Consider the following 72,089-nt stretch of genomic DNA (forward strand, 5'->3'; position numbering starts at 1 on the left):
ACACTTCCTCTCACTTATGAAGAAAGTCTTAACCAAACTATTGTCTTTGGAGTTGCTGTTACAAGCAGCCGAACTGACCCTCCGGAGGAGATGTCCACTGCCCATCACCATCCACAGCTAGTGTTCAGACTGATTCAGACCTTCACCAAGACCCAATTCTGGCAAAGTGGCCACTGGCACTGAGAAACATGGTAGTGGGAGTAGGAGGCCTCCTGACTTCAGAAGGGACTACACTGCCCAGGAGTCAGAGCCTTTCACAGATGCTCTCCACAGAGAACTCAGGAGACAAGATCTAAGGGAAGGTAAAAATGGCTCTTTTGAATTGCCTGTATTTAGAACTTCCTGAGAGCAGCTATTTCGGGTTGTGTGTGAATGAAAGAAACGCAGATTTGGAGAGGGTGTGGAAAGAAACAGTGGGAATGTAACCACAAGAGAAAAAAGGCTTGGCACTCATTTTAATAAGCATCATTTTATATGATCTTGTGCACATAGAAATAGCCCTTCTGATCCTCTCCTAATAATATCTTCCTTTGGTCTCACTGTGTGAATGTTTAGTTAATCATGTCCAAGTGTATTTTTTTTTGTCTTTAGTAAAAGACAAAAGATAGTAATCCATTGGGTTTTCTTGTAGATTTATAGGCACATTCTAATGATTGCAAATGCGGGGAAGCAACGCAGCCTGTGTTTCTTTGGGTCTGGCTTACTTACAATTTTTTCCAAATCTTTCTATTTCCTTACAAATGGAGCAATGTCATTCTTGCTGATGGAAGTATAGAATTTCATTGTGTATATAGACCAGAAACTAGAGGTTTTTTTCATTGTGCTGTTTGCAATTCTTTTTATTTTCCTTTTGCATTTTCCTTTTTGTTGCTGTTGGTTACTTCTGCATGCTTTGTCTTGTACATAAGTTTATCTGATTGGGGGAAGGGTTAGGAGTAGCACAGAAATGGGTGAGCTAAGTTATCAGTGATGCTCACTAGACATGATGTTGGAAATGAACGATACAACTTGAAGGAGAAGGAGGTCAGGAACTGAAAATCTGGGAGAAAATGGAGGAGCTAGTGACAGTGTTTGAAAAGAAATGCACTCAGTACATGACTTATGTAACTGTAACCCCTTTGTACATCACCTTTACAAAAAAAAAAAGAAACCCCACACATATACCAAAAAGAAAAAGAAAGAAAGAAGCAAAGACTCTAACCAGATTACGTGCTCTAGATTAACCCTTATTGGTTAGTAGAAAGGTCTTACAGTCAGAAAAGGAAATAGATCCAGGGTTGGAAAATGGCTGACATGCTAAGGGCTGGCTCATATATCCCTCAAGCACTGGTCACACACCAGTGGGAGCCACCACTACCTCTGAGGCATGGAGAGCATACTGCATGACCACACAGTGCCACTTTGTTTCCCTGTTTGCATGCTCAATGATTTTAAGATCTGCTTCCAGAATTCCCTGTGACAGCTGAAGATATCAGCATTTATGCCTTCTCTAATCACAGCTCTGGTTGGCTTTTCCTATTTCTCTCTACCTGAAAAATGCTATATTTCCCGGCGATATTAAAGGTTCTTCTCTAAAGACATGACAAAGCTCTTCATTTTAAATATAGTTGAAAAAAAATCTCAAGAAGAGTCTCTGATTAATGGAATATTTCTAGGTAAGTTAATTTCCTGGCTTAATTGAACACTAGCCAAAAAAAACTTTTCCATTAATACACATTGTCCTAAAGTATTCAAAATATACTTGCTTGACTTCTGTGATCCCAATTTAAATTCTCTTTAAGTCACTGTCAATCCCTCAGGATGACTTTTCCAAAAGTCACTGCCTTTCAAGTAGCACACACCATTCAATTCCAATCTCCTGAAACTTTTATATTTTTGCCAATTTTCTACTAAATAAGACTGTAAAGAAAAATCCTGGCAATTTAAAGCTAGCCAATGCAGACAAATCCTTGCCACTCTTGTCTGCAATTAACCAGCAAAAAAATCTGGAACTGGAGACATGGTTCAAGTGGTAGAGCAACAATCATGATCAGAAAAGCCAAGTGAAGCGAAAACTCCTGAGTTCAAGCCCTAGTACCTTTATACACACACATACATAAAGAACAACCGTAGACATAAGATTGTTTCTTTTATATTTTATATGAGTTTCACATAGGACTAAAGCTCATTGTTGGTTTAACCAGGCTATAAAATATTTTACCTGTTGTTAGTGCTTCCAAAATTGTTTCAAAAAATGCTACATGAGTTTTCATTAGTCCATTTCTAAGACTTAAGTTTATGTATTGCTTAGCAGTAGGACACCTTCCAAAAATGATGAGCTGGTGGTCATTATTGTTGCCTGGACATCAGAGAACACTCATATAACCCTATCACCTATCTGTCCTAGGGCCATGAGGATCAAAGCAACATGAAGTTACATTAAGCAATGTATGTGCTCTATTCTTATAAGCAGAGAGAGCACACTATAAATAACCCAAAGAGGAATAATCTATGAACATTGCTTAAATTTAAAAAATAAGAGTCTAGTAAATACTTGGGCCAGTAACAAGGTTGTCCGTTCTCAAATGCATTATACCTAACCATATTCACTGTAGTTTTCAATTTAAATAATTTTGATTATGAAGTTGACATACAGAGGGGTTACCGTTACGTAAGTCAGGTAAAGAGTACATTTCTTCTTAGACAATTTCACCCCTTTCCCCTCTCTTTGTACTGTATTTTCATACAATGGGCAACACAGATCACAGCACAAATTGTAATGTTATGATGGTTCCCAAGTCACTGTGCAGTAGCTATTCTTCAGTTCCATTATAATCTCACGAGACCACTGTCACATAGGTGGTCTGCTTTGAAATGTTGTTATAAGGCTCATGGCTGGATAATTTTGTTAAGCTCTTAGACTGTAATGCCTAATGAATTTACAACAAATGGAGCAAAGAAGGTTCCAAGTGAGAGAGGAGGCTACAGGAAAATAACAAAGAATGTGAAGAGGAAAAGTGCAGAAGACAGACTCCAATAGGAGAAAATAACTATAGCTCTCTGCTTATTGCAAGCAATGGTGAGCTGATTTCTACTCAACAATAGCTCTCCACTGAAGAAGGAGCAAGCCCGCTATGCCGTGTTTGCAAAACTATCAATGAAGGCACATTTGGCTCTTTTAAACCATAGGCACTGGCTCCAGGACCTCTTTCTGACCAAGGACCAGGGTGCAATGCCCAGAGAGGCCATGAAGGTAAGCATCTTTGGGTATGGATACTCATTCTTCATACTGGGCCTTCAACGGCCTGGAGAGTTAAAGAACAGAGTATTGGGAGCTGACTGCCCTGTGATCAGAGGGACAACATGGCTTGACCAAACTACAGCTGAGCTGTAGGGAACCTCTTTTTCTTAAAAAAACAAAACAAAACAAAAAATTTACAAATTGGAACCAGAGGCCTGGCTCAAGTGGTAGAACACTAGCTGTTGGTGGAAAAAAAAATTATCTTCAAAGAGTTGTACCTCAGGGTTCCAATTTAACACGTCCATTCACATGTACGACGCATCTTGATCAGTTAGCTATTTCTTCCTTTCCCCCTCTTACACTTTCCTCCTTACCCCACCAGTCTCATTCAGTTTCCATCTTTCATTTTCACATATGTGCATTAAGTATTATGACTATATTCCTCCACTGTTCCTTTCTCTATTCATTCACATGCCTTTCATTAGCCCCCAGACCTCCCCTGTTGCAAGACCTGCTTCCACTTCCAGACACTCCTTTTGTTACACTGTTAATTGTTCAAGTGGAATTTGAACATATACCATGTGTTAGGCAACATGAATATATATATATATATATATACATATATATGAGCCTGTGAGTGTTTATATTTATTTTAGGGCTAACAACCACATATAAGAGAAAACATGCCCTTTGTTTTTCTGGTCCTGGTTTATTTCATCCAATGAATTTTTGTCAGATCCATCCATTTCACTGAAAGTATTTTCTTGGTCCATTTATTGGTTGAAGAATATCTGGCAAGTTTTCATAACGAGTCATGGTGAATAGTGCTGCTCTGAACATGTGTGTAGTTCTATTTTTAATTTCTTGTAGAGCCTCCATACTGACTGTCATAGTGGTTACACTAGTTTACATTCCTGCTTAAAGTATATTGGGGTGTCTTTTCCCCCATAACCTTGTTAGCATATGTTGTGGTTTGTATTCTTGATGAGTGCCATCCTGACTGGAGTGAGAGGGAATTTGAATGTTGTTTGAATTTGCATTTTCTTTATGGCCAGGGATGTTGAACATTTCTTCGTTGCATTTATTCTTTTTACTTCTTCCAAGAAATGTCTAGTTAGCTCCTTGGTTCGTTTACTATTATTATTATTATTTATTTTGCTGAATCTTTTAAGCTCATTGTATATACTGATTATTAGTTCCTTATTGTAGGTATAGCTGGGGAAGATGTTCTCCCCTTCTGTAGGTTGTCTTTTAAGCCTGGTATGGACTTCATGCTTTACTGTGCAGAAGCCTTTTCACTTTATGCAGTACTATTTGTTAATATTGCTTCTATTTTCTAAGCTACCAGAGCTCTCTGTAGTATATGTCTAGGATAATCTTATCAGATGAGCAGAATAGTTCAGTAGTTATGTACATATGACCATATAAGATGATGCTAAGCAAAATGAACTCCAAGACATGGACACAAGAGGTTTTATTTTGTTGTTGTTGTATTTAATGTACTATGTGAATTTTTGTTTCTTTTGTATGCTCTTCCCCCTATGGTATATCCCCTATTGTCACTGTATTTGATTTTGGTACGCTGGTATCGTATATATGTTTATTTGAATTAGGGAAGAGAAGGGGAACCACAGAATGGTGAGACAAAGGACAAGAAGAGAACCAATGCAACAGCTCTCTCTGTATATACACATAAGACAATATGTGGAAATGATCTGTACAACTTGGGGGTGGGAGTGTGGGGAGAGAAAGGAGGAGAAAAATGAGGGAAGGGGTAACACGTTCAAAAAGAAATGTATTTATTACCTTACTTATGTAACCGAAACCCCTCTGTACATAACCTTGACAATAAAAAAAAGTGGTTTCCTATACCATTAAATTCTAGTATTTCCTTATTCTGTTCAGTAGAAGTTTTAAAGTTTCAGGTCTTATGTTAAGTCTTTAATCCACTTTGAATTGATAGAGTGAGAAATAAGGGTCTAACTTTAGCCTTTGTTATGTAGACATCCATTTCTTCCAGCACCATTTGTTAAATGGTATTTATTTGGCTCCTTTGACAAAAAAATCAGTTGGCTGGAGATGCATGTTTATTTCTGGGCCTTCTAGACTATTCCATTGGTCTTCAGGTTTCTTTGTTTTTGTTATTATGGCTTGATAGTACAATTTGAAGTCTGGTATTGTGATATCTCCAGTATTGTTGACTTTTCACTCGGGATTGATTTGACTATTTGAGATTTTTTTTCTATTTTTTATTGTGAAAATACTGTACCGAGGAGTTACAATTACATGGGCAAGATAACAAGTACATTTCTTATCAAGCATTGTTGCCTCCTCGTTGCTACTTGAGATATTTTTATTGCAAGCTATGTTTTCTAGAAACCTGTGTCTCCAGATGAGTTCACAAGCCCTACTTCTGACTTTTTTGGTGGTTAATTGGAGATAATAATCTCATGAACTTTCCTGCCCAGGTTGGCTTCTAACCACAATCCTCAGTTCTCAGCCTCCTGAGTAGCTAGGATTATAGGCATGAGCCACCAGCACCCAGCAAGTACACCTTTTATATGCAAACCTATATATATACAGCTCACCTCCCACTTCTCCACCCGCTCTCATTAGACCAGGCCATTGTCTCCTGCTCAAATCATCCCAGGGCCAGATACAAGAGTAGACAGATGTAGACAGTTCCCAGGTCTAACCCTGCCAGTGTTGTCTTCTTGATTTGCTCCTAAAATCTAGACCCAGAATGATGGTGATGATGATAATGATGATAATAATAATAATAATAACAATAACAATAATAGAAGGATGAGGAGGAAGAGGAGGAAGTGGAGGAGGAGGAAGACATGGAAGGATATGATTGCAAGAAATGTTGCTTAGTGGAGAGAACGAGCAGGAGAGGGAAAGGGAAAAAGGAGAAGGTGGTGTGTGGGGGAGGGAAAGAGAGAAGGAGGAGAGGCAGGGGAGAAAGTATAATGAATTTGACTAAAAGCTGTTAAGAGTGAATTAAGAAAATGGAATAAAAGGATGCATTCAATTAAGTTATATGCACGTATGGAAATATCACAAGAATACCTCTTTGTACAATTATTTTATACTAATTTTAAAAAAAAGAATTAAAAAACGACTCACTTATGTCCCCCTCCCTTGTCTGCCTCCTTTCCCGCTTGGCACTTTCCCATGTGGCCCTGCATGTTTTGCTATGCATCCTAGGAACTGGAAATAAACTTTTCAAAAGTAGGCCTTTCCTGATTTGTTGGTTTTACCACACATAAGTAATAGTAAGCCCTACCTTTAAAAAACAGCCAATGTGGCAGGTTAGTTACAGGGAAAGAATGATAAATCCAGCCCCCTTTTCTAGCACCTCCTAGGAGACACCCATGAGTTCTACCTCCTCCTGGGACTTCCTATGGCCACTCCTCTTTGGAGGTAATTAGTGGTCAGTTTGCAATTAGGACTTCTCCCTATGGGTAGAAATACTCCTTGCCAGTTCTAACCAAACTGTGAGCCTTGCAAAATGGAACCCCTTGAGCCCTTAGCCTGATCTTTCCTCAACAAACTCCTACCTAAAGATTCATGCATATACATTGGATCTCATACGTATAATTAAATCCAGATGATGGGAACCTTGTACATTGGCACAGGTCCCTTCAAAGAACTCTGCCAAGTCAGGATTGCTCGTTTTCCTAAGATCAGCCCACTACCATCACTATGAGTTCCTCCCATAGTCCTTGAGCCCTAGGAAACTGCAATGCTTAACTGCATCTTTGTTCTTGAATACATAGCTCCATCCCTCTATTCTTCTAAACAGGGCACTTGCTCTCTCTATTTGAGTCCTTGCTTTACCACTTTACTGTTGTGTGTGTATATATATACACACGCACATGCATGTGCGCATGCACACACACACACACACACACACACACACACACACTTACACGAATATCTTCATTCAGTTCTTTGTTGAGACACTAAGAATCTGAGATCTTTACCTCTGCAACCATCACTAGTAGCAGCACCAGGAGCTGAACTCAGGCTTTGCACCCTCACTCAGCCTTTGCATTCATGGTTAGTGCTCCACTACTTGAGGCAAACCTCTAGTTCCAATTTTTTGCTAAGTAATTGGAAATAAGAGTCTCTGTGACTATTTGGCCTATGCTGGCATTGAACTTTGATCCTCAGAGCTTAGCCTTCTGGTTAGCTAGGATTGCAGTCATGAGTCACAGTGTTCAAGCCATTTTCACACTCTTAATAACCAACTTCAACTTCTCTCTACACAGGTTATCTCTAGATAAAGACAACCTATTCTAAGTGTCCTTGGTCACAAGCAGTGCCTATATGAAGTCTGCTCAAAATTTATGGCCGACACTAGTGTTATGGAGTGGGTAAGTTTCCCCTGTTGTCAGTCTGCAGAAAATATAATGGCTTGAGTAATGGCAGCCATTATGTATCATTAGGACACGTCCCCTACCCACATCCTACAGCCATCTAGGATGAAGGTGTTGAATCACCTAATTAATATGAATAACTCATGTTTCACAAAGATGTGGATTCCTTTCATGTCACAAAGAATGACAGTCAATTTGATTTTAAGCAAATATGATTTGTCTATTGTATTCAGCCAAACAATTTCCAACCTTCCTGTAAAAGAAATTATTTTAGTTTAGTTTGAATCATCTAATATTTTGAGTTTGATTCTGTCAATATACTTAAGGTGTCCAAAAAATATGTCACTTGATCACATTACTCACATGACCAGTATGAGTTAGAAAATAGCTCAACTCATCTTTAATGTCAAAAATTTGGTAAGTACCCTTTACAGTCTGCATGCTTCAGGCTTAGGAAGTAATATCCCTTCCCTTTTGTGTAGTCCTGGCAAACCGACAAGAGGCTGACAGCCACAGTCTGGTTATATTACCAATTCTTTCTTTCTTTGAACCATAAATCAAGCACAGACAGCCCATAGTTAACTACTCTGCATGGCAAAAGTCAATGTTGCATAATATTGCAAATTTAGCATTCTACTGCTGCTTTTTGTTCTACCTTTATGCGTCTTTGAATCCTGAGTTAGCATATAAAGGAAAAATGCAATCTAACATATACAGGAATGTACATACAGCACACATGAAGTTATACCAGCCACGGCAAAAGGCACAATGTTAACAGAGCAGTTAAATGGAGTAAAAAAAAAAAAAGTCCCACCAGTACCAAGAAGCCAGTCCTGGCAGAAAAATCCATGAGATTCTTATCTCCAATTAACCATCAAAAAACAGAAGTAGAGCTGTTGCTCACGTGGAAGAGTCCCAGCCTTGTGCAAAAAATGCTAAGGAATAACACTCAGCTCTGAGTTTAAGCCCTACTACTTGCACACACTCACAAAAGCCTAACTAGCTCTGGAATGTTTGCTGAGAATTCAACTACTAGGAATTCATGGAGCTTCTGTGAGAGTCAACTCTTTTTTTTTGTTTTTGATGCTGATATTGGGGCTTGAATTCAGGGCCTAACACTCTCTGTGGGCTTTTTCAGCTCAAGCCTGGCACTCTACCGCTTGAACTACAGCTCCACTTCCAGCTCTTCAGTAGTTAATTGGAGATAAGCATCTCAGTAAGTCTTCTGCCTTGGCTGGCATGGAACTGAGACCCTCAGATTCCAGGCTTCAGAGTCACTAGGATTTAAGCATGAGCTACTGGTGCCCAGCTTTAGGTTTATATTTCTTGTTTGTAAAAATCTATGGAGAAAATGTTTCATTCCCTTATGAAACATTTCATGGATTAGCCAACCTCTTGAAACAGACTGCTGTTGGCGTAAAGACAACCAACTCCAGGACTCTGGGATAATTTCCACCCAGTTGACTAAGTTTGCTTCATAACTTCTGCAGTCCAATTCATTTTTGGTGAACAATATAGTTGGGAGCTAGAGATGAAGTTCAGTGACTGTGTACTTGCTTTGCATAGATATGACTCTGGATTCCATCTCCAGCATTGGAAGAATAAAACATAAGTGAAGATTACATATGAGTGTTTTTTTAAAAATTGGATTCTTGCTAAGTACCTCAGGCTGGACTTGAACTCTGACTCTTCTAACAGTCTGGGATTATAGGTAAAAGCCTCCACATACAGAAAGATTGTATTTTATTTTTTTGTCAGTTATGGGGCTTTAACTCAGGGCCTAGGTGCTATCCTTGAGCTCTTTTTCTCAAGACTAACACTCTACTGCTTTGAACCAGAGCTCCACAGCCAATTTTGTTTTTGTTTTTGTCAGTCATGGGGCTTGAACTCTTGGCCTGGCTGCTGTCCCTCAGCTCTTCAGCTCAAGGCTAGGGCTCTACCACTTGAGCCACAGTGCCACTTCTGGTTTTCTGGTGGTTTATTTGAGCTAAGAGTCTCATGGACTTTCCTGCCCGAGCTGGCTTTGAACCTCAATCCTCAGATCTCAGCCTGCTGAGTAGCTGGGATTATAGGCATGTGCCACTGGTGCCACTTCCAGTTTTTGAGGGGTTAATTGAAGATAAGAGTCTCACAGACTTTCTTTCCTGGGCTTCAAATTGCAATCATCAGATCTCAGCCTCCAGGGTAGCTAGGATAACAGGCATGACCCTGTAGGCTATCATTTAAAAAAGAATTAACTTATTGAATTTTAAACAGGATTGGTGAAAAGGAATGCCAATCTTTGAGAACATAAGCCAGAGTTAATTTATTAGTCAGGTTAAGCTGGGTTTTGCTCCAATAACAAACAATCCCAATAGTCTCAATGGTTTAAACTAGCAAAGATCCCTCCTTCCCTCCCCCCCCCCCCCCCCCCCCCCACTGGTTGCATATCCACCATAGGTCAGCAGGAAGCTCTGCTCTCACTACAGCTTGGACCTTGCTCTGCAAACCAGGCCAAGAGAACAACCCTTCTCTCGACTATACCTGTCCCTGTTTGAAGAATTGCTCATTTCAGGGCTCCTTAGACAGAAAACTCCCAGGACAGAAAAAGACCTCAGCAGACAGCAGGGTACCAGGAAACCTAGTCTTATTCCTTGCTGAAAAGTAGAATAGTAAGAGGACTGTACAGATTTCCATCAGAAGTAGTTGGGTAGGTTCTGCTATCCCAACAGATAAATGTTCATGCAACTCTAACAGACCTAGAACATGGTTCAGCTTGTTGAGAAGAATCAATGGTGAACTTAGGATAAATAGTATGAAAAAAAATCAGTATTAGAGTATGAAAATCAATAATTCCTGCAGAAGGAAATGTGATTAAAACCATAAAGGTTAGCTAAACAATAATCAGAAGGATTTTGAAGAGGAAAAAAGAATGTTTTTGATATAAGTAACTTGGAGGAAGCTTCTTAGAGGAGGTCATTTGAGGACAACTTCAGTATAGGAATTTTAATGGGCAGGGATGACAGGAAGAAGGGACTTCCAAGCAGAGGAAACAACAAAGGCAATACAGAATATTTTGGCACATCTGTATAGTTGTGTGTTCTGATTATATGCTAACAATGATGTCAGTCACAAATCCTAGCTCCTAGGTGCCTGAGTTCCTGATAAGTATCCTAAGGTTGAAGGGGGAATAATTAGGGCTATGTGTCATACCAACTTTGTGGCTTGTTTTGTTGCTGTTGAATTAGCATACATACATAGGAGAATATGTACGATCATGAGCACTCTGAGACCTACTTCTAAAAAGCTAATGGATTTGTTCAAAAACACACTGCCCACAGTATGGTCTGGATTTCTGGAAAGAATTTAGCAAGACATTTCACTTCTACTTTCTATCTCCTTGTGGTCCTTAACAAAGAAACTTCTTAACTTTCCTAAGCAAAGCTTATTAAGAATGTCATCTGTTTTCTAACCCCCCCCCCAGCTCTCCTTTACCACGTTGTTTGATGCAAAGACACTTCGATGAATTACTAAAGGAAAAAATAATAATGATACTGATGTGGCTATGGTCACTATAACAATGGAAGTGAGGTTTGAGATACATGCTTGCCTCTGAGGTCATCAAGCCAGGATGAGTAAAGTCTTCCTTTAGTAAGAAAAGGTCAATGAATATGGAAAAGTGAGTGAGAACATTCTGGAAGGGTGCAAATATGAAAGTATGAGTGTGTATGGACAAGTGAGCAAGGTTGTTGCATTGGCTGGGAAGAGACAGGCCTTGGTTCATAGGAATCCCATAAGCCCAGCCACACAGTTTCCATTGAGTGCTGAGTGATCAGAGGCTTTGGCCATCAATCACATTGTCATTGTACCCAAGGCAAGAGAGAGTCAACAGAGCTAAAGGCAGGCTTGACTCAGAACTACCAGCTTTTCTAATCATCCAAGGAGCTTGAGGAATTGCCAAGAATGGACTATGTGCCATCCTAGGACTGGGGTAGGGCAAGGGACTAGCACTCCCAGAAAGCTTCTGGGACTAAGACCCAAGACCAATGAGGTTACCTCATATCTAGCACTGATATAATTATCCCAGAGAGTGCAGGTGGCTGTGAGCTCTATGCTTGGACTCTAATTTCCTGGCAATGCTAATCTTGATACCACAGCAGAGGAGGTCCATGCTGTCACATCAACCACTCCAATTTCCTGACTGGAAAATATTCACTGAAGGGAAACTTGATTTGACAAGTGAATACCCACCCAGCAGATTCAGGAGGTTAGCAGGCATGACCAATTAAACCTGGCGAACAGTAATCAATAAAATTTGATTGCATACGACTTATGACCTTTTAAGTACCAATGCCACATCTGGGAAGTGGTGACCCATACCGGTAATCTTAGCTACTCAGGAAGCTGATATTTGAGGATCAAGGTTTGAAGCCAGCCATGAGAAAAAAGTCTGAGAGTCTCCTATTTCCCACCAACAAGTAAAAAGCTGTAAGTGGAGGTACGGCTCAAGTGGCAGAGCATCATCTTTAAGTGAAAAAGCTAAGGTACAGTACAAGGACCCCGAGTTCGAGCCCAATATTAACACACACACACACACATGCACACACACACACACACACACAGGAGTCTACCCACAGTTACTTAACTGGTCAGTTGCAGAGTGAGGATTTTGTTTGTGGTTTCTGATCTGTTTTTCCTTTGACCAAAAATGAAGTTTAATTTCATAGCTAAGTGTAGAGGATGAGAAATAAGGACCAAACAGAAACTACCTAGGAGCCACTGCTGCACGGGGCTGTTTAGAATAACCTCAGTGACCTGAATGGAGGAGGATGTAGAATTGAAAAGATCTTCTTGTCCTTCCTATTCTAGGACAAATATGTCCCACCCCTACTTCTTCCCTCTCACCTGTTCCTATCTGGAACATTTGATTCGTTCCCATCAAGTTTTAGTGGGGAAAATGATTACAGGACACCAAAGGGTAGAGAATCAGGTCATGATGATCACAGACCAACTACATCTTGATGGATAAGAAATATCACCACCTTCCAGTCATAACTAAGCTTTATTGTAATATGTTCCAGAATTTTCAGACCATCACTACAACTACAAACTTGTAGGCAAGGTGATTTTTATAACTGCAGAGTAAATAAAATAGAGAATGACATTATAACAATAAATACGCCTTAGATATAAATATACATATTGAGATTTCACACATACAAAAGTCATGCTCTGCAAATACTTTTGTATACACACAATCTTTGTGGACTACTGAATTCCAGGACGTGTCTTCAAGGATTTACATGTGTATTTTCAAAGAGATTACGTGGAAGCAACACATTAGAAATTTGGGGGAGGGGGAAGGGAGAAGTATCACAGAGCAATTTTTAAAATATTTAATATGTTTTAGTTCTATAAAGAATGGGCATTTTGTAAGTATTACAAACAGTGAAGCAAATATACTAGCTTACAGATATGTACAATTTACTACTTTAAAATGCAGGAAGGTAAGTTATATAATATACATAATTTTAGATATAATGAACAATTCAATATTGCTCTGGTGTTGGCCTTGCTGCATTGTATGCATGCCCATGGCTTGTCACTAGATGGAGAGGGGACCAGTGGGGACAGAAAGGGAACTCATGGAGCCCCGTGCTGAATCCCAGAGTGCCATCATCTTCAAAGCAGTATTTTGAGTTTTATAAGATACTGGGGCTAGGTCAAAAGCTTCTGTGCCCTTGTGCAATGTAGGATGTGGTCTCAAGAACCAAGACTCCTTATTTGGAGATGGGGGCCACACAAATGCTGGAAACAAACCGTCAATGGCACTAACTCCTCAAACCCTGAGTCAGGAAGGAGCTCCTAAAGATGAGGCTGACATCCTCAGTCTACATGATGATCTGAGAATGAAGCCCTGGGATGGAGGTTTCCCCAGCCTACCTTTCTCTCCTATAAACTCACAGGCAAAATACAAAGGAAGACAATGTATCTTCAATGAGCTCAGATTGTCAATAACTGCAAGCTTTTCGTACTGATGCTAACCACAACACTTGAAACTGTGGAGTTTGACTTTAAAAAGCTAAAAGAAATCCTGACTCAGGATCAGTAGGAATGGCTTACAGAAAGTGCTGTGATAAAAGCTTTATTAACACATGGCAAAGGCCATACCTCACTGCTATCCAAGAACCCATCGCAAAGTATATGTTCCAAGTTGGCCATGAAGTTCTGGCCTTTCTTCTACTTCTCCCACACTCAAATGACAAAACTCACCTCTCTCTCTGAGCGTGAAAGAACGGCCTTTTGGAACAAAAGTCCCTGCATGAGGGACTTAAAGGGGTCATGGAATTTCCCCAAAGACTCTACACTCCCTGGTGGCTCCCATACCATGCCCTTCCTTTCTCAATGTGACTCTTTCCCTAGGTAAAGACAGGAATGTTTTGTTCTAGAAGACCAAGGAGATGGTAATTACCATGGAGCCAAATGGTTCTCAAAGGCACTTCCTATACACTAATGGCATCACCAGGGTGGGTTGTAGGTAAAGAAGAAAGGACATAACCATACAAGGGAATTGAATTAGAAAGGAAAGCCAGGAGATCCTGAGATCTCAAACAACTGTGTTTTGGAAGATTGTGGTGTTCACATGGCTGTTATCTGCATGGGAGGAGAGGTCAAAGAAACAAGTAGATAAGTCATTACTCACAACCCTCCCTGGCTACCTACAGGCCCATGAGGCGGTACTGCAGCTTCCTCTGCTTCCTTAGCAGGCAATGGAAAGGACTGTTGGGGGAAAGAGGATGTGCCAGGAGTCAGGGATGGCATGTGTTTGTTCTGTCAATGGAAATAGAACTCACAGGTTCTGTCAGTGGGAATTTTCAAGAAGGCAGAGCCTAGCCAGAATCTTGGATGGCAGATGGGTTAAGCTGAGCGGGCGGTGCTAAGGACAGAGCTGCCAGCCTATCTGCAATCTCCATCACCTCCCACACCAGCAGGAAGTAGTGGTGGTTGTAATTTGGTTTGAAGGATTAAGGGTACACACACACAATCATGAGAAAGAGATCGTTGTTCCTAGGGTAAATACTGCCTTGAACTGCTCTTACAGGACATAGGTAATGGATCCTGCAAGAGAATTTACTATTCTTTAAGATGCATTTTCCAGGAATTCACTTCCGAGAGCAATACATCATCAAAGACACAGTGAACAACTTCTGCTTCAAAGGATTTCATAAAGATGTAAAGTGTGGCTTATAGATGTGTTGGGTCACTTAGAAAATTGGATGTGCTTCTGGTCATTGGATGGCCCTTTGTTGGCTGTTTGCCAGCTGGGTACACATCAAGTTATTGAAGAGAAGAAAACCATCTTGGAGGGAGGAGGAAAGCAAGTCTAAAAATACCTATTTTATTGGCTTTTATTTAAAATCTGAGGGCTGGAAGAAATTACAGCCCTCCCAGGTCTAAAGCAAAGAAATTTCACATTTCTAAAATCCTTAAAGCATCACACCGTGGAATAGAAGGATGATGTTTTAATCATGTCACCATCTCTTTACTGAAAAACTGAAAAACTTGTGACACAGCAATATACCACTGGTGAGTATGAGAAAATCGACATTCTGAGAGGTTCCCATCATGGTGACTTGCTAGCTAGGTCTACAGGTATTAAATACACTCCTCAGGGAAGTTCAGGTGAAGATGAATGGGAAGTAAACATCCTTTGGGGGAGGCTGCATTTCATCTTTAATTTGGCTTACGGTGTATTTAAGGGGACCATTGTAGTCCAGTTTGGACCAATTGGTCTTCTCACTCTGCCTCCACCCATCCCTCCCCCAAAGATGTTACTGAGCAGAGACGAGGCCTGGTATGGGGATGGTACCATCAGCTCTGACCAGCTTCCTCTCTCACACATGTGGGTGACATGTGTTCCCCTCAGCTTGTTCTGTGAGTCCCCCAAGCTTCCCAATGGCAAAAACCTGCTCAGAAATGACTGCACCTCTCAGTTCCCTGGGATGCCAGGTGTGAGCAACTCCAAGGAGGGTGGCTTACTGGTGGTGGTGTGGAATGCCTCTTGAAAGAGACACGAGGGCGTGTCTCAGCCAAATGCAATGTTTAACAGGAGGGCATCGTACATGCTGCCCTGACAAAGGGGTGTCACGCGGGGAGGGGAGTGAGGCCCGGATGATAGCTTGTGGCTCTTCCTGCAGCAAAGGGCTCTCACATGACCACACACTTGCCCTTGAGCTTCTCTTTCCTTTTCTGCTGCTTGCTCTTTTTGCCGTCGATCTGGAGGCTCACAGTCCTGCGCTTCTCCAGGTTGAGCAGCTCCTGAAAGAGCTCCTTGACGTTGTGGTTGAGCTTGGCTGAGGTCTCCATGAAGGCACACTTCCACGTACGGGCCAAGGCCTCGGCCTCGCTGCTCTGCACCTCTCGGCTGGGGCTCTCGTCACACTTGTTCCCCACCAGCATGATAGGGATGCTCTCCACGTCCCCTTTGATCTCGCAGATCTGCTCATAGATGGGTTTCAGCTCTTCCAGGGACTGCCGGCTGGTGATGGAATATACCAGAATGAAGGCGTGCCCCTTGGAGATGGACAGACGCTGCATGGCAGGAAACTGGTGGCTCCCAGTTGTGTCAGTGATCTGCAGTGTACAGATGCTCTTGTCACAACTGATCACCTGCCGGTAGGTGTCTTCCACCGTTGGGATGTAGCTCTCCCGGAATGTGCCTTTGACAAACCTCAAGACCAGGGAGCTCTTGCCCACACCTCCTGCCCCAAACACGGCCACCCGGTAATCATTGCTCTGTTCAGGCATTTTGCTTTGAAGACTCCAGCTATCAGTCAGGAGACACCTAGCAAAGGAAACAAATGTTGACAGAATTAATACAAATACAAATAAAAGTTAATTTGTGTGTGTGTGTGTGTGTGTGTGTGTGTGTGTGTGTGTGTGTGTGTGTGTGTGTGCCAGGACTGGGAATAAACCATATATTTTAATGAACAAATAGATCAAGAAAATATGGTATCAAGAAAATGTGCTATCTCAATTTTATTATATATATATATATATATATATATATATATAAATGGAATTTTACTCATCCATCAGGATGAAAATTATGTTACATGAAGTACATAAGGCCCAGAGAGACAAAAAGATGCCTGTTATCTCTCATACGGAGAAGTTAGATGAAGTTTATAAATAGATACTTCAACAGATACAGGGATATACACATACACACACACAAACATATTAACTAAAGTATGATATATGCAGAATTGCAATGTTGTCACTCCTTTGAATAACTTATAGTTTAACAAAATGGACACTAGGAAGCTGCTACTTGTGGTGTCGAGGGGGAAAGTGAAGTTGGGGGAGGAGCACAGATAAATGAGGAGAGGAAGTGTGGGCAAATACAACCTATATATATATATATAGTCTGTGTGTCTATATATATAGCCTATATATATATATGTATATATATGACAGAATGGGTAGGGTTGGGAGAGATGGGGAGAAGATGAAAGGGATGTCATTTATCAAGATGCATTGTGCTCACAAACTGACATGCTAAATTGAAACTGAAAACCCTCTTTGTATAATTACTTAATGGTACAAAAAGAAAGAAAGAAAACAAAAACTTACAGAGGTTGGCTTTACTCTCTATAGCTTAAAAATGAGGCAATAGCTAGTGGCTAGCTAGCTACTAATCCTAGCTACTAGGACACTGAGTAAGATCTGAGGATTGTGCTTAAAAGCCAGCCCAGGCAAGTAAGTCCCTAAGACTCTTGTCTCCAATTAACTACCCCCAAGCCAGAAAGTGGAGGTATAGCTCAACTGGTAGAGTGCTAGCCTTGAGGGGAAAAGCCAAGAGAGTGTGAGGCTCTCAGTTCAAGCCCCATTATAGGTGCGGGCAAACACACACACACACACACACACACACACACACACACACACACACAAAGAAAGAAGAAAAGAAAAAAAGGCAATAAAGTATGTTTTCATTATCCCAGCATAAGAACATTCAGATGCTATTTAGAAATTTCTACAGGTTGAAATCCAATTAATTTGTTCAATCATGTTTCATCTACTTAAAGATAACTCTATGTCTCTTTATTTAACATTCACCCTGAGCATACTGCTCATACTGCCCAGGGAAATGAAAAGAGATGAAAAGAAAGTATAGGCAATATGAGAAATTTACCTCACCTCTCTCAACACCTCCCCCTCCCACAAAATCATAGCATATCTGTATTATTTTGCCTGAAGTACTGGTCATAGTAACAATTTTTTTTCTTTTCAAATACCATGAGAAGCAAGCAAAGAAAGAGGAAAGTCAGTATTTACTTCCTGTTTATATTAACTCACAAAATCCTTAGCACCTTATAGAAATCAGTAAATCTGTCTTTCAATGTTAAAACTGGGAAAAAGAGAACAGGAAAGTTATGTCCCTGATGTCACACAACCACTAAAAGTATGGGTTCAGAACAAAGCCTGTGAGAAGAATACCATGGCCATGCCATAGGTTGCCTGTAGAAAGGGCAGGTCACAGGGTTCTGGATATCAGATCATCCGTCATATAGATGGTATGAGACCATTTATGAAAAAGAGTTGAAAGTTAACCAAGAAGCTTGGCTCATTGTTTTACTGATCAAATCTATGATGATTATAATATGCTTTATTTTTTTAGCAATTATAAGCAGTTGAAGATTACCAGCATAGCTGTGTGAGTTACCTACCCGTAGCCATTAAAACTGAATAGAATGGAGTTTCTGTTCATTGCAGATATCACCCTTAGGCTCAGGGATTTATTGCTGTGCTTATTTCACTTATAAACTATCAAATATCTATCATCCTCTAACTTCTTTGGCAAAGAAGGACACATACTCAAATTAAACAACATTCCCATCGCTTTCCTTATGGTAGGTAAGCAATACAATAAAAGGAAACATGGTATCCATCTTTTTCTGCTGTCAAGCATTGCACTAATTTTTCACATTTCTGTTCTTAGAGTAACTGTGAAACACTAATAAGCATTGCTGAGCAAAGTCATTTCCCCAGTACAGTAAAAATGTATCAGACATAATTAATTATGGAGGGTAATGGGTTTGAATAATGAATGTATTTCCCAAAGGAAAGCACGTCAGATAAAAATCCAAGAAGACAACTTCCGATTTTCCTATCTACAAATTAGTTCCATGGAAAACTGAGTCATTGTACTATGGGATCCCATGCCTACCAAAACACTGAAGAAACATCAATGCTAAACCAGAAAATAGATACCCAAATAGATACCCAAAGTTTATTAACAACAAAAGATTGTCTCTTTGGAAGTTTGGTGAAATCTACTAAATGCTCATAAGATAATTAAGATCAATCTTAATGGTGCAGCATTATGACAAATTACCCTACAATTTAGAATTTTTTTTTAAACAACCATAGCACCAAGAATATGATTGGAAGCTCCTCTCTGCACTCTCAAAGTAAAGCACCCTCAATGCTTGAAAGGCAATTCTTCTCATTCAGTTTTTCTTGCCTAGTTTAAGGTTACTTAGCTCTAGAGTCAAGTGGAAGAAGGCAGTGGCTAAAGAACAAGTCCAAACAAGTTTGGAATCCCAATATAAGGAAAAGAGCTTCTGGGTCATGGAATATGCTCTTTATGAGTTTGCAGAATACGTCGTCAGTTGGGTCAAGTTGTCTTCATAATTAAGCTAGCAAGCAAAGTGCAGAACGCAAACATTAAACACGAAATAGCTACTGCTATTCATTTGTCCAGAGAAATATCTATTGAGCTTTGGCTAAGGGCCAGGCTCTGGGAAAGAGTCCAAAGAACAGTGGTGCAGAGGACCACGGGCAGGGTCTCTTTTCCCATGGAACTCAAAATCAAGTGGAACAGACCAAAATCAGAAAGATAAGTTCACAAATATTTAATAAATCACATCACAGCAAGTGCTGACAAAGAGATGTCTGAAGCAACCTAATCAAACCTGGGCTGCAGGAGCAGCTTCCCTCCAGAGAAGACCAAGTACCTCAGACATAAAAGAGGAGCAGGACTCAGGCAGATGACAGACTGTGTAAGGCTCAAGGTAAATTGGTTAACTAGATTGGGGTAAATAACTCCATAGCAATCCTCAACTGTCATAGTTTTTACCCAAGCTGTAAATGAGATTCTCACAGAACAGACCCATTAATTTATGTTATAAATGTATTTTTAAAATTTTTAGCTTAGAATTTTTGCAGAAGTTTGAATTTAGGACCTCACATCTTCATTTGGATTGTTTGTTCTGCTGGTGTTAAACCACTTGAGCCATGCCTCCAGCCCTGCTTTGTGCTGGTTATTTTGGAGGTAAAGGCTCACAAATTTGTCTGCCTAGTCTGGCTTCTAATTGAGATCCTCTGGCTCTCAGCCTACTAAATAGCTAAAATTACAGGAGCAAGCCGAAGTCCTGTTGCTCTGTGGGAGGGAACCAGTGAGTCCAGGCACCATTAACCAAGGGGAACGCAAAGAAGAAGGTAGGTTTAGGTTTCCACTGGAAATCAAATGAAGAATAAATCATAGAGAAAAACAATAGAACCAAAAGTTGATTCTTTTGAAGTATCTATAAAATTAGCCAATCTTTAGCTAAGATGATGAAGTGAAAAGGGGAGAAGACTGAAATTAATAACTCAGAAATAAAACAGGATACCGGAGACTAACTCTATGGAATAAAAGGGTTAAAAGGATTACACAGGGCTTTTACCCCTTATGACATTAGATAGCTTAGATGGAATAAATACAAGTTACCCAGATTGATGCAAAAAGAAATTTTAAAAACAAGGATAGACTTGAGCTGGGAAGGTGGCTAGGTGGTAGAGTGCTTGCCTTCTATGCATGAGGCCCTGGGTTCAAGTCCTCAGTACCAGATAAGCAGAAAAAGCTGGAAGTGGCACTGTGGCTCAAATGGTAGTGTGCTAGCCTTGAACTGAAGAGCTGAGGGTCAGTGCCCAGGTCCAGAGTTCAGGCCCCATGACCGACAAAAATGAAAAAATTTAAAAATTAAAAAAAAACAAGGATAGACCTATAACAGATTGAATTAATCATCATCTCAGGTCTAGATGACTTCAATGATGGATTAGCACAAACCATTAAAGAAAAACTAATGTTGATTCCTTATAATTTTTTCAAAACAAACAAAAGATAAACTAAATAGAAAGTAACACTTCTCATTCTCTATGAATCCACAATTAGGCCTGATACCCAAATCAGGTAAAATACTGTAGACCAATAATGCTTATGAACATATACATTTATAGGATATATATGTACATCCATAGAATATGTATATCCTTAACAAAATACTAGCAACATGAATCCAGCAATGCAATAAAAAGGATTGTACATCATAGTCAAGTGGAATTTAAAGGATAGTTGATTTAACATTTATAAAATACTGTAATATGCCATATCAATAAAATTTGTAAACTAAACCAAACAAAAATGTAATGTCCATTTGTCACTCACACACACACACACACACACACACACACACACACACACACACTCACACACACACCAAGTACAAAAACACCAAATTCCTAAGGGCATGCCTCAACCCCACAATTTGACTTATATTTAATAGTGAACAACTGAGGTGACCCCAAAGATGAGAGAAAGACAAAAGTGTTCACTCCCTCATATAATATAATGTCCATTGAATATAAGGAAGAGGAGTTAGGCAAGAAAAATGAAATAAACCTAATCTACACTAGAAGTAATAAATGAAACTGTCTATCCCATCTAGAAACGACTTGATGAAGAAAATCCTATGGCACCCCCTAAGAAAGAAACTATTTGAACTATAAACTATTTCATCAGATTTTTGGAACACAAAACCACCACTGCAATTTTAAACTACTATTGGAACAATGCGACAATGAAATGAAGTAATTGCATCTGTAACATCAGAAAGAAAAAAAAAAAAAGCACGTAGAAAGAAATTTTGCAAAAAGGTGCCAAAGTTATACTCAGGAAATATAACTAAATCAGTAAGAAATTAAAACAATAAGAACACCTACTACGTTCACATATCAGATACTTAGCTGTCAGGACCTCCACAATCCCTGAGTAACCTGTAGACTCAATGCAATCTTTAAAAATGCCCACTAGCCTTGATTGAAAAATCTAAAGGACAGTGCCTGAGTTCAAGCTCTAATAAAAATTCACACAGAGGCAGATAAAGAGAGCATGTCATCTATCACAAAGCAGCACATGATATGAAACTATATGTCCACAAATGTCCAACTAGACAGTTTCAGTACTGAAAGTGGGTGAGGGCTATACCAGGCTTACAGAAATGGATTCTGGGGGTGGGAGGGTATTCTCTGACATTTGGAAGTCATAGATAGTTCCCATGCAAGTACTCTTTAGAAGAGCCTTAGCTCTTAGGACCCTGTGAATGAAGTAGAAGGATCATCTCAGATAAGATAAAATATAGTCTTTATCTGTGTTACACTCAGAATTAATCCTACTTACAAAAATAAATACGCTTAGCCTTCAATATTTATCGCTTCTACTACTGTACATTCAACCATAAATAAAAAATAATAGGAAAATATGGTGGCCAACACTAATCATATAGCTTTATGTTGTTCCCTAAGCAATGCCATCTAACAAATATTTATATGTAATTTGCACTACATGTAGTAATGATAAGTCACTTAAAGGGGATTTGAAGTCAATGGGGGAGGATATAAGGGTTCTGTGTGGGTCCTATAGCATCATATATGGAGGGCTTCATAGAATCCCTGGCTTCTAGTATTCTGGGAGCAAGGTTTCTGAGGCTCCTGTGGATGTCAAGAGTTGACTACAGTTGACCCTGGAGAAAAAGTGAAGAGCAGAAGAGATGGTCAGCTCTTTAGGAGTGACCCTCTGGGAATGCCTGTACTAGCATTTTGTGTACCAACCTGACAGATGCACCCAGTTATACACCAATCACAAAGGTTCAGGCATTTCCTGAAGCAAATAAAGAATTCTCACTAGCAGTTTCCACATTGGCTTCTCAGGATGCTTTCTCCTCTTCATAACAGAATTGATATTAACTTTAAATGAATTCCATAAAGTTCGCACTGGAGAGCTCATTTCGGCAATTACTAATACAAAGTGAATGAACCATGGAAGGTAAAAAAAGACAGAATCTGACTGTATAATGACATGAATATAGCTGTCTTTTAAAGAAATTGAGAAACAACTTCAACCAAGTGTAAGTTCTCTAGGTAAAATATATTTTTCTAGATAAATATACAGATAGATAGTAGATATAGACAGATGGATAGAAGACAGATCTAGACATACAGAATACATATGCATATATAAAATCTCAGCTTAAATAAAGGCCTATTTCATTATCTTCTGTAGCTGAACCTAAAATATAAAAGTTTTCCTTGAGAGAATATCTGAACTCCCCCACTGCCAAAAATATTAAAATAAAAAAGTTAATCCAGGCACTAGTGGCTCACATCTGTAATCCTAGCTATTCAGGAGGCTGAGATTTTGAGGATTGTGATTTAGAGGCCAGCACAGGCAGAGATGCCCATTAGAGTCCATCTCCAATTAGCTAGCAAAAAATGGGCTCAAAGAGTGACTCAAGGGGTACAGCACCAGCCCTGAGCAAGCAAGCTAGGTGAGTATGAGGCCCCTGAGTTCATGCTTGGGTAGAATATAACATCTCTGGTTTGGCTGGGCACTGGTGGCTAACACCTGTTATCCTAGCTACTCAAGAGGCTGAGATCTGGGGATTGCAGTTCAAAGCCAGAACAGGCAAGAAAATCTGCAAGAATCTTATCTCCAATTAGCCACCAGAAAACCAGAAGTGGTGTTATGCCTCAACGTGATAGAGCACTAACTAACCTTGAGCAAAAGAGCACAGTGCCCAAGCCTTGAGTTCAAGACCCATGTGTGATCAAAAAAAAAAAAGAAAGAAAGAGAAAAAAATCTCCAGTTTGTGTTTCTCAAGTAGAAAAGCAAAGCTCCTCTTGTAGAATTTTGTCTCTGGTGGCGATCTCTGGGCACTTTCAGGGCCTTGGGCGCTCCTTACAACATGAGCAAACATCTGCAAGAACGGAGCAAGTAGAGAAAAATGGGACACTTCTTGAAATGAAGGACTGGAATAAATTATTTTTAGGAGATTCATTTCCAAGTTTCTCATTTGCCAAGAGGCAAATAAGCCCTCAGCCTCAGATTTGCTGATGTTTGAAGCAATCTCATTTAGGGAAAGCAAGATGGCTTGGAGCCAGAGCACTTTAAGACTGGCCAGATCTTGGCTACATGGAAGGCAATGTAGGCTCTATTTATCTTTTTCCACATAAGTAAAGGAAATGAAAAAGACAATCATATAAACAATACATGACATGAATGCTCTAGCCAGAGGATCAGTTACCCACACCCTGTGCAATCAGCTACAGTAAGTGAGCCCCTGTGGAAAGGGAGCTAGTGCCAAAGTATAAGGCAACTGAGCACAGAATTATCTTCACGTGGAAAGGGGACAGTGTGGTGTATGATGGCTGAATGTGCTGTTATAGCCAGGTAGCCTCTTACGGATAGAGGATTGGAGCATATGCGTGTGAATTTGCTTGGGCCTATTCTAGCATCAGTCAAATAAAAGTTTATAAAATTGGCAAATGACTGATAAAAAGGTGTTTTAAAAGTTATCATTTTCTTGCTCATGATTTTTGGCTTCCTATGACTCCAAGGTTTACCATGTTCCTTTCAAGAGGGGTGTGTGTGTGTGTGTGTGTGTGTGTGTGTGTATGTTTATGTGTGTGTATAGTGGAGCTTGAACTCAGAGCCTCAGGTTCTTGCTCAGCTTTCTTGCTCATATACCACTTACATTTCTTGCAATATACCACTTCAACCAATCTCCAGTTCAACTTTTCACTGGACAATTGGAGATGACTCTCATAGACTTTTCTACCTCAACTGGCTTCAAACCATAGTCCTCTACATCCTGAGTAGCTAGGATAATAGGCATTAGCCACTAGCACCCAGCAAAAAGTTTTAGGTCAATGATATTTAGGTCACTGATTCATTTTGAGTTCATTATAGGAAAAATGTGGAGTCTAGTTAGTTGTTCCACTATAGTCTGTCTACCTACAGTGATGTTCTAACACTCCTGTCAAAAGATATTATCAAGAAAGTAAAAAGAATAATCTACAGAATGAAAGAAAATAGACCTCCATCTCAAAAAGCTCTAGTAACTAGAACAAAGAATGCTTACAACTGGACAACAAAACAGCTGGGCAGACATTTCTCAGAAAGATACATCAACTACCAACAAGCTCACAGAAAGATAGTCACCATCATTCATCACTAGAGAAATGCATATCAAAAACTATACAGTGAAGTGTACTTCATGCACATTCACAATTACTATTCAGGTAAACAGAAAACAAAAATGAGGGTAAAACACATGGAAAAATGGAAACAGTTTTATGTAATACATATATATGTATATATACACATATATATGTGTGTGTGTGTGTGTGTGTGTGTATATATATATACATATATATATATATATAGTTGGTCAGACTCAGAAACGAGGAGGTAGCCCCTATAGGGTAAAACTTAAGAGTTACCATATTATATAACAACTCCACTTCCAGGTAGATGCTCAAAAGAACCAAAGCAAAAATATTACCCAGTTGTTTGTTCATAGATGCATTATTCAGGATATCCAAGAGATAGATAGGAGCAATCTAAATGCACTTTGAGAGTTAAACAGAATACAGTATTTACCCAGAAAGGAATGCCATTTAGCCTGACCAAAAAAAGTAATTCTGACACATCACAACATGGAGGAACCTTGTTACTTGATAGAATTATCAAGTAACAAAACTTTCAAGAAAATAAATACTCTATCACTGCAACTTATAAGAGGTATCTAGGCTCATGATCAAATTCACACAGACAGATGGTAGTGTTGTCTGGAACCTGGGGCTGAGGGCAAAGTGAGTTGTATAATGGGTGGAGAATTTTGACTGCAGTTCCATCCTGAAGCTGTGAATTGGTGATGTCTGCACATGTTCTAATAAGAATGTATGCATGTACTAATGCAATGAACCGTGTATGTTAAATTGTCAAAGTGAGAATTTTTATGTTATGAATATTTTACCACATTAAGAATATATATAACTATGTGTGACCACATGCTTAGCAATAATTATAAAAATCATGATTTAAAAATAATAGAAGTCATGACCGGGTGGCTCATGCCTACAATCCCAGCTACTCAGGAAGTTGAGATCTAAAGATTATGGTTCAGAGTCAGCCCAGGCAGGAAAGTCTGTGAGACTCTTATCTTCAATTAACCAGCAAAAAGCTGGAAGCAGAAGTATGATACAAGTGGTAGAGCACCAGCCTGAATGAGAAAGCAAGAAAGTGTGTAAGACCCTGAGTTCAAGTCTTACTAACACACACACACACACACACACACACACACACACACACACATCCCTCAAGTGCAAAAGCCTACAAGTCATTGGAAAAACATTTCTTTTCCTGTTGTAGTAGAAAGTCTATCTATCTATCTATCTATCTATCTATCTATCTATCTATCTATCTATCTATCTATCTATCTATCTATCTACCTACCTACCTACCTACCTATCTATCTATGTCAGAGTGTATAGGTCAAACTAAAATTGCTTCTTCAAGATCCTACAGAAAGAAGTAACAGGAAATAATTCCTGAAACTAGAAGAAACCAGTACCAGAAATGACATAGAGTTTATCAAACAGCTTGGTAAAAAGACTAGTGTTGGGACTGGGAAGGTGGCTCAGTGGTAGAGTGCTTGCTTTGCATGCATGAGGCCTTGGGTTCAACTTCTCAGCACCACATAAGCAGAAAAAAAAAACAGAAGTGCTGCTGTGGCTTAACTGGTAGGGTGCTAGCCTTGAGCTGAAGAGCTGAGGGACTGCGCCCAGGCCCAGAGTTCAGGCCCCAAGACCAACAACAACAAAAAGACCAATATTTATGTAAACCTCAGCTCACTTATTCACTGGAATGGTGCCCTCAGGATCTGATGCTTTAGGATACGTGTTCTTCTCTCAGGTTTTCTTAGGTGTTTGTGTTCTCTCTCTCCCTCACTAAGGTGTAGATGCCATGAAGCAGAGACCCACTGGGTCAGGCATCAGCCCTGTCACTGTCTCCAACAACCCAGAGGAAACTTTGTATATGTTAGCCATTGGTTGTACAATGAATTGTGTGTGTGTGTGTGTGTGTGTGTGTGTGTGTGTGTGTGTGTGTGTGCTAACAAAGTTGTATTCGGGAAAATAAATGAAGCAAAATAAAAACAAAGATTTTTTTTGGAAAGTTCAGTGTAAAAGTAATCACTCACAGGATGACAGTTATTTAAAATTAAAGCATTTACATAAGATCACTGTTAATATTAACATGACAGAAAAAGAGGTGAGAGAATTTACTCCATTGCTTCTCAGTACATTGTTACAGTAAAAAAGTCAAAGCCGAAAGCAAGCAAGAGCTAAGAAAATCAAGCACTGGAAAATTTTGTTTTACTTTTTATTTATATAGCTTTATTTTTGCCAGTACTAGGGCTTGAAGTCAAGACTTGGGTGTTAACCCTTAGCTTTTTCACTCAAGGTTAGAGTTCTATCATATGAACCTCAGGTCCACTTCTGGCTTTAGGCTGGTTAATTGGCAGTCAAAATCTTACAGACTTCCCTGCCCTGGACTAGCTGTGAACCATGATCCCCAGATCTCATTCTCCTGAGTGGCTAGGAATACAGGCATGAGCCACGACACCCACCAAGCCTGCCCAGTTTTCTTTTATAGCCATTTGCAGCATCCCCTTTCCAGCTAGCCAGTCCAAGTACCTGAGGCCCTCTTTAACTCAACATTCCCTCAGGTCTCAATCTACTCTGCAAGCCACTTCTGTCAGCAACATCTTCAAAAGGCCCACGGAACCAACCAAGTTGTCCATTGCCTTCCAACAGACTATCTAGGTGATTGTATCTCTTACCTGGATTCCTGAAGTCACTTCCCTTGTGGTCTATTTGCTTGAGGCTCCGAGCCATTCAAATCCATTATCCCTCTGAGCTCCAGAACATGATTTATGTGCTCTAACCCTTCCATTAGCTGTCCTGTCTTCCTGGGAGTTAACGGCTAAAAGGCTTTGCCCTTTGCCTTTTACACCCATATTTACCACCTTATTATCCCAGGCTCACTTTATTCCAGCCACATTTTTCTCCTCCTGACACATTTCTGCCTCAGGAACTTTGCCCTAGTTACTCCCTGTACTTGTTTTCCCAGACAGCCACAGGACTCAGCCCCTGGCCTCCCAAAGGATTGTGTTCAAATACCCACTTTCTCAATGAAAATGTCCCTGAGCACCTCCTCAATTGCTCAACAACAACCTGCATGGTCTATAGCCTCCTCCTGCTTTATTTTCTCCCAACAAATATCCCTTTGTGGAATACTACATTATTTACTTTAAAAATAAGCATTTACTTCTACTATATAAAAGCTCTGTGTGTGCTTCTTATTCATTCAACTCATTGCTACTGTTTTCTCCCCAAGGCATGAACAAACATAGCCTGGCCTCTAGGAAGTGTGCACACACACAAAAATCTGTATACCGCATGAATAAATCTATAGTTTGCTTCTAGTAAACAGCCTGGGAAGAGAGGAACAGGGCTGTGGGAAGAGAGCTCTGGCTTCTCTCATATTCCTGACATCTTTCATGTACTTGTGGTAGTTCCAGGAGCTTCAATGGGCTGAGCAAGCTCTTCAATGTGGTGGCTAGACCACAACTACACCAAGTCACTAAATTCCTCCTGTGTCCTGCCCATGACTCTCTGATGAAGGATGAACTCAGACTAAGGCTATGTGCTCCCTGCTTGGAGACATCTTCATGGATACTTTGAGGTCCCAGAGGGAGGGGCCGTGAGCACCATGGTCACATGGGAAAACAACACAAGAGGAGAATGGGGGTGGGGGGAAGGACAGCTACCATTATGTGGGGCTCATAATGAACAGCCCTCAGAGAGGTTCTGTCTACTGTGCAGAAAGAGGTCCTCAGATCCAATGCAAGAGTAGCGTAGACTAAAGTAACAGTAGGAAGATATGAAGCAGTAATGACATGAACAGCAGTTAGTAATGGCTTGGTGGGGAAGGGTTAAAAGGCAGACTGACAACAACCTTAGCCATAAAAGAAATGCTAATCAAAACCACACTGACATTCTATCTCACTCCAATCGGAATGGCCGTCTTCAAAAATATAAACAACAAATGCTGGATGAAGATGCTGAGCAAAAAGGAATCCCAATACAATGCTGGTTTTACAAGAAAAAAAATAAAGCAAAAAATCGAGCTACTCAATGATCCAGCAAAACCATTCTTGGGCATTTATCCAAAGGAAGGCAAGTTAGAATATGACAGGAGCACCTGCACATCCATGTTCCGTACAGCCCTGTTATAACAGTCAAGCTATGGAAGCCTCACCCTACAACTGCTGAATCCCTCAAAAACAAAGATCATCCATGTCATTTGGATGAACCTAGAAATCAGTATATTAAGCCAATTAAGCCAGGTTCAAAAGAACAAAGCACATTTTCTCTCTTGTGGATGGATGCTATACTTAAAATATAAATATATATGCAAACACACATAGGACCATATATGTGTGTGTATGTTCTCTATATATGTATATATGGTCCTATATATGTATATATGCTATATATGTATATAGTATATAGCATATATTCTATATGTAGTATATATATGGTCCTATATATGTTTGCATGTGTATGTTCTTATATATATTCATATATACATATACGACCATATATATGTCTATGTTAGAATATATATGTGTATCTGTGTATGTGTATTTATGTACATATATATGGCATGTGTGTGTGTGTGTGTGTGTGTGTGTGTGTGTGTGTGTGTGTGTGTTTGTGAAATACCATGGTAAGACCCCTTTGAACTAAACCTGGTTTGTCTGGGGTGTAGTATGAGGGGGACAGGAAAATAAATGGAAAAGAGGAGGGATGGTAAATATAGTCAAAATACTTTACAAACTTTGGAAAGGGGGAGGAGGGAAAAGGGAGAATGATGTGATGGACAGGTGACTTCTGATCAAGATTTATGGTACATATAAATGGACACGTTAAGAGGAACTCCCCTTATACCATGAATTGATGCAATTTAAAAAAAGAAGTAGTGGAATGACGAAGAAGGAAACACCAAGGAAAGCAGAGGTTTCCACACTGGAGAACTGGATAAATGAGACTCTCTGCAGTCCTGCATCACTTCAAGGTGAGCTACATTTGGAAAATGTGCCATAAAGCAGATTGTGTGTGATGTGTGAACATCACCATCATACAAACTAAGATGATGCAATTACTGGGTGTGACCCATGGACTCACAGAAGAGATGAAGTATGACAAGAAGTAGAGTAGGGGATGTGGGAACATAAAAAGCAGGAGGAGGAATGGATCCAGAAACACAGGAAGTAGGTGAGTCAGATGTCCTGAGTGCAAACTCCAATAGCGCCAAAAAAGAAACCAGTATGACTTCCATTACAGAATCAGGAGGAAGAGTCATTCTAAAAAAATGATAAAGAGTGTTGAGAGAAGAATGGATTAACTATAGAGTCCAAGTTAGTCCAACAAAAAGAAATTAATATATTAGGGTTAATCTGAGAGCATACGTGCTGGGCAGGTCAGAAAGGGCTGTGGCTGAAGGCCAAGAGCAAAGTACAGCTATTACACAATGGCTTCCTTCCAGCTTGTAAAGGAAAAGAATAAATCTAAGACACAGAGAAAGGAGAAGCAAGAAAATGTTGACCAGAGAGCAACCTCAGTGTAACCTAGGAACCCTCACTTCCCAGCAAGAGCCAGGGGTGCTAAACAAGCTGGTTTAGCATCCAGAGCCCAGAGCCCAGTTCACAAATGAGGGATCTGACATTCTGGCTAGCTCAAGTAAGAGTGACTTGTTGCCCAGCTGGGAAGTGTCAACATTCACACCTTCACAGGAGTTTTACTGAGTCTAGAACACACAGGGAAGATGAGAAGACATTCACAGAAGCCTCAAGGACCAGAAACAAGACAGGTTTGGTCAGGACAAGAAAGTAAGCTGTGGAGGAACTGAGCATCATTCCTGGGATCCTAGCTACTCTAGAAGCTGAGGTCAGAGAATCAAGGTTCAAGCCCAACCCAAGGAGAAAAGCCCTGGAGATTCCATCCCCAGCTCATCAGCAAAGAGTAGGGCTGAAGGTATAGCTCAAGTAGTAGAGTACCAGCTATGAGCAAACAAGCTAATTGAGCATGAGGACCAAAGTTCAAGTCTTTGCATAGGCACAAAGAAAAAAAAAATTAAGGAAAGCTCTGAACATTACACACCAGACATATTGACATCACAGTCTTCAGCAATGCCACCTAGATCAAGTAAGATGGCCAAGTCCAACAAAGCACCCTACCCTACATCAATTAGCAATGTCGGAACAAGGAGCTCAGTGTTCCTCATGGTTGAAGAAGGTTTTCCACACTTAAACTATAATATTGCCAAAGTGAAGTATATCTGAAGTATATCTCCTACTCATTTGAAAAATGCAGTCATGAAGATGGCTGTGTGTGTTTTCTAACTCATCAAATGCGTTACAGGTACCTCATAAAAGATCCACGTCGACAGTTGACAACGCACATCTCCACATGGTCTAGATAACATGTCTGGGAGAAAACATGGAGTACACTTACATCCTGGGGTATCTAAATCATTATTGTAATTTCAACCTAATAAAGGGCAAAAGCCCTAAAAAGATTGGCCAGTAAAAGCTGTCCAACGAGGGACGGAGGTTGGACCGAGGAGCTTGGCTGTGCCTGTCCCATAACATTCTGAGAGGAAGTACTCAGAGATTAAGATGATTTCGTTATTCTCAGCTGGAGGGTGGCAAAGAGAAATATTTTGCCCTCCAAGGGATATTTTTCCTTTGAACTTTGTTGAGTGTCTTCTGAGAAAGTAAAGGAGAAAGATGTGTGTGTGTGTGTGTGTGTGTGTGTGTATAGACTCAAAGTTCCTTATTAATACAAGTCTTTAAAGAGGTTTGGTCTTTTTGGCTCTCTGGGATCGGGGAGGGGCAGCAAGATCTGTGTTTCCAGAAAGGATGGATTCCAATTCAACTTGTCTTGAACTGAAGGACAGACATGGAAATCTCAGGAGAGGAAATTCTCTGAATGCAAATATCACAAAGTAAATACCAATACTACTTAAGATTTGGAATTGCAACAAATAAGAAAAGGAGAGAGAGAGAATTGAATTAATTCCCAGTGTATGAAAGTAACAAACTCATTGGTTCACATTCTTTCAAAATGGCAACTTACTTAATATGTTTACTTCAACTACCAGAAGCAATGTCTTGCCAAGAGTATAAATGGGACAGGAATAGGAAAGCTGGAGGTAACATATTTTGAGAGAGAGAGAGAGAAAGACAGAGAGACAGAGAGAGAGGAGGAAAAGAGAGGAGAGAGAGGAGGAGGGGGAAGAAAGGAGGAGGGAGAGAGAAAGTAGAGAAGGAGGAGGAGAAGGAAGGGCAGTGGGAGGGGAGGAGTGGAAGAAGGGAAGGAAAAAGGAGGAGAGGGAGAAAAAGAGGGAGGGGAGAAGGTGGGAGAGACAGATATGAGTTGATGTTTATGTAATCAGAGAGACAAACTATAACTCAGTACCTGGAATGTTTTCCTGTAGACTTGTCCATTATAATTTACAGCTGTACTGTGTTTTTAATCAGATGCATAGGACTCAACTGGTAGATATCTTCTGCTTAATTAACAATTCTACCCCCTCTGCCCACCCCCCCATTTTTTGGTGGTACACAGGTCCAAATTCAGGGCTTTGTGTTCATCTGGCTTGTTTGCTCAGCTGGCACTCTATCACTTGAGCCATGCTTCCAGTCTGATAATTTTGCTGGTTAACTAAAAATAGAGTCATTCAGACTTTTCTGTCCAGGCTGACCCATGATCCTCCAGATTTCTACATGCTTCGATAGCCTTTTGCATAAGTATTTTTGAATACGCAGGATAAAACCACCTACATATAAAAGTTCTGGATCAATGAACACGTGCATTTCAGATTTGCTACATGCTACATACATTTCAGATTAGCACCATCTCCCCTTTCTTTTTTTTTTTTTTTGTCGGTTGTGGGGCTTGAACTCTGGTTCTGAATGCTGTCCCTCAGCTCTTCAGCTCAAGGCTAGTGCTCTACCACTTGAGCTACAGCACCACTTCTGGTTTTCTGGTGGTTTATTGGAGATAAGAGTTTCATAGACTTTCCTGCCCGGGCTGGCTTTGAACCGTGATCCTCAGATCTCAGCCTCCTGAGTAGCTAGGATTACAGGCGTGAGCCACCAGCGCCCAGCCCATCTCCCCTTTCTTCCATAGGATCTGGGTCCTGTCTCCTCACACCTTTCCCACTGTGGTGTATTATCCAATTCTTTGATCCTTGCTGAAGGAATAAGAGATCTGTTTCTCATTTCTGGCTTAACTGCACATTCTTAGTTTGGGTGACACTGAGCATTTTTTAATATGTTAAAAGTAACTAGAACTTGTACCTGTGTTACCCTCAGCTCCAGCAACCTAATTTATTTCGGCACTTGAAACTATGATGTACAGTGGTAATGTATATGGTACATACTAGCAAAACCACTATATATACATATGGTAGAATTTAAAGCAACATTTGAAAAACTATAAGAACAAAGAAGAGATTCAGAGTATCATCTGTAAATCAATCTGGGAAAATAAAAGCAAGAAAAACTACTTGATTATCATGATATTCTGGGAGCTTTATGTTCTTTTCAAAATCTAGGTCACCTAGCCATTTCTTCCATTTCCACCGACAAACCCACCAAATGGGAAGTCAAGCCTACATTTTGTGTTCATCTTTTATTTGTTCATTTTGATTCATATTTTTTTAATCTAACACTACCAGTGTTTGAACTCGTGGACATAATCATCCTGGCTTGGCTTGTACGCTACCACTTAAGCCACCCCTCTAACCTGGATTTTTGCTGTTTAATTGGAGATGGAGTCTCAGGGACTTTTCTGCACAAGATGGCTTTGATCTTCTAGATCGCAGCTTCCTGAGTAGCTAGGATTACATAGGTGAGCCACAGGTGTCCAGCATTCTTTCTTTTGTAACTGGAAATTATCTGTGACTAAGTTGTAACTGATACATAAACTGATGTTTCAATAATTCATATTACATATTCTATATATATTTCATATCCTATATATATTTCATATGATATATATATATATATTTGTATTTAAGTCAAGGTAACCAAATCTCTCAAACATGTATAATTTCTACAAAACAGTTTCTTTTAGTTCTTTGAAACATACAGTTTATTATTTTCACTTGTAACAATAAATCACTATAGTGTGCAATAGCACACCAGAACTTCTTGCTCTGTCTTACTCCTAATTATAACTACGTATTGATCGATTAACTTCTCCCTAACACTCCTTCCCTCGACTCCCAGCCCACTACCATTCACCACCATTTTGGTTTTTTTAATGCCAGTACTGAGGCTTGAACTCAGGGCCTGGGCACTGTCTCTTAGATTATTTGCCCATGTCTGATTCTCTGCCACTTGAGCCACTGCTCCACTTCTGGCTTTCACATGATTCACTGGAGATAAGAGTCTCATAGGCTTTCTGCCCCACTTGGATTCCAATTGTGATTCTCAGAGCTCAGCCTCCTAAACAGCTAGGATTACAGGTGTGAACCTTGGCACCTAGGCCACTATCAGAGTTCATGCTCAGAAAGAAGAAGGACAAAGGTACAGCGAAAGAAACAAAACACTCAACCAATCCTCGAAGACTCAGGCAATGATTCTGGACACTGTTCTTTAAATCAGGTACGTCTTACGTGTGGAGATCATCCACTGATTGCCTATATGTGTGACTGAGCTTACAACTAGATGGAAAGGTTGGGGAGATTTATAAGTTTATGAAATTTCAGCCAAGTGAGCCACTGGCTCACACCTGTCCTCCTAGCTACTCAGAAGAATGAGATCAAGGGAATCTTGATTCAAAGCTCAGTTTGGGTAAAAAAAAAAACAAACAAACAAAACTCTGAGAGTCTTTCTCCAATTAGCCAGCAAAAAACTGGGCTAGAGGTGTGGCTCAAGCAGTAGAATATCAGCTGTGAGAAAGCAAGCCCATGAAACCGTAGAGCCTAAGTTCAAGTACTGACAAGAAAAAAAAATCTAGCTCTAAGATGGAGTTTTAAGGAGGGTCGGATTTCAGTGCAAGAGAGAACAGAGTGAATTTCATCTGGCTTTGCCTTGCATGCAAAGATAAGGGATCTAATCACGTGCTTTGTTCTGTATCATCTGTGGACAAACGTCTGAAGTCACCAAGGGCTTCCATGTCGTGTCTGAAATCTATGAATGCAGAAGGAAAGCCTTTCCAAGGGGCTGCTTCAAGTGAGAGAGGGAGGCCCAGAGTTCAAGCCTCAGTACTGACACAGAATGAGAGCAAGAACAGGAGAGCAAGGGAGAGAGTGAGCTTAAAGAGAGGTATATTGTGGTATGGTGGTGTGTGTGTGTGTGTGTGTGTGTGTGTGTGTGTGTGTGTGTGTGTCCTGATACATTCTCTTATTTTCCCAGCATTTCTCATTCTTTCACAGACTACGCCACTCTCCATCTACCAAGGTTTGTTCCTGACACCAAGAGGCCTATGATCCATCTTCCCTCCCTTCAGCCACTCATTGGCTGAGGGGGCCATCCCACTTCGGCTCTCAGGGACTGGTGTTGAAGCAAGCCTGGGCCTGCATTCTGGGGCCAGAACTCAGTGTCAAGTGCAGAACGGTAATGTCCAGGCATGCCTGTTCCTTTAGTCAGTACCAATAGACCTGGAGCCCGCAGGCAGATTGCAACCACAGGTCTATTCACTGGATATTATTCATAGGACCACAGAAATCATCTGACCCAGTCCTGTAGTTTTACTGCTAGTGAAGTAAGAGTTAACTTGGCATAACTAGTTAATAGCAAAGGAGGAAGAGCCAAGCCCAGCTTGGTGGTTCATACCTGTAGTCTCAGCTACATGGGAAGCAGTGTTTGGGCGAAGCTCAGTTTCAACAAAATGTTGTGGAGACCTCATCTCAGCCAAAAAGCTAGGCCTGAACTCAAACCTATTCATTGGCTTTGAATGATCATTCATTTTGTATTATCTGGTATGCAAGTTTCTTGACTAGAAATCTTGAAAGTGCTTGAAAGGAAGGCCTTCTCGCTCACTCATCTTTACTCTTGCTACGAGCAAATTCTGAACAGATTGCATGATATCTCTCCTTAATGTAGCCTAGAGTTTTCCTATAACTTCATGCCATCCAAAGAAACAACATGAATGAGTCACATACCTCATTTAAAATGTGCTGTCAGTTAAATTTAAAAGCAGGTGACGTGAATTTTAACATATTCTTTAACCCAACTCACCAAAAATAACCATGTAAAGATACAATCATTAAAAGCACAGTAGAAGTTCCTTCTGTTTTCCCATAATAAGTTTTGTACTTACAAATCATCTCAATTTGATGTAGCTGTATTTCAAATGCTCAAGATCCTACCTAGAGTGGTGGTCCACACAGCTGATAGAAGACAACTGACACAGGGATTTAAAAGCCAAAACATCAGGCATCATTGTGAAAACATCATAAAAAATAAATGTACAAATGGAGTTAACTTGGTCTGCGACACGGGTCTTTCTTTTTGGAGGCATATGGAGCGATACTGGGGTTTGAACTCAGAGCCTTGTGCTTACTAGGCAGATGGTCTGTCTTGGCCTCAGTCCTTCTTATCTTTAGTTATTTCCCAGGGAGATTTCAGTACGGTTCTCATTTTTGCTGGTAGGGTCTCAGGCCACCAAGCCTGACTGTGTGGGTTTAGATAAAGTCTCCAAAACATTTTGCTCAAACTGGTATCTCTTCTTCCCAAGTAGCTAAAGATTATAGGTGAACCACCACGCTGGGTTTGGTTCTCCCTTCTTTGACTATAAGTAGTTGAACTAAGTCGACTCTTTATTATCAGTAAAACATCTTCCCTTTGGAAGACCAGCTGCTTTCCTGGGAAAATCGTTATCAAAATCAATTAATACCCTAGAAATCAGCCTTAAAGACATCTGTCCACAGTCAGTCCTCCTGTTTCATGGGAACACGATCACTACACGGGTCCAAGCCACCTTGTGAACAAGAGGTGGGGAGCTGTGCTTATCTGAACTGAAAGTTACAGGTCTCCACTACCTGCAGGCAACCCCCTTCCCCACTCCCAACACCACACAATCAAAGGCTTCCTTTTGCCGTGCACACACACACACACACACCCCACACAATTCTTTGGTGCAAAAGATGTACTGTATTCATTTCAGAGAAATGGTTTTTTGGGTTTTTGTTTTTGTTTTGCTTACATCAATAGGCAAAAATAGGCTAATCTTCACTACATCAGTCATGGCCCAAATTAGAAGGAACAATTTTTGGTCTATCAAATCCTGGGGCTAGAACTCAGGGCCTGGATATTTGTCCTGTAGCTGTTTTTTTTTTTCTCTCAAGGCTGGCACACTACCACTTGAGCTTATAACCACCACTTTTAGGTTTTTGTGGGTTTTTTTTGTTTTGTGTTGTGTTGTTTTGTTTTTGCTTGGTTACTTGGAGATAAAGCTCTCCTGGAGTTTCCTTCCTGTGGGTAGTTTTGAACCTTGATCCTCGGATTTCAGTGTCCTCAGTAGCTGGGATTACAGGCGTGAGCCACATTTCTTTCCAATAAGAGAACTCCTGAGATTTTTCAAAGGTTTTCAAAGATTCGGTAGGAGGGGTGTCATTTACTGCTGAAATAATTCCTAATGGAGTAGATGGAAGGCAAAGATATGCAAAGGCTGAGATTGGGGTGGGGGGGTTGAAATGGCTTTGAATGGCCAGCCAAGGTTTGCTGGCTCTCTCTGTTCTGAAAGATCCTCCCAGAACTTGGCATTCCATTTTCCTCAGTCTCCCAGGAGAGGGAGGGACTGTACTAAAGCAGTGAGTACTAAGGAGGGAATCTGGAGGCTTTTCCATTAAGGATGCAAATAGAATCCCCATCTGCCAGGAAAACTTGAAAGTACCAACCCTCCCTGGCCCTCCTGCCCTTCTTTTCCTGTGTTCCTGAGGGAACACTGGAAAAACAAGGCTGCTGACTTCTGTGACTCTTCTATCTCTCGGATGGAATTGGGGGCATCTTCCTGAGCCCTCAGAGATCATGGGGCCTCTTAAACACCTGCACATAGTTCAGATTTTGCAATTTCAGAGAGCAACAACAACAACAAACTCATATGATTCCCCTACAAAATTGTTCAGTCTGTTCTAATTTGATCCTTCCTCTTTTCTCTCCCTCCTACTCCACACCTCCTCAAATCCAAATGCCACTGAGGCACATGTGGACTGGTTTGAAATGAAAAAGATTCCATCCAGCCATTTATTGTTACCTAGAATAGTCATTTAAAATTGTACATATCTTTTTAAGTTTGATGTTTGGGGTTTATCCAACCACCCCCACCCCCCTCCTCCAGTTAAATCGGGAGAGTTGGGCTATGCTAGACCAACAGGCACAGGGGGGTTCCTTTTTAAAGATAGCAAGTGCCCGTGTGTAAAAGAAACGGCTCAGCCAGACAGACGTGTCACTGGTCCTCGGGGTGGGAGGAAATTGAATTCCACCACGGAATTCCACACAGGATTCCACCATTCAGGCGAGGTGACTAACTATGCCTGGTGCTGCTCGAGGCTTCGGGTTTGCAAATCTCTCCAGGCGGGGGAAGGGGGGAGCATCCCACCCCACTCCATCCAAATTGGAATTTGAAAAAGGGGAGGGGAGGGAGGAGGAAGAAAAAGCCTCTCGGGTGGGGAGCAGGGAGGGTAGAGCCGGTCTTCCATGCGCTGCCACCGCTAGGCTGGGACTGCCATCAGTCCCTGCCATCCATCCCCTGAGGACCTACAGATCTCACAACAGGATGTGGCCGCGGGGTGCCCAAGCGCGGCGCTGACCACAGGGAGGTGGATGGGCACCGCGTGAGCACCACGAGGCACATTGTTAGAGAGCGAAAACAGGTAGAGGGGTTCAGCCCTGTCCGCGAAGAAGTCAGGCGGGCTCCCCGAAGCCCCACGGGTAAAGCAGCCCGCTGCGGGTTCATTGTCTCACTTTGATCACATTTTTGGATGACTTTCCCTAAATCGTTTTAATCAACTTACCCAAGCATACAAATACCTAGAAGCCTAGGCTTTTCCAAAAGGGTAACTCCTGGCTAGAAGAGATCATCATCATCATCATCATCATCATCATCATCATCATCATCATCATCATCATCCGAAGAGCTTGTAAGATAGCTCAATGCCCAACCTCCCTGACACTTTACCCCCCCCCCCCCCCCAGATAACTCCGGTATTTAAATGCTGACTCGCCCTCCCTCCCCCCATCCCATCCCTCTCCCCAGGCTAAACCCCTTTCAGGGATGCAAATAATCCCGGCCAAGCAGCCCCGACCCCCAGCTTGGATAAAACGCTGCCACCGCCACCGAGGTGGAGAGGATGTGTTACCTGAGAGCCCAGCTCCGCTGCGCGCGCGTCTCGGGGAGCAGCTCGCTCTGGACGGGTGGCGTGGGGACTGAGTGCAGCTGCGGCTGCTGGCGACACGGGAGCGGCGCGCTCCTCCCGCCGCGGTGACGGTGACGCTGCTGTCAGCTGCTCGGCCGCCCTGCGCCCTGCGCTCTGCGCCCCGCGCCCCTGCGCGCACAGTCCTGCGCCCCGCGCGTCTCCCGCGGCGCGGCGCTGGCCCCGAGGGCCCGGCCCGACCCCGCCCAGCGTCCTCCTCCCCTTCTTCCTCCTCCTCCTCCTCCGCCTCCAGGGCCTCCCTGCCTCCTTCTGCCTCCTCAATCCCTGACTTTCGGAGTTTGCCGGTGCTGCAGCGGCAGTGGCTCCGGCTTCAATGGCCGCCTGGTTCGTCTCCAAAAAAGAGCGTCGAGGTGCCACCTACTGCATGCTTCAGGGATCGATGGGGAGAACGGAAATGTTCTGGAAATTCAACGAATGCGAAGAATTTCATTGAAAGGAGAACGGATCCTTTCTGCTTGAAATTGTGTGTGTTTGGAATGTGTTTGCCTAAGTAACTTGTCATCATCCCTTTTAACCCTTGCTTTGAGTGTTCAGACGCGAATCTAAAAACCTACTCACTTAGAAGGCAGCTAGGAAAACGCCACACCCCAGCACCAAGCACACAGGACAGATTAGTAGACTCTCATTTAATAGATCCTATGACAAAAATCGCCATTGGCAATCATAGGTTACAATTGTTCCTTGGCTGAGTGTTTTTTACTGGCGTTTTTCGAGGAATTAAGGACGTTTGTTTTCTGGGGATAATAAATAATTTTCACTGGAAGAATTGCTAGAAAACTGGTGAATCGGAAGAAAGCAAACGGTTTTGTACAGACATTTGCAGTATGTTTCACAATTCCATTGATCCACATTAAATTAGCTACAATGATGAGGCAGATTTCCTCTCCTGATTCTACTGCTCAGCCTTTGGTTGTTTCCAATGTGCTAAGAACTGAGTAAGACAGCGATTGCTCTTTTTCTCAGCGTGCCCTGGCTCAGAGAAATTCCCTTACCTCTTCTGATACTGTTTTCACTTTCTGTATGAGTTCCAAAAACCCTGAAGTTTATTTCCCACATAAATCTCTGCCCTGTCACTCACAGACAGTAAGCTTTTTAACATTATGCTTTTGACCCAGCAATTGAGGCTCACACCTAGCTACTAAGGAGGCTGGGATCTGAAATCACAGCCCCAACCCAGCCAGAGCAGAAAAAAAAAAAAAGAATCCATGAGACTCTTATCTCCAATTAACCACCAAAAAGCCAGAAGTGGAGCTGTGGAACTGTTGCTGAAATGGTAGAGTACCAGCCTTGAGTAAAAATCCCAAGGGAAGTACCTAGTTCCAGAAGCTCTTGGGCCAGCACATACATAGCCTATGCGCCGTAAGGAAACTCAGTCACAAGAAACAGAGAAGCCACATTTTGAGAGGTCGAATTGGGAGTCTTTATTAGAAGCTGGATACTGCAGTTGGACTTCTATCCCAGACACCTGCAGCCCCTCAAATACACTTAACACTGTTAGAAAACTGAGCCATGACAGTAGTAAAGCAAAGAAAGAGCAGGAGAACAACACCAACAAACCAAATCAACTCCAATGGAGAGTTGAAGTGGGAGGCCATGGTGACCAGAGGAGAGCCTGGAGACATGAGGCATGGCTTAGAGGCACCTGAGCCGATCCAGGCCTAAATAGGGTCTTGGTCAGGGGGCTGGGTCACAGGGAGTTTGAGAGTCATGACCCAAGACCAGCAGGTCCAGTAAGCTATTGTCCAAGTTCCCACCCCTGCCTCTAAGAATTCAGGCATGCCCATTAACTAAGAGGTGGGACTTCACCTTCCTCCAACAGGAAGAGAAGATGGCACCAGTTAAACCCAATTTCCTGTTATCCACCATGTGGCCATAATGCTGCCGGCTCTTCCCAGTATCCTTACTTCATTGTATAATATGTACAATGTCTATGCTCTTAACTTCTAATCAAGCAGATACATTTTGTACACTTCTATTTTGTACACACTCTATTTTCTAATTCTAGTCCTGCTACTATTAGAAACTAATTTTTAATGTACTATGTTTAAGCAAAGTCATGAAAGCTGCCATTAAGTCTCCTCCTATTTCCCCTGCAGCCAGATGGCTGCAGAAGTGTAGCCCCTGGTTAGAAGGGCTGTAAGGCATAGGAGGAGCACCCAGAGGAGGGTCTGGATTACTGACTGGTTCTGGGTACCTCTGCTGAAATTGCATCCGAGTTAATAAGTCAGAATGTGTTTTGCCATGACAACCAAAATGTAGGTTCACCAGTGAAATTGTGAAACAAAAATTAGAGAACTAAACAGTGGAGGGTATATACATATATACATGTGTGTACATACATATGCATGTGTATGTATATATATGTGTGTGTGTGTGTGTGTGTGTGTGTGTGTGTGTGTGTGTATGTATATAGTAGTTGGGTGCCAGTGGTTCAAGCTTATAATCCTAGTTACTAAGGAACCTGAGATCTGAGCATTGCAGTTTGAAGCTAGTTCACGTGGGAAAGTCAGTGAGACTCATCTCCAGTTAAACACTAAAAGCTGGAAGTGGAGCTGTAGCTCAAGATAGAATACAAGCTTTGAGTGACAAAAAAACAAACAAACAACTAAGGTGTAGTGCCCAGGCCCTGAGCTCAAGCCACAATACTAGTACTAAATAAATAGAATAGAATAACAGAGACCAGAGAGTATCTTTTCCCCCTTTTCCTCAGCATCTATTAGCCAGCAAATGAGCTTTCACCAGATACTGGATCTCTGGCACCTTCTGTGTCTTCAATTTCCCAGTCCCCAGAACTTCAAGCAAGAACTCCTGCTACTCCTTCTATGATGGAGTCCATCTATGATGGAGTCCATCTATGATGGAGTCCATCTATGATGGAGTCCATCTATGATGGAAATAAAGGGGCAGAATCTGTGCACATGTACTCTAATCTGGACCCTCACTACTACTCAGAGAGAGAGTCAATGTTTCTGCAGTATCCGCATTCCCTAGAAACTCATTGAGTTAAGACTCTCCAACTCCCCACAACCTTAAATTTAGATTTCAGCGTCTGACTTTAATAAAGACCCTAGAAAGCTTCTAGGTCTGTGAGAGGTTCCTGAGTCTTGCGAATGTTGTCATATGTCAGCATCACCTGAGCTGGAGAGAGCTTGTTACAATGTGGCCAACTGGGTGGTAGGACCAGATTATCTGACTTGGTAGGTCTGGGGTAGGGTCCCTGGTAATGCTGGTGTTGCTTAGAATGGTGTCTAGATGAGCTGCTACCCTACCCTCTACCCCAGGTGAGTGACATGTTGTTATGGACTCAGGTAGAAGAAATACAACTTCTCCATATTCTAAGGTAAATGGACCTGGATTCAGCCATCCAATCCAGAAGCACTCAGAAGTCTCTCCTTCCTCATAGAGCCTTTGGGTGGTCTTTGAGAAATAAGCATTTAAAAAAAAAAATCTCCTCAGCCAGATTGCCACGTCAATCATTTAGTATCGTGCAAGCTTACTCTCAGCCTTTCACACATTTGAAGACCTCTCTTTGGAAGGACATAACTCATCCCCACACCCAGACAGTGGATGGCTCTAGGAACAGAGGAAGCTTTATGCAATAATCTTCTTAGGTGTACTCCACTTGAGTATGAGCACTTTAGCCTAATCCCAGGCTCACTCTCGCCCTCTTCTGGTCATGTTTGTGCACTGCACAGACTGCAACTCAAAACTACCAAAATCAACCCCACTTTCCTGCCACTGAGGACAGACAAGACAGCTCCATTGATGATCTGGGTCCACAGAGCGCCAGTCATTACCAGAGAGGAGGCAGGATGACGTTCTAGCATCAGAGCTATATATGCATAGCAGATGGAGGTGAGAACTCCACTCATTTGTTGGCTGCTGAGCAAGCAAACGCATAGTAACTGAAAAGCACAAACTCCTCTGGACTGTGTTCTTTGAAGATTGTGTGTGTGTGTGTGTGTGTGTGTGTGTGTGTGTGTGTGTGTGTGTGTGATTTTCTCTAAGATAGTGTCTGTTGGGCGGCGGGGGAGGGGCACGGACAGTAGCATCAGAATCTTAAGGAAGTTGTTGGAATTGTTCACAGCAGCTTTACCCTGGATCTATTGTTTTAGAAAACGATCTGACCATTCTGAAGCCTAGTAAAAATCTGCACAAAAATTTGCCTCTTTTGAGTTGTTTTTGACAAATGCATATTAGCATTGTGGAATAGATGCTATTTTGAGAAAAAGCGATGCCCACACGGGTGTAAGCACCATCCCTGGTGCCTCCACAGGACCTTCCCCCACCCAACCCAATCGTAATAACTGGCACCTGTCACTGCAGCCTTTCCACCAATGGGTCGTAGGTTTCCTACTGCCCAGCAATCCTGTCAGAGTCTGAACAGTCCTTTCGAGGGCTGGCACTGATCTTCCTTGGGTTCAAGTTCCCAGGTTCCCAGGTTCCTTTCCATGAGCTCATGCCAGCCTAATCCCAAGAGGAGCCACATCCTTCAAGCTAATATCTCAACCCTGAATGGCAAAAATCTCTTCAGATCTTGGAGAAAGGAAGCTCAAGCCACAAAACACAAAGGCTCCCCTCCCCTCTCCTACCCATGCCTGATAAAACCTTTTCTTCCAAGTTCCATCGTGAGCTCATTGGCTCCCAAAACAAGAGCTCCAAAGTTGGGTTGGCCTTCAGAGATAACCCCCATTGAGGAACATAGTCCCCCTGAGCTGGCTGTTGTATATGTGTATGTGTGAAGTGGCAACGTGGTTTTCCTTGGCAGAGGGCAATTGCCAAAGGAGTTAGCTGGGAGCTTTCTACAGAGATACTCCAGCCATCAGGCAATAGAGAGCTCAACCTCAGCCTGGCACCAGTGGCACATACCTGTAATCCTAGCTACTTCAGGAGGCTGAGATTTGAATATGAGGTTCAAAACCAGCCTATGCAGGAAAGTCTGTTATTCTCTTTCCTCCAAAAATCCAGAAATCTCTACCAAAAAGCTAGAAGTGGATATGTGGTTCATGTGGTAGAGTACTAGCCTTGAGCAAAAAAACTCAGGGACAATACCCAGGCCTTGAGTTCAAGACCCAGTACAGGGCTGGGAAGGTGGCTCAGTGGTAGAGCGCTTGCCTTGCATGCATGAGGCCCTGGGTTCAATTCCTCAGCACCACATAAGCAAAAAAGTCAAAAAAGCTGGAAGTGGCGCTGTGGCTCAAGTGGTAGAGCGCTAGCCTTGAGCTGAAAAGCTGAGGGACAGCGCCCAGGCCAAGAGTTCAGGCCCCATGACTGGAACCAAAAAAAAAAAAAGATCCAGTACACACACACACACACACACACACACACACACACACACACACACACACACACACACCTCAGCCTGAATGGTGGGCACCCACTCCAAAATCCAAGAATGATTTGTAGAATACAGCATTCATTTACTGCAAATGAGAAAAAAAATCTCAGAGCTAGGTCTCTGTGCAGAGAATAAAAGGGGATGTGTTCTTCCACTGGCTTTAATCCTCATTCTGTATTTTTAATCAGCCTTTCAGGCTCTAGCCAACTGTACTGCATGCTTTTATGTCTAATGAGGGTTTTGGCTCTCTTCTGCCTCTTTGTCTTTGATACCATGTGTAGCCCATTAAGGAGGAGGCATCATGCTGCCGGCCCATTCTTAATCTTTTCTGCTTACCCCAGCTGCACAGATGCTAACACTGACATCTGTTCTCTGTAATCTCAGACTTTCTCAACCCTGCCTTATGTAAGGTTGACCTATTTTTCCAGGTCCACTCAAATTATCAGCAAATACATAACCATGATTCTATCCATGGGACTCCACGCTCAGTGATTTGTGGGCGCCTGCATCCGACCCATGCCACCTCCTCGGGGGCCCCTCCCCGGTCTTTCTCTACATCCAAATCCCTTTTTGAGTTTCAGCTGAAAGGTTTAATTCACTTGTACCATCATCAGAAGCTGCCTGTTCTCTCCTGTTCTGAGGCATCTCCATCTGAGATCTCTCCCATCTGAAGGACATCATCTGGGCCATCTTTTCCATTCCAGGCAGTGAAAGCCTGCATCCTTTTGGACCGCATCACCCTCCTCTTCCAGTGAGACATCATCTACCTATCTTGCTTGCTGTGGTCTTTCTCACAACCTGGATTCAGTGTCAGCTGAATTACCCCCCCACACACATTTGTCCTTTTCTATCCAGGATCTCCTTTCCCCCAGGGGGCTTTTCACTGCCCTTTATTGCTCCTTCCCAACAGCCAGCTGCTCTGCCTCCTTTTGTCCTGCCTTTGTCACACGACTATGTCCCTCAGTGCTAGGTCAGTTTCTCCTCTTCTTTGGAAGCATCTCTTTCTTCCACATCCTGGTGTGTCCCCCTCCTTAGATCTTCTCTAGCTGCATTACTTATAAGGGGAAGTTTCCTCTGCCTCTCACACAGTTGCCTGCTCTGAAGAATGAAAAAGATCGGAAGTAGCACCAGGTAAAACCAAGTTTCCTACCTGGCCCCTCTTCTTTATGATTCTTTTCCCATGAATTGCTGTTAACTTTTTTCTTCATATTCTTGATGATGGAGTGAGATGAAATCTCAGTGGTTTTGTTGTCGTCATTGTGCTAGTCAGAGCCTCGGCTTTGTCGTTTTGCTTTTTTGCTCAAGGCTAGTGCTCTACCACTGCAGCCACAGTTCCACTTCCAGCTTTTTGGGAGCTCATTGGAAATAAGAATCATTACTGCCCAGTCGGGCTTCAAACCACAATCTTTAGATCTGAGCCTCCTGAGCAGACAGGATTACGGGCAAGAAACACCTACACAAAACGTTTTGATTTGCATTTCCTTTATACCCAGGGATGAGCGTTCTTCGTGTATCTATTGGCTCTCTTTACTTTTTTCTGATAAGTGTCTATTTAGCTCCTTTGACCATTTGTTAATTAGGTTATTACACCTTGGGGGCTTGGTTTTATTTTTTTTTACCTCTTTCTATATTCTTGTTATTAGACCCTTGCCAGACATGTTGCTGGCAAAGCCAACCATTCATTGAGATAATAGTTTGTGCAACCTGGTTCTTGGATATGAAAACTGGACCCAAGAAGCCAAAAGATCAACAAAGAAGTACATAGCTCTGAGATCATTTATAGATCATTAGTGAACTGGTTCTGGGTGGCAGTAAGACTGGAAGCTTTCTGTTATTTGGGTCAGGGGGAGGGGCTTATAGAGAAGTCAAAGTTAAAATGACTTCCTCCAAACATCCTGGCTGAATGCCCTCAGAAGCCTTTCCTGGTGCTGATGCTACCTGAATCCAATCACAGACCTTGTTTACTTGTAGTATGCTGAGAAAAATATGCAGGAAGAATGGATCAAGGTGGTTCAGAGGTAGTCACAAGCATAATGACTCCAAGTGGCTGCAGTCAGGTCCAGCTGAATCCCACATCATTGACATATGTCCATTAAGACAGCCTGAACCAGCGGTTTCCTCTGATGCCTATGTTTGTCAGTTGTTATTATAAAGGTGATATACAAGGGGGTTACTGTTATAGAAGTCAGGTAATGAGTACATTTCCTTTTGGATAATGTCACCCCTTCCCTCATTCTTCCCAGTTTTCCCCTTCCATCTTCACAGATCAGGCGGTGAAAACAGGTGCTTTACACAGCTTCCCACGCTGCAGGAAATGGATGTAGTCAAGGGCAGGCAAGGCTGGCCTCTGACCCCAAATCTGCCATTTATGTATTTGCCATATTAAACATTTCATTATCTGAGCTCCATATTAAAACTTTGTTCAAAGAGAAAAAAATGGTGCGTGTTTCCTCTCATATTCAGAAGCTAGATCTACCTATACACTAGAAAATGTAAATGATACAGGACTCTTGACAGCCACACCCAGTGAGACCAAAGGGGATACACCAAGGGAGGAGCGCAAAGGTGCAATGCCTATGTGCATTTGATCATATAAAACAATATTTATGGAAATAAACTTCAGGAAATGGAAACAAGAGGTATTTGATTTCCTTTTCTTTTTGTTTTGTTTGTTCATTTATATGTCTTGGCGGGGGGTAAGGAAGAGCACAGAAACAGAGGAATAAAGGGTGAACTAATGCAGCAGTGATATTCACTAGATGCCATGTTGAAAATGAACTATATGCCAGGCACTGGTGGCTCATGCCTGTAATCCTAGCTACTCAGGAGGCTGAGATCTGAGGATTGTAGTTCAAAGTCAGCTGGGGCAGGAAAGTCTGTGAGACTCTTATCTTTGACTAACCATCAGAAAACCAGAAGTGGCACTGTAGTTCTAAGTGCTATAGTGTTAGCCTTGAGCAAAAGAACTCAGGGGCAGTGCCCAGACCCCAAGTTTAAGCCATACAATTGACAGAAAGAAAGAAAGAAAGAAGAAAGGAAGAAAGTTTAAGCCATACAACTGACAGAAAGAAAGAAAGAAGAAAGGAAGAAAGGGAAGAAGGAGGAAATGAAGGAAGGAGGGAAGGAAGGAAGGAAAAAGAAGGAAAGAAAAAGAAAAAAGAAAGAAATGGGGGAGATGGGAGGGCAGGGATGGTAAGGGGAAACAAAGGAGTAAGCAACAATGCTTGAAATGCTCATGTAATTGTAACCCCTCTGTACAGTATTTTCACAAAAAAGAAAGGAAGAAAGAAAGAATGAAAAAAGAAAAGAAAGAAAGAAAGAAAGAAAAAGGAAGGAAGGAAAATGAACTATACAACTTGTGGAGATGGAAGGGGAAAACTGGGAAGAATGAGGAAGGGGTGACATTGTCCAAAAGGAAATGTACTCATTACCTGACTTCTATAACTGTAACCCTCTTGTATATCACCTTTATAATAACAGCTTTAAAAAGAACATGCTATGGGTTGGGTATTAATGGCTCATGTCTATAATCCTAGCTATAGAAGAGGCTGAGATCTGAGGATCACAGTTTAAAGCCAGCCAGGTAGAACAGTCTACAAGATCTTTATCTCCGATTAACCATCAAAAAGCCAGAAGTGGAGCTGTAACTCAAGTGATAGAACATCATCTTTCATTGGGAAAAAGCCAAGTGAGAATGTGAGGCTCTAAGTTCAAGTCCCGGTACTGGGGGGGGGGGTGGGGGAGGGAACCTTTGCTTATGGAATTTGCTTAGTGCAGTTTCCATATGGAGTAGGATGCATTAGCTAAGAAGAGATGAATCAAAGCTAAGACTGTGACCAGGAAGTCCCTCATGACTGGTTCTGACATAGAGATTACTGCTCTCAGTGATGGTGGGAAAGAAGGCCAGCTCTGTGACACTCACCCACAGAGACACCAGGACTCTTCCAGGAGTCCTGTCATTTGCAACACAAATGACAAAAGTGACATCCAGGAAGAGGAAACCACTTCTCCCAAGTCCCTCCTGCATTATATTGGAGCAGCTGCTGGAATCCATGTCTACAAGGAATGACAGGCAGAACTCGCTTGTGTAAGAGCACAAAGGCAGGAACACACACACACACACCACACACACACACACACACACACACACACACTCACACACACACACACTCCACTCCTGCGGCTGCTACAAGGACACAGAAATGCTCCTGTGCAAATGTGCTCGGGAGACTGCTTTTGCTTCATTTCGTTATTAATAGTCTGACACCCAGACCCATTTTCTTCGGTCTCTTTCAAGAGAATACACAGCCATTGTGATGCTTCACGGGCCAATCAAGCCACCTTGCAATTATACAGCAATTTCCACAGAACAGCTGAAATAAATTTAAGTATTATCTTGTGCACCATAGTCATAAGAAAATGCTTCTCGATGATAGCAATTATAGAAATCTGCTACTAGGGTAAGATCCAAGATCTGAAGCCTTGCTGGGTGCCTGTAGCTTACATCTATAATCTGAGATTTGGAGGATCATGAGTTGAAGTCAGCCTCAGCAGAAGTCTTCAAGATTCCATCTCCGGAAAATGCCAGACTGGAGGCATGGCTCAAGGGGTAGAGCACCAACCAGACAAATGAGAATACAAGGTCCTAAAATCAAACCTTAATGCCGGAAATATAAATAAATAAATAGCCTGTTGCCAAAAACAAAGCAAGCTGCCCGCCTCACAGCTCCCTGGCTTGCAGGGACAGATCTTTCTGGCACCACTGATTATTTGAGCTGCTGACTCCTTGAGGCTGTCTTAAACGAACCCTTACCACCCATAAACCCATAAACGTAGCTGCCCTCTGGCCTCACCCAGTTATGCTTGTCCTCTCTTTCTTCTCCTTGAAAGTGTTATCTGTGGCCATCTTAATAGTAGCCCACACCGAACACATCTTTTTAAAAACTCTTGATTTGAAAACAGAATTTTTGTTTAAAGCTAATTAGCCTTCAAAGTCCATATCAAGGGAAATGATTTGAATCACAGAATCCAATAGCCATCTGTGTGCTTTGCCCATGACAGAGGTGTGTGGTGGTGACAGGTGGGGCTGTGGCTGGCTTAGCAGGAAGCATGTCCCTGGGTGTTTAATACCACCCCACAGCCCCAAACTCACCCTGCTGCGAGTAGTTGTAGGCCCTACACAGATGGCCCAAAGCCAACGATCTTTCAAATTTACATGCTATGTGATATACTTACAAATATGAGCACATTTGTTTGGGTGCTTTTCCTTTTTCTAGGTGACCCTGAGAGGCCTGGAGGCAGGAAGTTGTCTGTAAAAGTCTGCAGGCCCTAGCTGGGTGCTGGTGGCTCATGCCTGCAATCCTAGCTACCCTCGAGACTGAGATCTGAGGATCTAAGTTTGAAGCCAACCTGAGCAGGAAAGTCCATGAAACTCTGAACTCCAATAAATTACTAAAAAAAAAAAACAACCCAACAAACCAGAAGTGGAGCTGTGGCTCAAGTGGTAGAGCACTAACCTTGAAGAAAAAGAAGATCAAGAAGATCAGGGGCAGTGCTCAGGCCCTGAGTTCCAGTCCCAGGACTGGCAAAATAAAATAAATAAATAAAAAGTCTATTGGTCTTGATGATGTCTCTGACCAGAATTCAGGCAACAGAGATTTGAGGAGCTTTTGATTCCTATAGGAGCTTTGGACATCCATTCAGGAAATGTGGGAAATTAACGAGGACCCAGACGGAGAGCTAGGCTCCCAATAATTGTGCCTGTCTCAGAAAACCCTCATTTTAGCAACTCCTGCTGGCATGAGCCTTGCTCTGAGAGTTTGTTTGAGCTTGATTGAATCTCACCACTCTGAGAGGAGAGCATCTCATTTTCTGAGGAAGAAACCATGCACAGACAGGTTGAGAAATTTTGCCCAAAGCCACACAGCTCAAAAGCTGTCGAGCTGAATCACTGTGCTAAACACACGTTTGATCTGGGAAGGATGGGGTTGGGAGGGAAAAGGGAAAGGGATAAAAAGGGGTGATCAAGATGCATTGTCCTTATAAACTGACATGCTGGATAATAACTCCTCTGACTCCTTTTTAAATTAAAACAGTAATTTTTAGCAGAACATCCATTTGATCTGGCTCTGGCACCATTGGAATTCAAAGCATGTTTCTCTAATCCTGCGCCCCCCCCCCAACTCCAACTGAGCTTCCTGGCTGGCAAACAGAAGTGGGGGAATGTGTGCAGCTACAAGAATCTAGGGACAGAATTGAGGGTCATAAGGGAACTTTGTGAGATTAAGAAGAGGCTCTAGAAGTATCTAGAAAATTGTAGCAATCCTCTTCATTTCCATGGCTCTTGTTAGAACTACTTCCCCCATACACAGGTTTCAAAAGAAATGCACATTCACCTGTGTGAAACATAGGCTATTTCTGTGCATTAGCTGGTTTCATTTTTTTTTAATTTAAGAGAACAAGTCTCCTACACAAACCAGAAGTTATATTTGAATGTTTCTAACATTTAAAGATTTGGGTCCCTTACCTATGCAAAGCAGATTGGGCAGCTAGGAAATAGAGCCATCTTTACTTTAGGAAATGAAAATGTCACTTGACGTGAAAGGTCACAGCTTAACAGGTGGGTGCTGTTAAAGTCCAGGGTGTAGATAACAACTCTTTCTTATGGCTACATCATCAGCACTTCTGTGTAGCCAGCTGGTCTTCTGGACAGGAACAGAAACAATCCTGTTCTACTGAGGAGTACGGCGCACCCTCAAGCTTCTCTATGAGCCAGGCACCAGTGACACTGTAATTCTAACTACTTGGGAGGCAAAGAATGGGAGGATCCCTGTTCGAGGCCAATTCAGGCAGAAATACCTGAGAGACACCTTTTATAATCTTTTAATTAAGCACGGTGGCATGAGCTTGTTTTCCTGAGGTACATGGGAGGCTGAGTTGGGGAGAAAGGCAGTGTCTAGCCAGCCCAGGGAGAAAAGTCCACGAGACTCTTGTCTCCAAGGAACAGAAGTTGGATGCATTGGTATCATGTCTGTGACCCCAGTGATGATTCAAAGCCTAAAAGTAGGCAGATCTCAGCTCAGGTTCACACTGGGGCAGGAAGAGAGAACATATTTTTTAAATAACCAATAAAAAAAAACAGGGTTGGAGGTATGGCTTGGTGGAATCACAGGCATGAGGGCCCAGAGTTCGAACCCCTAGTACCGTGAGAAAAAAAAGAATGCAGTAGGTGGAATTATTCATATGTTATGCATAATGAGTCTAGGTAGGAATTAAGAGACCCAATCTCAGGTTTAAAACTACCACTGCAGGGAAAGCAGACCATCGAACTGTTTCAGTCTGTAGCCTGCCAAAGTTCTCCTTTTTATGTTCTAAGTCAAAAAACAACAAAAAAAAAAAGGTAAATCTGGAATATTAAGAAAACCTGAGGGCTGGGAAGGTGGCTCAGTGGTAGAGCGCTTGCCTTGCATGCTCAAGGCCCTGGGTTCGATTCCTCAGCACCACATAAGCAAAAAGAAAAAAGCCGGAAGTGGCACTGTGGCTCAAGTGGTAGAGCGCTAGCCTTGAGCTGAAGAGCTGAGGGACAGCGCCCAGGCCCAGAGTTCAGGCCCCACAACCGGACCCCCAAAAATAAAAAAAAAAGAAAACCTGAGTTTCTGTCATAAACCAAACAGGCGCTGTTGTTTTTATCAGTCCCCAAACTCCCACTAAAATGGACCATTTTTGTACTAAACAAAATAATCTGATGAAAGTGAAAATTAGATCATTTCTATAACTGGATTCTCCTCATAGGCAAATGAAGATCTTCAAAAAATAAAAAGCAGTCAGTTCCTGATTATGGCTGTATGATTGACAGCTGAAATGATATATTTAAAAATTATACAAAATGTTTGTTCCTTTTTTTTAATACCAGTACAGAGGCTTGAACTCAGGGCCTTGAGCTTTGGGTTATTCACTCAAGGCTGCTGATCTACCATTCGAGCCACACCTCTACTTCTGGCTTTTTGCAAGTTAATTGGAGATAAGAGTCTTTGGGATTTGTATACTTTGGCTGGTTTAAAATCTCAATCCTCATTTTACAGCCTCCAGTGTAGCTAGGATTACAAGTAAGCCACCAGCACCCAGCCTCACGATCTTTTGACTGATGAGATGGGACCCACCCTGGCCACAGCTAACCCAAGAACAGCTAGGCCTGTCACCATAACCCACTGAAGACTGCCTCTCTCAAGCAAAGTGGTATCCACCATCTGCCTTACCCTCCCCCTGCCTGGGCCTCCTCTTCTATAAGCTGTGAGTAATCCACTACCCAAGCAACAAGTTGACTATACACTGAATCAGCAGAGAGAATGAGTAGCTGCCCAGTACCTAACCTCTCCTACTGGTCCTTGGAAAGCCCCTTCTAGGCTTGTGGAAGTGAGCAGATGGAGAGACGCTGACTCCCCCTCAATGATGGCTGGCTTCCTCTTACAGGATGCAGTATTCCCAAGACAGGAAGACAGAGGGCCAGCAGCAAAGATGGTTCCTCCACATACTCTCCAGTCACAGGGCCATGTGGGTATGCTGGGGGTCAGGGCCGAGTTGCTGGCTGATAAAGGAGAGATGCAGTTCTCGGAAGCCTCCAGCCCCATCTGCAGGAAGAAACTTTAGCCCTCTGGGGCTGTTGCCCTGGTCACTCTCCTCTCTCCACTCTGCCTTCACTCTGCTACTGTCCCTCCTCCCTCTTGTCTTTGCCCTCTACAGGGGGGATCTCAAACGTGAGCAGTCTCAGCAGTTGCTAAGCTTGTGCTTCCCCCAAATGCTCAAGTAGTGCTTAGTACTGCCTGGTCTGGAGACCACCACCCAGGGCCCCAGGGTGACAGTGATATAGAAAGGCCTTGGCAAAGGAGACAGGCTCAGTCTCTCTAGCCCTTTAGAAAGAGGCAGCAACTGTCTGGCAAATCTCCAGTGTGCTGTGTGATTATTCCAGAAGGCCCCTGTTGCTCTGCTGATGGAATCAGGATTTTGCACACTGCCTGCTCCTTAGACACTGGGCAGTTGCCCTGGTCAGCAGATTGGCTGTTGCAAGGTCACAATATAAGTGTCCAAGACATCCCCACTTTACTTACTAATAACTCCCAAAGCTGAAGGGTAGTGATGCCCAAGACAAACCACACAGTGCTTCCTTCGGTGGCTTGGTGAAACCACTTCAGTTGAAAAGGTGAAAGTTCCTGACTTACTGGAAGTTCTTTCCATAGAAAGGAATGAAAACAAAGCATAGGCTGAGATTGCTAAGATCTATGGTAAGAACTAACCTTCCCTCCACGGAATTTTAAGGAAAAACAATTGTGTGCTAGCTTTACTGTTGCCTCTCAGGCTGCAAAAGTTATAGGCCCAGTGCAAGGCCAGTGCCCAGTTAATAATTGCACTTTGATGTAAGTAATGTAAAGAGAAGATTCATTGCTTTGAATTGGTTTTTAAAAAGCAGAGGATGATCCCATGCATAAATCTTGTTCTCACCAAGTAAAAGTTGTTCAATCAACAGGACAAAAGGATTTTCAGGTATTTTCAAGATATTTTCAGAGGAAACGGGGGAGATTAAGTCACCATGCTTAGTCTCACCAGCATACACTAGTGTGAGGATGCTGAGTTCTAAGAGTCCTGCAGCACAAGATTGGAGCCAGATGGACCTTGGCCATGGTAGGTGGGTTTTCTGCTGGGGCTGGGGTATGAGAGAGGAATGGGAGGGCTGAGAAGGAGGCACCGCAGGGCATCCTGGTGGAGCAGGGAGTCTGTGGTTCCCTGGGCATCATTATTATCACCACTGAAAGCTTCCTTCCTCATGGAAGCCACATCCCCTTGTACCTAAATCCCATCTGAATATACTTGCCAAGAATGGTGTCTTAGTCTTTCATTACTGTTATCAAACACCCAAAATGACCAGTTCATAAATCAAGAAGATTTGGTTGGGCTGATAGTTGAATGGTCCCCTGGCCCCGTTGCTTTGGGGCCTGTGGTGAGGCAGCACCTCATGATGGGAGCAGATAATGAGGTAAAGCCATTCAGTCATGACCAGGAACAACAGAGAGGTGGAGCAGCTGGGTCCTACAGTCTCGTATCAGGGCCCTTTCCCTCCTGACCATTGACCTAAGGCCTCTTACTAGACTCCCCCTCTTAAAGGCTCCACCATCTCCAGATAGCACCCTGTGGAGACCAAGCCTTTAATGAATGGACCCTTTGAAGACATTCTAGATTCAAACAATAGCAGGTGGGTGATAATTCCAATTGATGTCAACTGTTCTAGTTGATTACCTGCAATTCTAATAAGCCACTGCTGCAAATCAGCACCCACGCCTCTGAGATACCCCTATCTATTGATCAGTTGGCCAGCATTTATTGAAATCTACTCTGAGCAAATAAGAATGATATGCTCTGAAGGTGAGAGAAAGAAAAGTGGGAGACAGTGTTCTTAGTGCCAAGGGTGGGCACGAAGGCAATCAGCTTTACTGGACTACAAGTTTCAAGCTTGGCCTGGGTTCCAATCCTCAGCCACAGGAGCTTCTGCTTCATGTACAGTGTTGACTTATCATTTTGTAAAAGGAATAGAGAACTTCTGTGAAATATTCCTGCATCACAGAAACAAGGGTTCTACATGTAAATACTTCTCTTTGTGGAGTCAGTAGCTAATTGTTACCCACAAGTTAGTATTTGCCATCTCTCCGATACCAGATCTGAGATTTGCTCCTTACAATTAAAAAAATAATAATATGCTGGGTGCTGGTAGCTCACACCTGTAATCCTAACTGCTCAGGAGGCTAAGATCTGAGGAATGCAGTTTGAAGCCAACCCCAGCAGCAAAGTCTGTGATAGTCTTATTGCCAATAAAATAATCACTAAAGGCCAGAAGTAATGCTATGCCTCAAGTGGTAGAGTGCTATCCTTGAGCACAAAGAGGCTCAGCGACAGTGCCTAGGCCTAGAATTCAAGCCCCAGGACCGGCAAAATGAATGAATGAATGAATGAATGAATAAACAAACAAATAATAATTCAAAAATTAAAATAATAATACGGAGAAAAGGCTTGATCTGAATTACGCGGAATATGCAATGCAATTAGACAACAAAAATAGAATGAAGAGTGAAACTGTCATGAGGCTAGAATCTTTTGGGGAATAGGGAAATTTTTTCTTTTCTTTTTCTTTTTGGCAGCACTGTTTCAACTCAGGGCCTTGTACTTAGTATGTTGGCACTCTACCACTTTTGCTGTACCTCCAGTCCTGTTTTTTTGGTTATTTTGAAAGATTGAATTGAGCAAACATTTTAGTCTAGGCTTGCCTCAAACCTTGATCCTCTATATTTCAGCCTTCTGTGTAGCCAGAATTACAGATGTGATCCACTGATGCCTTCCTGGCTTAATTATTTTTTAATTATTGTAAAATTTGCATAACACTAATTTGCTGAACTAGTTTTAGTTCAATTTAATGGCATAAAGAGCCTTTCCCTTTATAGCAGTCAATACCCCCTCCACCTCCAGCTCTCCTCTCTTCTTACAAAGCTGAATTCTCTACCCATTAAATACCAACTCCCAATTCCCTCATCCTCTAGTCCCTAGCAACAATCCTTCTCCCTTGTGCCTGTGAGTGTTCTAGAAATCTCACTCAAGAACCCATATCATCTATCCTTTTGTAACTAGTTTATTTTACTAGGCACAGTATCTTTAAGGTTCATCCACATTGGAGTATGTGCCAGGAACCTATTACTTCATAGGAATGTGCGGGAGATTTAATTCCCATCTCTTTTGCATTTGTATTCGTATCTCTTTTGCTTTACACACTTCAATATCCATGTTTACATAAATTTTACTAATTAAGAAACATGCTATCAATACCCATAGTTTCAAATAGAATTACCACATCTCCACTCACAAATAATTGAATGCAATTGAAAACTCGTTTTGCTGGGTTGCCTCCCTGTTTTCTTCCTTTCTAACCTCAAGTTCTACTCATTGTTCCTCCGCATCTAAAACGTCAGTAACCTCTGCATATAAAGAACATTATAATTGCTGGTACTCTGCTGCAGCTGTCTCCTAAAAGATGTAAATCAATTGAAATTATTCCTGACAGTTTCTAAAATGCGAACTTCAATGGGAAGCTTTGGTTATGTTTCCTCTGAGTGACTTTGTTTGGGGATGTTATTCATGTCAAAAATAATAAGCAAATGCCTTACCTGGAACAGTTCTGAGATGCTGGGACAGAGAAAGGGGCAGGCATGTTGACTCGGCTTTCAAAGTTCACAAGTGCTACAGAGGCAAAGACCAGCAATGAAACAACAGTAAACTCATGTGTTAATTGTAGGTGATCAAAGGTGTAGTAAATGGAAGCAATAAGGCAGGCTGATACAGAAAGAAGATTGCACAGTATGTTCGGGGCTGACACAACCAGGCGAGCCCAAATGAGGGCAGAGGGGCATCAACATTTGCCTAAATCAAGGAAAGAAGCTGGACATGCGAAGAAAATGGGAAGACACCCAGCAAAATGCGGGAGCAGGTGCGGAATCTCAAGTCAAGCAATGGACTTGGACTGGTGAAGGAACCAAACAGAAGTATTGGATAGTGATGAGTCAGGAGTATAGGAGCATCAAGGCAGATCATACCATAAAGAGTAAACTTTATTCCAGGCTTCCTGAGAAGCATTCATAAGTTTTTTTTTTTTTAAGCAAATGAATAAGTAGTGGAATTTTAACGTAAAAGGGTCTCTTTTGTGGCTGGATGAAGCCTGCTTCGGAAAGGCGCCAATGAGGAAGGCTGATGATGTCATAGCCGCAATAGGCAGCAGTTGTGGGGCCTGGAATCCTTGCAGATTCAAACACCCACTGAAATGTGGTCCTGGCTCATTAAACATGCATTAGGAAGTGGCGTGAATGCCCCGCTGTTGTCTCGAGAACCGGTAATTTCTTAATTGATATAAAGAAGAATGGACAATAATATCAGGAGCAGAGCTAAATGGCTCTCTACTCGATATTTTATTTTTTTAAATCTCTTTTTTAGTGTAAAAATACTGTACAGAGGGACTACAGTGACATGAACAAAGTAATGAGAACATTTCCTAGCAAGCATTGCTCCCTCCTCCTTTGTTTTTCCCCTACCATCCCTTCCCTCCCACCTCCACAACTATACTCCCCACCTAGCTTAAATTCTAAAGTTCATTTTTCAATATAGTATCTTGTACATCTCATTGTTACAATGGGTCAACCTGTATCCCTATTTAAGCATTTTGTTTTTTCCCTTCCTCTCCCCAAGCTAGAGAAGTATATATACAAGATTCAGGACACCAACATCAAATACAGTGAAAACAGAGGTAATACTTGATATTTTATTTTATTTTTTTCACTTTTTTTTCCACTTGATATTTTAAAACTGAGTAATACATCAAAACCCATTGGCATTGCAAAGCATGCTGAGATGTGGTTTCTAGTGGAGAACTCAGAGCTCTTGGTAACTATTTTAAAGTCAGCAATCAAGGTTGCTATTCATATCTATGGAAATTACCAAGGGAATCGAGTATAGAGAAAGCATTAGAGGATCCCAAATCACATTTGTCAGGGGCCCCCATATTAAGAAGTCAGGGAGAGGAAACTGTGGATACAGGAGAAGCAGTCTGTGAACAGGCAAGGAAGTCCCCAGGATCATGACACATGGGAACCAAGATTGGAGAGCCTTGTCAGGAGGCAGTGCTGGGGCCAGGGAAAAGCACAGAAAGAGGAGTCCTCACTGGTTAGACATGACCAATAAAATGGCAAGAAAGTTTCAGTGACCTGATTAGTGATCAGAGAGGATCAAGAGACTGAAGATACATCAATATTTTGATCATTCTATGATAAACAGGATTAGTTGGAAGGGTCTAGGGGATTGAGGGCACTTTTTCTTATCTTTTTTTAGCACATCGCAGTTATATAAAGGGGTTCGATTATGATCTACCCACATATAAATATGAGGTACTCAGTTCAGACTCACCTCTCCATTCTCTCTGCATATCCTGAAACAACATTAATAGGTTCTGTGGTTCTGTTTCCATACATGTATCAAGTTGAGAGCTCATCTGTGTGCTGATGATCATCTTTACCCAACATGGCAAATTTTTAGACTGCTTACAGCCAGTTCGCCTCATTTGCAAAACAAACAAATCAGGAAAACATATCAGCATATCCAACTGACTATTAAAGCCACTGGCTACACCTGGAAAAAATGATAGGGAAAGTAAATTCAAAGAAAGTTATATTTAATATTCACTGCCTATGGAGCAGGCTTTGGCTTGCACACTTGCCTAAACTTTTGGAATGACAGAAAATAAGAGCTTACATTCTTGTGAATAAAGCATTATAGACAACAAGCTGAGAAGGCATAAAGTAGATTAGACCATGATCGTGGTTACAGGAAAAGGGAACAACAGGACTCAGATGGTAGATTTTTTTCTTTTACTTTTGGCTACACTGGCACTTGAACTCATTGATGATCACAGCCTTGTGCTCTAGCTTGGCTTGCTTATTTGTTCTTGGCTGGTGTTTTAACATTGAGTCACATCCCCTTTTTTTTCCCTCCCAGGCAGGCTTCAAGTCTCAATCCTCAGATATCAGCCTCCTGAATACCTGGAATTACAGTTGTGAGCTATCAGCCCCTCTTTGCATGAGAGCAGCATGACACTGTGCCCAGTTGTTGGTTGAGATGGACTTGCTCAACCTTCTATTTGCCCAGGCTGGCATTGAACCCCATCTCTACCTACCAAGGAGCAAGGGTTATAGATCTAAGTCATTGTGTACAACTCAACTTAAATACTTTCAGTGCAATTCTATTCTTATCATTAAGGTATTGTACAGAGGTGATACTGTTTTATAATTCAGGTAATGAATTCATTTCTTTTTGGACAATGCCGACCCTCCCTTCACTTTCCCCCTGTTCCCCGCCCATCCAGGTTCAAGAGTGTTTATTTACCACGTAGTGTCTACTGACTATCATGATTGTATTTGTTCACCCTTCCTCCCTCCATTTCTACACTCTCTCAAACCCCTCAAATGATAAAAAGCAACGACAATAACAAATGCCCAAAGAAAAACCCAAAGCAAAAACAAATGACACCTCTACTACCACCTCTGAAATTTTAAGTGGCAATTAGGTATGTTGTATGGACTCGGGACCCCCGAAAGACCACCAGAGACCAATGCAAACAGCAAAGGAGTCGCTTATTTGCAAGCTTGAGCTTGGTCTTCTGTGTACTTGGTAACTGGTGATGCTAAGAGGCCCCGAGCACAACATCAGCACAGCTTTTTATAGCATTTAACAAATAAGTTTAGGGGATTTCCACACAAGCAGTTACATGATTGGTTAACATTTATAAAGCTTGCATAGTCATTTTTTATTGGCCCATGTACTGAGGTTTGAGTCCACCCTAGCCACACTGCCCTTTTACTGAACTATTGGTCCACATTTGACGGTTCGTTATGTTCTGTTCCTGGAACACTTGGGCAATTGTTCTGTTTCTTAAGGGTGGACAGGGTTGATGGCAACTGAGAATTGTTTTTTTCTCTCTCTTGGGGTTACTCTGAGGGCAGCCCAGCACAAGATGGTGGGGGTTAATCTCAAAATGGAGTTACTTTAGCTCGTCAGGTATACCTGGAAAATTAGGTGTAAGGTCAGGTGGGCCCTCAGAAGCAGTTATATCAGCATGTGTGCGTGCATGCGTGTGTGTGTGTATGTGTGTGTGTGTATATGTGTGTGTGTTTATGTGTGTGCCAGTACTGGGTCTTAAAGACCTGGGCACTATCCTTTAGCTTTTTTGTTTAAGGCTAGTGCTCTACAGTTGAACCACACCACCACTTCAGGCTTTTTGCTAGTTACTTGGAGATAAGAGTTTCACAAACTTTATATCCAGGCTGGTCTTGACCCATGATTCTTAGATCTCAGCTTCTTATGTAGTTAGGATTACAGGCATGAACCACTTTGCTGTTGTTGCTCACAAGTGATGCATCTCTAAGTTCAATACAAAGAGTGTTCTGAGCTCTCATGATGGAAAGTTCTGGGGCAGTCTAGTTTTAAAAAGGAGGAAAAACACACATTCTTGGGGGTTTTGTTTCAATCTCTCTTTCCTTTCTACACCACCTCCTTGTCTTTCTCATTCTTGACTTTGCTTCTAGCCACACCCTCTGGTAGAGGAGGCTGCAGCTACCCGTGATGACCATACAGACCTTCAACACTCAGCAGCCTTCTCTACCAGTGCTCCATAGAGCTGGCTCCTAGAATGCCCTTGGCTGTGATTGATCAATGTATTCATCTGCCTAAAGTGGTTCCATGTTCTCATTGTTCAGGCCAAGTCACATGCCCATCCCCATCCCTGCTTCTTCTTGGCCCAGGGTCTGCCCTAGCTAACCCTTGACTCTTGAGTTCATGAGTTCCTCAAGTGTGTGGATGTTGTTACACCAGAAAGAGACTAAGATTCAGTTTACAGGTGAGAGATTGAATATAGGAGGTCTATAACTTGTCCCACATGCATAGTTAATAACGTCAGACCCATAAATCCAACTCTGGCTCATCAAATTTCCAAACTTAGAGTTTCCCACTAGAATTTAGCACCTTCCTCAAATATTTATTAGGCTTTTCATTCGCTAAGGCACATTAACTTCTTTTTGTTTTATAGGATTGGGACTTAGATGGTCCCAGAAAAACACAAGAATGAAGCCTAATGTACAACAATTGAGGTCTCCAGAGAAGGAAAGAGGAGTTTCTTGCACTGATTGTGTGTGTGTGTGTGTGTGTGTGTGTGTGTGTGTGTGTGTGTGCGTGCCAGTCCTGGTTTGAACTCCAGGCCTGAGTACTGTCTCTGAGCTCATGTGCCATGTGCTCAAGGCTAGTGCTTTACCACTTGACCCACAGCTCCATTTCCAGCTTTTTGTTAGTTAATTGGAGATAAGAGTCTCATAGGTTTTTCTGCCTGGGCTGCCATTGAACTGGGATCTTCAGATCTCAGCCTCCAATGTAGCTAGAATTATAGGCATAAACCACCAGCACCTTGCTTATACTGAATGTGTATGTGTGTAGTGGTTTTAAATTGAGGACCTCGGCACTGTCCCTTAAATTTTTCAGCTCAAGATTAATGCTCTACCATTTGAGCTACAGTTCCATCTCCAGATATTTTTTTAGAGTTAATTGGAGATTAGAGTCTCATGGCTTTTCCTACTCAGGCTGACTTTAAATTGCCATCCTCAGATCTCAGCCTCCTGAGTAGTTAGGCTTATAGGCATGAGCCACCAGTGAATGGTGCTCTTATGCTCTCTCTCTCTCTCTCTCTCTCTCTCTCTCTCTCTCTCTCTCTCTCTCTCTCTGTCAGTATTTTGAAGAGAGTTTTGCAAAGGGGCCCCATGCCAACAAAAACTTTTACTCTCCTTTGAGGAATATAAAAACAGGAATGAACTTGACTCTGTTGATCAATTTCCCAACTAGATTCCTCCACTTGGACTTCCCTGACATCACCGGCTTCCTTAGACAATGAGCACACAGGAACCAGTGGTGTACATGGTCTTCTCCCATAGGTAGCCAAGGCTTTACATTCTAGAAATGCCCCCACTGTATCCAGGCACATCAGGAGGTATGCTGTGAGTGGGAAAGTCCTGAAGAAATGATGACTGGAATGCAAACAGCCAGCACAGATCCTCGCACAGTAGATCTCAAAGTATCTGATACATGGACAGGAAGAAGGGGAAAGGAAGAGGGAATGAGGGAACACAGGAATTCAGAGAAGGAGAGGTAAGAAAACAACACAGAAGGAAGAAGAGGGAGAAGATGAAGGGAATGTAAAAGAAAGGGGAAGAGGAGTTCTCAGAGGAATGGAATGTTAGCATCTGGAAGGGCTTTCATAAGAATCCAAGAAACGCTGAGCGCCAGTGGCTCACACTTATAACATTACATACTTAGGTGAAATCTGAAGATCACAGATCAAAGCCAACTAGGGCAGATAAATTGGAGAGATTCTCATTTCCAATTAACCAGAAAAAAATATTGGAAGTGGAGTTGTGGCTTAAGTGGTACAGTACTAGCCTTGAACAAAAAAGCCAAATGTGAGTGAGAGGCCCTGAGTCAAGCCACGGTACCATACCAGTACACAGTACACACACACACACACACACACACACACACACACAGAGATAGATAAATACATAAATAATCCAAGAAACAGAACTCCTCAGATCATAATCAGGATCAGAACTGTGCTCATCCAGATAATGTTAGCTCACAAATGTAAACAGTAAAATTGTCCAATAACAATTATTTTCTAACTTCCCTTGGGAGAGCTTACAAAGATCTACTTCAAGAAAAACAAGAAATATGTCAGTGTAACCAGGGTACCAATGGCTCACTCCTGTAATCCTAGCTACTCAGGAAGCTGATATCTGAGGATTGTGATTTAAAACCAGCCTAAGCAGAAGCCTGTGAGACTCTTATTTTCAATTCACTACCAAAAGGCTGGAAGTAGATCTTTAGTCTTGAGAAAAAAAGGGGGGGGGGTGGAATGAAGAAAGAAAGAAAGCTCAGAGACAGCACTCAGAAACTGAGTTCAAGCCCCAGGATGAGAGAAAGAGAGGCAGACTAGGATGGAGGAGCAAGAGCACATGAGTTGGGGGAAAGAATTAGGGAGACAGGGTATGCGTAAAACAATGCTGTTGTATCCCACCAAAGCGCCATACATTTATTATCCTTTTATTTTTTTTAGAATTTCCAGTCAAGTTACACAATTTATTTCCTAAAATGTTTTCAATTTAAAAACAATGTCAAAAATCTCAACCTTTACATTTTGAAATTTTTCCTTTTCTTTGTCAACACTGGGGCTTAAACTTACCATCTGGATGCTATTCATTAGCTTTTTCTTTTATGGCAGCACTCTACCATTTGAGCCACAGCTCCACTTCTAGCTTTTTGTCTATTAATTGGAGATAAGATACTCAGACTTTTCTGCCAAGCTGGCTTTGAACTACAATGCTCCACCTTAGGGGCTGGGAAGGTGGCTCAGTGGTAGAGCGCTTGCCTTGCATGCCTAAGACCCTGAGTTCGATTCCTCAGCACCACATAAGCAAAAAGAAAAAAGCCAGAAGTGGCGCTGTGGCTCAAGTGGTAGAGCGCTAGCCTTGAGCTGAAGAGCTGAGGGACAGTGCCCAGGCCCAGAGTTCAGGCCCCACGACCCGACCCACCCCCCAAAAAAACAATGCTCCACCTTAGCCTCCTGAGTAGCTATATACCATGAAATCCACCAGCACCCAGCTAAACCTTCCTCTTTTTGAAGTATGAGGCACAAAAGAAGAAGAAGAAGAATGTCCCCTTTATGCACACCTCCTGCATCTCCTTCCCTTCAGAAAAACATTCGTTCAGCCCATATTCTTCTAGAATTTTCTAAGAGACTTAATACATCTGGGCACAAATTTGCTTCTATTTTAGGCTGAGCACACACATTTTACATGATTCATGCCCTATCTACAAACCAGCTTCTGAAGGCTGGAGTCCTAGAGGGTGCTAGCAGCGCACACACCGGGTGCTGTGGAAGTGGATTACAGTGTATTACACAGGGGAATGGACTGCTGCCTCTTCTCCATTGACCCCTTTTCTTAAAACACAAGGAGCACCAAAGAGACCAATTAATGTTTACCAGAAATCTTCACGAGGACAGATTCTGGGAGCTCTAAAAGAAGCGCTTCCGTTGTTTATTATTCTCTTGGGAGGGGATAATTTCCCTCTAAAATATCAGATGATTTCTACATTCAAATCTGTTTTGATGTAAATATTTGGGCATTTGACATTTGAAGATGGCCCCATGTTTTTTTTTTTTTTCTGAAATGAACTTACTTGTTTTTATAATAGTTGAACATAAGAAATATGGCTGAAGACATCCTAAGAAAGGGAGAGATTTTTGACTAGAGGAAAACACAGTGCTGGAGAAACAGGATGGAGATTTGGTGGAATTTGCCATCCTCCAACACAGTGCATTGCCAAGATTTCCAGTTCTCTGCTTTTCCAGCACCAGTCAGAGGTGATGGATCACCTTGCAGAGAAGTGTCCCATATAAAACCGTGGGAGGAAACCACTGCTCACTCATCTTCCTTCTCCCCATTAAACAGAAGCCTATCAAGACACCGATCTGGGTCTTCTTTAAAAGAAAGAAAATAAATGCAGTGGTAATATTAAATGCATAGCCTATAAAACTAGGAAATTTAAAGGGATTGATGGGTTAGGAAGGATGAGGGGGCATCATGAGAGGGATGACATTGATCAAGATGCATTATATTCATAAACTGACATGTTGAGTGGTAACCTCTTTGTACTTTAAGATAACAAAACATTTCTAAAGACAAACCATAGATAGGGGGAAAATACAGAATACAGTCAACCTTTTGTGTCCGTTCACAGATTCAACCAACAGAGATTAGAAATACTTGAAAAGAAATTACATCTCTAGGTAACATACCAATATTTTTTTTCTTGTCACTACTCCCAAAACACAGTATACCGTATAACAAATACATATATATATTACATGGTATTAACATTTTTGAGGGGGAAGATACTGGGATCTCATATTTTCCAGGTGGGTACTCTACTACTTAAACTAAATCTACAGACCTTTATGCTTTTGTTACTTTTCAGAGAAGGCCTTACTTTTGGTTGGAGCTGGCCTCTGAGATTTTTAGAACGCTCTCTCTCTAACTCTTCTTCTTGTATGGCTATGAACTGTGATCCTCCTAACCTCTTAGTAGCTGTGATTATTGGCATGTACAGTCATGCTTCACTCTCTTGACTGTTGTGCTCATGTTTCAAGGTGAATACATAAGCCAATGCTTACTAAATTCTGCACTTCAAATGGGTCTGCATTATTCTCTATTAAAAAAATTAAAAGTCTGGGGAAAATAATCAAGGGGGAAAACCGAAGAACAAAAACGGAGAAAAAGTACAAAATTCACGCTTTCCCCTTCAGTCCCAGCAGTTTGGGTTACCTGACATCACCTATGGTCTCTAGAGGGCGCTTCCATTACTGCTCCAAGCCTGAGCAGATAGGTGATCAAAAAATGGGATTCTGCAGGTGCTAATCTCTAATGAAACTGCTATACAGGATGAATAATGTCCAGAGACCTGTTGTGCAGCACTGGGACTATGAATATGGAAGCTTGCATAAATAATGGAGCCTTTTGCAGTCTTGTTTTCCCAAAGTTAGAACCCAAAGTTCAGCCAGACACTGGTGGCTCACTTCTGTAATCCTAGCTATTCAGGAGGCTGAGACCTGAGGATCAAGGTCCGAAGCCAGCCTAGGCAGAAAACTCTGAGACTCGTCTTCAATTAACCAGCAAAAAGCCAGAAGTATGGGGATGGATCAAGTGGTATCCTTGAGCAAAAAAGCCAAGTGAAAGTGTAAGCCACTGCCCACCCCCCGCCCCCCCCAAAAAACCAAAAATGTAATGAGATGTCAGAAAATGTTTCTTCTTGTCTTGCCAATGCCTGAGCTCCAAAACTCTTGACTTTTCCTAGAGTTGAGTAAGTAAAAGCCGATAGGTTTATATCTCACATACATGTTTCCCTCTGTTGTGTCCAGTGGACCTAGGTTTGACCATTACACGTTTTCATGAAGACATTGCTTTCATGCACAGCACTGGATCTTAAATTCAGGGCCTCCATGCTCTCACTTGGCATTTTCTACTCAAGGTTAGGGCCTACCATTTGGGCTCCTTTCCAGCAATTTGCTCATTAATGGAAGGTAAGAGTCTCAGATGTGGCTGACTTCAAACCTAACTCCTTAGATCTCAGCCTCCTGAGTGGCTACAAGGGAGAGGCAAACAGCGGAAGGATGGTTAGATAGGGAGAGACAGCATAGTGGAGATGACACCCCTTCCTTTTCCTGAACAGATAAGGCCCTTGATGATCTTAGCGCAGACCCATGCAGGGGACAGGTGCTTCTCCTCTTGGGTAAGGTGGGCAGTGACCTAACGGGATTCCAAAACATCTGAGATTTGCCCGAAAGGGAGATAAATGGGAGATGCCATAAGTGCTACATAAGTTTACTGATTTGGGGGACTTATGCTCACTCTCTTTCACTAAGAAATATATACTCTCTTCCTCTTCCTCCACCTTACCAAGGAAATGGGTGGCTAAGACCTCATATGGCATAGATGGACCTACTAGATAAGAGTCCTATATTAACCTGCCAGTAGACAATTTCCCTGACACTTTACTCTTATTTTCAAATACATTTAGCTTCTGCTACCATTTTTCCTACCTCAAAATTCTTTTGCTGAAGAAATTTGGTGGAAGAAAAGAATTCAATACCTCTTAGACAGTATCAGCCAGGATTCTAGGTATTAGCTACCAGTGCCCAGGTTACTCCAACCTTTTGCATGATGTAAAGCTATGATTTGCAGTTTACCACTGCTGCTACGCATCTACCTCAGGCCATTCAGAAATGCACCACACAGTCTTTGTCTATACCCGTCCCCTGTGTTGAATTCTCCCCACTCTCCATACATCTGTTAGATGTTATATAAAATTTATGAGTCAGCCTGACAGGATACAGTGTTCTCAGACTCTTTTTTATTAAACGTTATTCTAAGTTTTTCTGTGGTGGAATTTTGAGGTGCTATAAGCATTAGAAAAGGTAAACTGAGTAAACAGTCCCTCATAGTGGGTAACCCTCATCCCTTCGATGGAAGGCCTAGAAATAGTAGAGACTGATTGTCCCAGGAATAACAGAGAATTTCTCCTTCCTTTGAACTAGAACACATCTGTGTTCCTGCCATCAGACACAGGAGTGAAACATGGTTCTTTTCTAGCTGCAAACTGGAACCACACGATCAACTCACCTGTGTCTCCAGCATGCCAAGCCACTCTGCAGATCTTGGGACGTGACAGACTCAGAATCATACCAGTCAGTATGGCTAGTGAGTAGATTAGCAGCATACAAATGAAGGAGCAACTCTATTGGTTCTTCCCATTTGGAAATTCCTGACTAATACAGTAGGCTTAATAGGGGAATGTCATATAGACAAATGTAGCCTATTCTTTTACACTTAACTAACAGGGAGCCTTATATTTTTACAACATCTGAACAGCTAGCCATGAGTGATAAGGAAATGCAAAAGGGCACCTAAAATGGAGAAGAGATCACAAGGTCTCAGGGAAAGTATTGTAATGAAACTTCATGACTCACAGCCCTGTGCGCTGAACAGAGGAATGGGAAGTTTTTCATAGGCACTCTTAATAAGTTCTTAAACCCCAGTGTCTAATGCTGTATTCACCATAGAGACAACCTACTTTCAGTATTGAAAGTGTGTCCATAACAGGTAAACTGTTTTGCTACCTCAAATTAACTATAAGCAGGAGAAAAAGCCTGGCATCTCTACACCATTCTCAGCAGTCACTTTGGATTACAGGGAAGCAAGACTGATGGATAACATCTTTATAACAAAGGACTAAACAGGAACAGCAGAACCTGGAGAACAGATGACCCATAAATGGGGATAATTACTGTGACACTCTAAGTGCACCCTAAGACCAGAGAAATTATCTCATAGAAACCAGATAGTTCCCTTCAAGTGATGACAGTATTAATGTTTCCAGAACCTGGGAGAACCAAAACAGAGATAATAACTCTTAAACAATGCATATCTTCGTCTCTGTCTCTAATTCTTCCTCTACTTAAACCTAATACTCAGGTCTGACCCTGAAGTTGGCTCAAGTTGCTCTGAAGTTCTGTCTTCCTATGGTATGCCTGGTAGAGGCATACAATCTCTTCCTCTGCTATATTTCTTCCCTAATAAACCTTCCTATAACTTTTACTATGTTCAAGTCTTGCTTGAATTCTTCTCATACTGATGCAAGGAAGGACTGAAGTTGATTACTGTGCTAAGTTTCTGGAAACACAAACATCCCAAATTTATAACTAAGAGAGCATAGAAATGATCTCACATACCTCTGAGAGAATATAAGCCTTAGAGAAGAAAAGCAGAATGTGCTGGGCATAATTAGCCTTTCAGGGTTGGGCATTTTCTGTATTGCACCCCAAGGCTTTTCTAAATACTTTAGCAACCGGTAAACCTGTAAGAATAGTGATGGAGGAAGCAGGCAAGATGATCAGTGTCAACTCCCAGAATCCTCTCCTCCAGCAAGGTTTTCCTAGGGAGATTATTTGGAAGCAAGCCTGCAATAGCTTGGATGGCCTGTGGCTCATCAGACTCCTAGTATCAAACTGTCAGCACCAGTAGAATGGGGCAGGAGAATGAAGGGAGGTAGAGCTGGCATTGGGGCTGCAGGAAGCAGGTGGCAACAGCAAGCTTCCTTTTCCTGGGAATCCAAGGGGTGTACACATAGAAGGCCTGATGACTTTGCAGGACTAAAATCATGAACACCGTCATCGTTAGAGGAGGAGAGCAGGAATTCTTTCCTCTGGACTCCTGGGACTAGTGAAGCCCTTTACTAGTCCATCACTGGGAATCACTGAGATTAAGAGCACATTGCCAGGTGTTGGTGGTTCACACCTGTAACCCTAGCTACTCAGGAGGCAGAGATCTAAGGATCACAGTTCAAAGCCAGCACCTGCAGGGGGAAAGCCAGTGAGACCCTTATTTCCAATTAGCCTCTCCCCCCATAAAAGCCAGAAGTGAATCCATCTCTTAAGTGGTAGAATGCTAGCCTTGAGGGGGAAAATAGCCAAGTGAGAGAATGAGGCGCTGAGTTCAAGCCCCAGTTGTTTTTAAGTTTCTAAAGGAAATGATGGATGGTTTCTCATCTAAGCTAAGCAAGTACAAGGAAATGGAGTGTGCAGTGTGCTTCTTATTGAGACAGCAGAGAGTCTGTGAAATGAAGTTGAAAGAGAAGTCCTTGTCCTTGAATAATTAATTACTTCGTCTCCTCACTCGACTAAAAAAAAATTGGTTTATTATCTCCAATAGAACTGCTTCAATTTTCATTACCCCAAGCCTCAGTGACATGTGAATAGATGTCTTCTAGCATGCTCCATTGTCTCCTTGTTCTTTCAGTCTCTCCTGCACATAAGGCTGAGAAATGTCTTGAGACCAAAAGGTCCTTTAGAAAAAGCAACTCTGCTGAGCTACGCCTTCCTCATTCCTTTGCTCTGTTGTTTTTCATGGCAGGCCTTCTGCATTTAGTTATTGCAGAAAATAATGAATGGGTAACTGAAGATATATCATTTTCTATTATCAAATTAACTTAGAATTTTCAGTTAGAAAAAACTTCAAGAAATGAAGACAGTCAATTCTGTATGTCTCTCCTGATGTGTTTCCATAAATTTTAAACACAGCTAATTTCATAAGTCATAAATCTTATACCAATTATCATCAGTAGTTTTTAATTACAAAGGTTGTCAGAATTGGAAGTATGCCTCACTTCATTCATGAAACAATCAGAAAATAGCTCAACTGTTTCTACACTTCTTATTAAAGTAAAAATACAACAAAGAATAGAAAATTATAGAAATAAAAAAGATATAGAAAGAAAAACATACAGAATTACCCATAAAGAGAGACAAAAAGAAAATCAGCTTTCAAACTGATTGAATTTGGAGAAAGAAAGAATGAGAGAGAAGGAAGGGAAGGAAGGAGGGATGGAGGACGTGCAATGGAAACCAAGAAAATAATTTATCTGGATGTAGTGGCTCACACCTGTAATCTTAGCTACTAAGAAAGCTAAAACCATTAAGATCTCAGTTCAAAGCTAACCCAGGCAGAAAAGTCTGAGAGGCTATTTCCAATTAACCAACAAAAAATCAGGACTGGAAGCATGGCTTTAGTAGATTGCTAGTCTTGAGCAAGTAAAAGGAGCTAGCCCAAGGCCTCTGAGTTCAAGCCTCATGCCAGAGGAGAAAAAAAGACTCTCTCTGATGGTCCATCACATCTGACTGAAATGAGTGGCAATTACCAACGTGAGCAAATACAAAAATTCAGAAACCCCAGAATGCTAATCCAGTTCCCCCTGGAAGTTTCATCTTTTCTATCTTTTAAGGTAATCTGAGGATTTTCCTTGGAAGGCTACCATCTGCCAACAGCTCTCGGAAAGGGATTTCCATAAGTTTGCAAAAGTAAGATTCATACTTATTCTAGAAAATTACAGTTGGAGGCAAACAGATAAGTGTTTCTCAAACCATAACTAGCTATAGGAGTCCATTAATTCTGTAAGAGGTAACTTAAAAGATGGTTTTCCTGGGTCCTGTGAATTAACCAAAAAACCTAACTTTGAATCTGTGCCTTTTGATCTGAGCTAATGTAAGCTGCAGTCAACTTTTTTAAACATCAAGAAAGACCAGATTCAATGAAAACAGGGCCTCTGCTTTCACTGTATTTGATGTTGGTATAATTTGGGGAGGGGAAGAGAAAAACAAATTGTTTAAACAGGGATACAGGTTGACCCATTGCAGCAATGAGATGTACAAGATGCTATGTCAAAAAACGAACTTTACAATTTGGGGCGGAGGTTGGAAGTGTAGTTGTGGAGATGGGAAGGAAGGGATAGTAGGGGAAAAACAAAGGAGACAACAATGCTTGATAAGAAATGTACTCATTACCTTGCTCATGTAACTGTAACCCCTCCTCTGTACAGTATTCTCACAATAAAAAAAACTTATTTTTTAAAAAAAGGACCAGATTCAGTGATAAGCATCTTGTGTGAGACAAACCCCTCAAACAAGCAAAGTCTCCTTGTCTTAAATAGCCCCACACTCCAAAGACCACCTTTCCCCCTGTTCTGTTCCAATAATAAAGTTATAACAACCTCTCCATAACTCCTCCAAGGACAAAGGCTGAGCTTCCGGTCAACTAGCCCATACCTGAGACTTGAGTCTGTTTTAATTATGCATACCTTTATCACTCCTTACCCCAAATTCTTGCTATTTAACCTGAGGCCAACGTCCATACCTCTGAAGATGGCTGAAGGTGTACTGCGGTGCTGCTTTCCAGAATTCCATGTAATAATCCCTCTTTATCTGCCCTTCTCCATGACTTTTTACTTGGTCTATGGCTGGACCTAACTTGGGACTCCTGGACTTTTGGGCTTGGGATCTAAAAATTTAGATTCAGTTCCTCAAGAGCCAGATGCAACAATGCAGGCCCTACCTTGGGATGTGTAATGTCCATTTTCCAACCTGGATCCTTCATGGTTCTGGAGGCTTCACTGACTGTATGTTAACAGAAAGTAAAACAAGGAAGACATTTCATATCAAAATCCACACAAACCATCCTCAAGATGAAAGATATAACTATGCAAAACTTGATTACTGAAAAAGAAAGACTGAAAAGAAATTAATACTTAGCTAAAGAATATAGAAACAAACAGTATGAGTATGTAAATGTGAAGGGGAATTTTATAAATTAAAGTCAAAGTTAATAAATTTAAAATTTACAATGTTACTAATAAACCCCAAAATTTGCTTTTGGAAAGACTAATAAAATAGATAAGCTAAGTTTAATGAATAGAAACAGAGGA

At 41.8% G+C, this 72,089-nt stretch overlaps 1 protein-coding gene across 1 annotated transcript; it reads right to left on the bottom strand.

Moving 5' to 3' along the window:
• Positions 1-12,966: 12,966 nt before the first annotated feature.
• On the bottom strand, positions 12,967-45,813 carry Diras2 (DIRAS family GTPase 2). Its single transcript, XM_042686709.1, has 2 exons — positions 45,754-45,813; positions 12,967-16,429 (listed from the first exon to the last, which is right to left on the bottom strand). The coding sequence occupies exon 2, from the start codon at positions 16,390-16,392 to the stop codon at positions 15,793-15,795; it is 600 nt and encodes a 199-aa protein (XP_042542643.1). The 5' UTR covers positions 16,393-16,429; positions 45,754-45,813; the 3' UTR covers positions 12,967-15,792.
• Between the last annotated feature and the right edge of the window lie 26,276 nt (positions 45,814-72,089).

Source organism: Dipodomys spectabilis, unplaced genomic scaffold (assembly GCF_019054845.1).
Source record: "Dipodomys spectabilis isolate Male_0828 unplaced genomic scaffold, ASM1905484v1 ptg000098l, whole genome shotgun sequence".
Classification (NCBI taxonomy): Eukaryota; Metazoa; Chordata; class Mammalia; order Rodentia; family Heteromyidae; genus Dipodomys; species Dipodomys spectabilis.

Coding starts and splice junctions, on each gene's coding strand:
- Diras2 (XM_042686709.1), bottom strand. CDS start 16,392: ATGCCTGAACAGAGCAATGATTACCGGGTGGCCGTGTTTGGGGCAGGA.